At 39.5% G+C, this 70352-nt stretch overlaps 5 protein-coding genes across 8 annotated transcripts; 2 read left to right on the top strand and 3 right to left on the bottom strand.

The window, feature by feature from the left end:
* Window positions 1–28588: 28588 nt before the first annotated feature.
* Window positions 28589–31271, bottom strand: LOC103355219 (O-acetyl-ADP-ribose deacetylase 1). Its single transcript, XM_008278923.1, has 5 exons — window positions 30982–31271; window positions 30658–30856; window positions 29587–29645; window positions 29348–29460; window positions 28589–29219 (listed from the first exon to the last, which is right to left on the bottom strand). Exons 1-5 carry the CDS (start codon window positions 31081–31083, stop codon window positions 29072–29074), a joined length of 621 nt encoding a protein of 206 aa, XP_008277145.1. The 5' UTR covers window positions 31084–31271; the 3' UTR covers window positions 28589–29071.
* A 1664-nt stretch (window positions 31272–32935) lies between these two features.
* On the bottom strand, window positions 32936–34641 carry guca1b (guanylate cyclase activator 1B). Its single transcript, XM_008278912.1, has 4 exons — window positions 34434–34641; window positions 33905–34054; window positions 33641–33755; window positions 32936–33387 (listed from the first exon to the last, which is right to left on the bottom strand). Exons 1-4 carry the CDS (start codon window positions 34635–34637, stop codon window positions 33263–33265), a joined length of 594 nt encoding a protein of 197 aa, XP_008277134.1. The 5' UTR covers window positions 34638–34641; the 3' UTR covers window positions 32936–33262.
* A 2081-nt stretch (window positions 34642–36722) lies between these two features.
* On the bottom strand, window positions 36723–43439 carry LOC103355191 (serine/threonine-protein phosphatase 4 regulatory subunit 2-A). Of its 2 annotated transcripts, XM_008278893.1 has the most exons (9): window positions 43361–43439; window positions 42499–42580; window positions 42068–42238; window positions 41237–41330; window positions 41044–41081; window positions 40784–40858; window positions 40432–40581; window positions 39217–39494; window positions 36723–37945 (listed from the first exon to the last, which is right to left on the bottom strand). In XM_008278893.1, the coding sequence occupies exons 1-9, from the start codon at window positions 43392–43394 to the stop codon at window positions 37635–37637; spliced, it is 1233 nt and encodes a 410-aa protein (XP_008277115.1). In that variant the 5' UTR covers window positions 43395–43439; the 3' UTR covers window positions 36723–37634. The 2 variants fall into 2 exon arrangements, with proteins under 2 accessions (XP_008277115.1, XP_008277122.1); XM_008278900.1 differs by lacking the exon at window positions 40784–40858.
* Window positions 43440–43789: 350 nt separating this feature from the next.
* Window positions 43790–48269, top strand: LOC103355175 (eukaryotic translation initiation factor 4E type 3). 2 transcript variants are annotated; one of them, XM_008278874.1, is made up of 7 exons: window positions 43790–44052; window positions 44945–45017; window positions 45547–45641; window positions 45731–45791; window positions 45877–45943; window positions 46027–46182; window positions 46294–48269. In XM_008278874.1, the coding sequence occupies exons 1-7, from the start codon at window positions 43892–43894 to the stop codon at window positions 46338–46340; spliced, it is 660 nt and encodes a 219-aa protein (XP_008277096.1). In that variant the 5' UTR covers window positions 43790–43891; the 3' UTR covers window positions 46341–48269. The 2 variants fall into 2 exon arrangements, with proteins under 2 accessions (XP_008277096.1, XP_008277104.1); XM_008278882.1 differs by lacking the exon at window positions 43790–44052 and having other exon boundaries at window positions 44952–45017; window positions 45544–45641.
* Window positions 48270–50870: 2601 nt separating this feature from the next.
* Window positions 50871–66350, top strand: LOC103355160 (forkhead box protein P1-B). 2 transcript variants are annotated; one of them, XM_008278854.1, is made up of 17 exons: window positions 50871–50957; window positions 53234–53374; window positions 54699–54731; window positions 59606–59743; window positions 59838–59927; window positions 61323–61443; window positions 61663–61768; window positions 61875–61982; window positions 62347–62434; window positions 62790–62867; window positions 62982–63177; window positions 63431–63507; window positions 63669–63770; window positions 63911–64038; window positions 64973–65027; window positions 65215–65378; window positions 65483–66350. In XM_008278854.1, exons 2-17 carry the CDS (start codon window positions 53249–53251, stop codon window positions 65643–65645), a joined length of 1773 nt encoding a protein of 590 aa, XP_008277076.1. In that variant the 5' UTR covers window positions 50871–50957; window positions 53234–53248; the 3' UTR covers window positions 65646–66350. The 2 variants fall into 2 exon arrangements, with proteins under 2 accessions (XP_008277076.1, XP_008277084.1); XM_008278862.1 differs by lacking the exon at window positions 54699–54731.
* Window positions 66351–70352: the final 4002 nt, after the last annotated feature.

Genomic DNA, 70352 nt, shown 5'->3' with positions numbered 1-70352 from the left:
TTGTAGCTTAATCATGAACAATGAGAACTATGCGAGTTTTGTATGCACTTTCTGTGATGTGATTATTGCACATGTACGCATTGCAATGTCTATCTATCTATCTATCTATCTATCTATCTATCTATCTATCTATCTATCTATCTATCTATCTATCTATCTATCTATCTATCTATCTTGTTTTCTATGCCTTGCACTTCTGACCTTTAAATGGTAACAAACCCTACTCCAGGTGTTTGTCGACAAGATGGCTGATGAAAAATATTGGCACTACACTAAAGAATAACTTTGTGGTACGTGAAGGAATGTAGACTAGGGCCTCTTTTATGTTCCTGCACTGTGAAATACCAGCACTCCTCATAGAACCACTGTGAAACTGTCAAAGTGAGCTGTTTGCAGCAAGCTGAGGGGCAGCAGTGACAGGGAAGAGAAAAGCAGTGCTTCAACGCTGCTTCACACTGCGGCACTCCAAGAGTAAGTGACATTTTCGTGGTTTTAAATAGAAAGGTCAGATGACAGAGCTGAATTCAAAATCATAAAAACAGAAAACAAAGACGTTCGCTATAACCACATCCGAATCTCAAAGCTTAACATAAACGTATTTTCCTTGTATGTGTTTATATAACACTGTACTTTCACAGCAGAAATGCTGCGAGGACAAATATAAGGTCAAGTCTCACTCAAAAAAAAAGGAAAATAATCTCGAAAGATCATAAATTAGCAAGCTGACAGGGGCGACAGGCTCTGATGTGCAGATTCTCAGATACAATCACGTTAAAGGGAATTGCCTCTTGGTGAACATAATTGGATCCTTCCCCACCTATTTATGTCCCCAAGGGAGCAAACCGTGCAGAGGAAAAACGAAACAGAATTTAATGATGACTCTGTTCTTTGGTTTCCATAAAGGCCCATGTGAGGGAAACATACTGGCAGAGGAGTCATATCAAAATGAACATTGACAAGCCAAATCACTGAAGGTCAGCTTTGGGCTTGTAGGCCTAAGTAAGAACAATTTGTTTATCACAGTACAACACGCCTGAAAACACTACATTAGTTTACTGATAGGCCTGGGAGATACACTGAACAAGGTCGTGTTGTGATATGAAACTGGCAAACTAACAGATAAATCATTTTGACTCTTAACTTGCTGTAATATTGTGGAATATGCTAGCTCACATATTGTCTTTACTTGTTCTTTCAAGGCTTCTCAAGCAGCTTTGACTATATGCAATGGAATCCCACATAAAATCACTATTTTCTTGAGAATTTAAGAGGAGAGATTTCTAACTTTCTCTTGCACTTCTCAGTCATCAGTCATCGTCTCTATCATTTATCTGGTCACTTTCAATCCCTGTTGTGAACTGTTATGACGCTTACTAACTGATATCTAAAAGTGAATTTTTCACAACGATTGCTGGTTATTTATCAGAAAATACAGCACTATGCAGAAGCCAAGTTTTCAGGGGCTTTGAGGCCACATCATAATTTATTTACACAATCTGCTGATCTGACGGGCCATGACATTCACACTGACAATGATTGATGCCTGAAATTTAGTTGTGAGTTAATGTCTTATGAAACCATCTCAAAAATAACACTGGTATCAAATATTCTGCCACAAATTCCTTTTAAAATCTTTTTTCATTTTGTCAACACTGCCAGGTTCATGCTGTTGATACTTTTTTCAGCATTTTTGCTGACAAATGACACCTAAAGCACTTCTTCAGCTGCCTGTGCCGGCTGGTGTTTCTGTTAACTCTGTCCTTGACTGACAGTGTGTCTCAAAAATGAAGTCCAAAGAAAGAGATTTGAAATTTAGCTTTTGTCTAATGCTCCAAACTGATGAAATCACGCTGTTTTCCAACACAAAGAATGCTCTGATTATTCTTATTCCCCAACTGATCTCTGTTTGATGAAGAGCACCATGTAGTCCAAACAACTGGAAAAGTCACATAGTGCCAAACTACAGAGCCTTTCTATTCTTTAACAAGATTACTGTGCAGCTTCGCAGACAGCCCTTGAATTGCTGAGCCCCCGAGGATCCCGTGTTTTCGTTTTCTCTCTCAGTCTTTGGTTCTCTCTGTCTGTGTCTGTCTCCAAGACACGTGGCTCTCCATGACTGTTGCTACCGGAGACTTTTGGGGGCTCTCAGCTGCCCTGGGTCTCTGGAGCGTAACATATGAACACTGGAAGATGTGCATGTGTGCGCGAGGAGCTTTCCACGCAGGAGGGATCTGGCCCAAATTTAATCTCTCTATTGTGAGGATGGAGGGTTAGAGAAAAAAAAAAAAAAAAAAAAAGGGCCGTGCCTGCTGAAATCCCACTGGCAGTGCTGCAATGCAGGGGTTTAACACAGAGCCAGAAGGCAGACAAACACATTAAAGAACTGGCCTTTGGATAACACACAATACGCACATTCTCACACAAACACGAGTGCACACAGATGGGCGAAGGCCTGTAAGCACGCCCACAAAAGTCCATTTGATGGAAGGTGGCTGCATAAACAGTGTTTGACAGGCAGGAAAAAGTGATTTTCATATCAGGAAATACTGTGACGGGGTTTTATAAAGCTGCTATTCCTTAAGCTAAGTCACGTGCAATGTCTTGGTTCTCAGGTAAGCTTTTGTAGCAATGCAAAGAACAGTCAGGAAAGTACAAATGCAAATGACAGCCCACATGAAAAAGTAAGCATTAAATTTAGAACCTCAGGAAAAATTCTTAAACCATGAAGATCATTAATGGAAGGAGAATTAGGCAATATGCATATTTTTAAAGTATTTTCTCATTCAATAACATAATTCAAAGATTTAACTATGAAAAAATTAAAAGGACACAAAATTGACAGAAAGTTTGATAGAATTTTTTTGAATTTGGATGATATTTTAATGAGGAGTATCAGAAGATATTAATACAAGAAAGTTTTAGGCAACAGTCACTACAGGCATGTTAGCGATGGCTAGTCAGATTATAACATTGCGTATCTTAAAGGCTCCTCTCAAGCATTTCTTTATAATATTACATTTTATGATTAAATAAGTGGCAATAAAATGACACAAATATCATTAGCTACTATTTTTCTAAGAGACTCATTTTTTAAATTTTTTTTTTAATGTTAATGTGCCTAATCAGGGGGTGTGCTCTGGCCAGATTTGAAACAAATGTTGCTAAATCCTGATTGGTGCACAAAAGTATGTGACATCACCTTTTTTAAAATTAAGCCCCGCCCACTTCAAGGCAGCAAGGTAAAGCGAAATAAGTTTGGTAGCAAATATCGTGCTCATGTACAATCCAAACCGTCATGATAAGAAGGAAGATTATAAAGAATATATGCGTTTAGAGCATCTTGATTGTACATATAATTACTATTTTGAAAGTTTTCATCAGTGAGAATATAAATAAAGGGTGGGAGGCTGCCATGGCTTCATTCTTAGCCCAGTGAGAGTGTGAGAGGTGGAGAGCGTGATGGGTGGTTGCTTACATGACAGATTGCTGACTGTGGGAGTCTTTTACAGTCAGCAGAAACAAGCAATTGATGACACTTTGGCTTCTTCACGCTCTGATACAGCCGGTACAGAGACAAGGCAGAGAAACAGTGTTGTCCATCAAACATTGTCTATCTTAAAGAATGCAATTTGAAGTTAAATCAGAGTGACAGCTATTATTAGAGCTCACAAGGTGGTGTATGTCAAATAATATTCTGTGAATCCTAAAGAAGCTTCGCTTAATGTACAGGATTTGTGAGTTTATCCTACCTGATTCGTATTCATGACGATTCTTAAAAAATGTCTCTCTTGCCTTGGGCTAAGCCTCTGCTCTCCCCTGCCCTGACATGCTGTGCCCTCTGCAGGGTTATCTGTAGCCCACCAACATCTTCCTGTCATTATGTTGCCCCTTCAAGAATTGTATTTAAAATGGCTCCCACAGTTCTTCTGCCACTGGCAGTTGGTTGAACATATTGTTGCTTGTAGCAGCTCCTGGTGGCACAGTTTTGTAGCAGTTTAGCTGACATTGCTTACTGCGGAGCTAATGCTTACGCAGTATTTAAAGGCCCTCTTTGGTCATTTGTTAAACACCTAAAATCTCAGGTCTTTGTATCAAAGTTTCATATTTAGATGTGTTTGACACGCAGATTGATATAAGTATAAGTATAAGTATTCTGAATGTATTTTGAATCTGTATTTCTCCACCGAACCTATGATCCTGTTTTTTCTACTGAGCACAATGGATGTCCTTGAAGATGAACTGGTTGACATACTAGGAGACACACGCTGTACCAATAACATCCACACATGTTGCTTACCACATTTCGAGAACGTGGACAGAGCGTGAATGAAGTATGCTTGTCCACGTCATTGGTAACTGGCCAATTATACTCGGTTGCGTACGAGTCCAACCTCTGAACAGGGCAGGCTCAGCCCAAGAAGATAAATGTGAATCATTTCCAGATATCGAGGCTCTTCTGGTAGAGATCTCGCGAGAGCTCTGTCACTCCGAGCCTAGCGCTGCCTCACTTTACCTGTGACCTAAATAAAGTCTAAATCTGTGAACTGATGATTTCTCCGGTTTGTTTTTCGTCTTCCAACTAAAGAATCGGGCTAACAAGATCTATGAGGTCCCAACCTCTCTCCATGTACCCTCACCCCAATCACTGCAGCTCGAACACACCAGCTCACCTACGACTCCATTCAAACACTGTAAAACTACTCTACACTACACAACGGCAAGCTGTGATACTACAGTAATTCACTCATACAAATTAGAACCTGAAACCAGTTCTGAAGAACATTAATGCTACCAAAAGCCCGAACCTGCAAGTACACAGAATTTATTCCTTAGTGTAATTATGTATGAACCCCTAGATCTGTGTTTTAGAGGCTGTCATTGGTACACCGCAGCTACAAGATGGAAATACTCAGCCTTGGCATTGACTGCTTATTTTACTTATGATGCGTCAAAACAAAACACTTGAGTTTCACCAAATGTGTTTTACTAAGTAGAATGGTGAATCACTATTTGGATAACTGTTGCATCATTTACACTTTAATTATTGGATTGTTCATTCCATGGCTGCTGTCAGCAATTTGGTTCAACCATGGGCCATCTCTTTCTGGCATGGGTCAACATGATTTCTAAAACATTTTGGTTTTGGACTGAATTTATATTGCAGTCCTAAATTATATTCATTAGTAAATGGCGGCTACAGACGCTTATTTTGATACTCATTTGGCAAAAAAGTCTTCATATAGTAGCAGATTAATTTGATATTCACAATATGCCAGATGCAGGTAAATAAGCTAAGCCGCTCAATTTTGTTTAATTAAGATGAGCTGGATAATATAATGTATTTATAGTTATTTGTCCTGCAGGTTTATGAGTCTTCACTCCAGTACCAGGAATTGTTGTAACAGCTCAAAGCAAAAGAAAGCATCATGATGTTTGGAACTTCCACATTTTCTGATGTGGAATCACTTACGCTGTATTTGCCTCTGATGCTGTTTTCACAGTTCTCAGTTCTCACAATCAAAAGCCTCAAATCTCTTGTCTTCAATCTTTATTAAAGTGTAATTAGCTCTCTGCATAGCTGTAGCACCTTCACACATATGAGGATAGAAATGTAGGGTATTTCCACCATAAAGCAAATTATTGCATTAATTAAAATGATCAAAACCAACCTTTGAATTATTCATCCAGCGAATATAATCTCAGAGTCAGCACAATAATTCTAATAAATTGTTTACTCTTGGTGATCAGTCAAGAGTGTTTTATTAGGGAATTAACTTTGAGCTTTGGTAACGATAAGGATCGGATACGTAAAGTGACTGAAAGTAAGCTATAGAAAACACAGGAAACAACTGTATACACACATTTATTACAAACTAAAACAAACAAATAACAACAAAAACAAACATAAACTATAAAATACAAACAATGATGAAAATGCTGAATGAGAATATGAGAGTGAAAAACTGAATGTGGAGCAGAATTGTGGCTTGGAGACTTAAAAGTCTCTGTACTTTTAACCCGAAGCAGCAGATTAAACTGGTAAATTTGGGAATATTTGTTTGAAGGCCAGTTGTAATTATGAAACACCCGTTTAGAGATAGAAGCTTGATACTTGCAGTTTCCTTGGCAGGTGCAACAACGTCTGGTGTTGGGGAGACACCTTCACCTTTAGAGAGTGAGATCAGGGTGTGGCTGTTGAAGTTGGTAATAAAAACAGACCAAAGTGGGAGATTCTGTGGCTGTTAGAAAATCCCCAGTAGAAAATCAATGGTCTTTTGGGTGAAATGCCTTTTAATAGTAAAACTACTGACCAGTCACAAAGAGCTCCCCTACCAGAGGGGCTGTTAGATACGACACCCCTGTATCACAGGGGGGTCATGAGGTGGTCATGAGTTCTGTTCTGAAAGTAACAATACTACTTTAAAACTATATGTACCTGTAATTATACAAAGTTAAGCTTGTTGGAAATGAATATGTCACATTTAGTGCATCACGAGGAGTCTAAACATGAGATCACAGCTACAGAAATAATATAATGCTTAGGATATGGTTATATAAGAAGCTGATAAATGAAAGAAGGGCTTATCCAACTGTAATTAAACTTTGGGGTATTTATCAGAATATGATATACTTTAACATTTAACAACACTTAAACCAACATATGACATTATTAAAGCACATTTAAGGTCCTCTGGTGCCTTCTTCCCATTGTTGATCGCATTTCTTTAAGTCCAGAGCAGAGAGAGGATGGTTGCATCCCACAGAAAGGAGGAGTGCACAATAACATTCAGCCAGACACCTGTCTTCCATGCCACCAATTGGGTTAGCTAAGCGAGGTCAGGACCTTTGTGGATGGATGTCTTCCTTAGTTTCCAAAGGTTTCTTTGTATTATGATGCTTTGAAGCTCTGGTGGTGTGATCCATTGATTTACAACTTCCTAGGCTCTGCAACAAAGTTGTCAGACCCTGGCTCCAGCCAAGTCTGCAAAGCTGATCTACACACACCTATGACCTGCAGTAAGGTCCTGTGTCCCACAGCATGTAAATGTGAGCTGGAAAGTCCTTCTTTTCTCTGGCATCTGTGTCTGTTCATATCCTACAGAAACAAGAAAGGATCTGTGATCTCACAGCCTTTAGCAGAGATGTAGCTCTGATGATTTGGGACTATCCTGTAATAATCTTAGCAAAGATTAGAAGCCCAAGCTAAAAACAACTGTGTTGAGCTACAGATCCATCTCAGTTAAATGTAAAATGGCTGCATCAAATCAATTTCAATGTCCTGCCTGACAGCAGTTTAAAAAGTAATTGCTCCATCAGCTACATGACACAGCATAAAGACCAACAAGAAAGATATGGGTTTTGCACCATTTTTTTCTTTAGTCATCAGTGGTTTTAGGAAAACAATGATCCTACTTCACCTATTTGAGGCAAGTGCTATTTTTCACTAACCTACTGTCCATAAATCCTGGTGGAGAGTGTCTACTTTCCTCCGGCTACCTGCTTCACTGGGAGACAAGACCTGTGTTTATGTGCAGAAATAAGGCAATTCATCATCCAGTTCCAGAGAAATGGTCAACAGCAGGGATGAAACGGCACACAATTCCAGATTAATTGCTTCCCTCCTCGCCTGCCCAGCGTAAGAAACAAACACTTTAAACCACATCAGACAGAAAGAGAGATTAAATATTAAGAAAATTATTAAATGTATCAATTTACTTTCTGCTTTTAAGCATTAACGTGGCATTATTCTACAAGATATATCTGACTGTACAAAGGTCTGAGTTTATTATCCTAATGGAAGTAATTGGTTGACCGTTATTGAAGAGGACAATCTGTGCAATGACAAATGGGAAAAAAAAAAAAAGAAGAAGGGAGAACCACTCAAAAGCCTCCAGACCTCAGTGTCTCTGAATTACATGCTTCCTGAGAGCAGTGTGGTGCTAGAAAACAACAAACTCCCCAGGGTACCGACAAACTCTTATAAATGTCAAATAGGCTTTAGTAATGTGCTTTGCACACAGCTATTTCTTTTGGACAGGGCCTTTCAACATAACAAACCACATTACCTACCAAGGCCTATCTATAACTGGACGAACAATCTATCCCTACTGTTCAGCGAGCGCCACATTTCTGCTGAAAGCCAACACAACACTTCCTCTTTATCTCATACATTCTTTATGTTATGATTGTATTTTATGATTTGGAAGCCTAAAATAGCTGAGAATGAATAGTTGCATCTTGTTATGAAATTACAGAAAATAGAGATAAACTTGTCAGAGTAGGCTGGGTGGCCTTTTTTTTTTTTGCTCCTTGTAATGCGGTCAAAGGTATTGTAGGACAAACGATAGACAAGCCGCAAATGGCAAACGGAGTGGCTGCTCATGGGGATCATTCACCTTCACACCGCCAGTGAGCTCCATTATAAGTCAGGCCCAAATCTTGGAAACCGCTGCGCCATTAGTCAAACACAGATTGAGTGTGACAGCTAACTTCTCATGATGATCTCTTTGCACCACAGAAACACCAGCTTTTGTCGCTGCATAATCGTGTTGCTGCACTGAGTCTCGCTGCACTGTTGTAACCCACAGCACGAAGCAGAGTTGTTTTTTTGTAACAATAATATATTCATGCGGTAGCGAGAGACAGACAGAACACTTGAACAATCTAATAAGCTGAATAAACTATAAAAATCTTAAATAATAAATAATCATCTCTGTCTCAAACAATACAGTCGGAAAGGAACTCTTCTCTATTAAATTGTGCTTGAGCAACAACACGCTGAATTCAATCACAAACACCCAGGCTTTAGTAGGCTTACTGCCAAGTTGTTGCTTCCCACCCTGGTGATCTCTCATTTAAAGTCTTTAATGTACATGTCTTCAATTTACAGCTCCTTCGTGGGTGAGAAATTGCTGCAGTTTTAATGGTTCAATACAGTCTTGCCCTCGTCTGACAATTTCTCCATTTGTGAAGAGGGTAGCCTTACTTACTTTAAAAAAAAAAAAAACAGTGGCATTACCTTGCCTCACATTTCTCATGTACTCAAAAACTCGCTGTCTCCAGCTGAGTGATAGAAAGATTTGACCTAAGAACATTGCAATATTTAACTGAGATCATCTGTAAAGTAGACGGAGAGTCTTTTACAATTAAGTGCTCATTAAAAACTAAATTAGGCAGTGACCTTTGAAACACAGTTGCACAGGGAAGAGGAGAGAAAGGTAGACATGTGCTTTTAAAACATCCATCTCTAATTAGAATGAGCACACTCGATGCTTCGTTTCAAGGGTCTCTTGTATTTCATTCTGTCAAGAAATTCCCTCTAAACAACCAGCGAGTCCTAATTACATCCCAATGTTCATGCCATTAGCATCAGTGCTTTATTGGATTACGTTTCTATTGTCAGCAACTGTGTACTGCAAAATATCTATACAGTGTTTACCCTTTAAATGCTACATGTGTTGAGTGTTTAATAATCAAATCAAAAGTAAGCAACGGTTCTCAGGTGGTAGATGTGCCTCATTTTAATTTTTCACAAGTCATCAGCTGCACAGTAGCTTTGTGAACTATTCATACTTGAATTAATACATTCGTATTTCTGCACAAGTGCATTACAAGAACTTCAATGGAATTTTTGACCCACAGGAACATGGACACAGTGAAAAATAAGAGGACGCACATTACAGTTGCTCCCGCAGCCAGACAGTAGTGTATTATCACCTGACCTCACATAGCCTTGTAATCTGAGAGCGGCATCAACAATCAATGAAAGGAGGGAAAGAGAAGACAAGAGCAATCGATGCCTGTTAGAAACACTGCGATAATTGTGCACTTATCAATTTGAAGCAGTTAACCGCTATGAGGGAGCCTGAACTGGATGGTGAACAGATAAAACTTTAGGTGAATTTCAATGAAAAGTAAGAAATTAGACAATTAAATGGTCGTTATTGCAAAGGTCAAATGGATCCAACACAAATCTATGCTCGGACGGTTGACTTCTTGACACCTACATATGCGCCTGCTGAGGCAAAGTTTCATAGAAGCAGGTCAAGAAAACAATATAATAATATGCAAGACTGAAACTGCCACTACTGGAAAAAGCACATTTTTTCCCATTGCAACAAGACTAACTAACATGCTAATTATCTTAATTTAGCATTAGAGCATGCGAACATTGGCTAATTAAAGACAAAGTAATATTGAGGCAGGAGGGAATGTCATTAGATTTGTGGCTCTTTGCTCATAAAACTAACATATTGGGCCAATTAAAATTCTGACGTTATCATGGCACCAAACATTCAGGGACCACTGAAAGTTACTACAATTCATTCGCAAATTTCCATCCCATTGCCAAGACATTTCACAAAAAAAGCCTAAAATGTCAACCTGCTGGTGGCTCTAGAGTAAAGGTCAGGGGATTACCAAAGTCATTGGCCTCATTCTGTTCAAAATTCTGTACAGAAATCTCACAGCAATCCATCCAATAGCTGTTCAGATATTTATGAACCAGACTGACAGACAAATCGACTGACAGACCGCAGGAACATTGCCCTCCACAAAGTCACACTGCTGGTATAGCAACAACAAAAAAAAAAATGCAATCTGTTGTGGTATTCTTTTTTAACAACGACAAAAAAGGAACCTAAACAGATTAACTTGTTTGTTTCAGACACTGTGCTGCAGTGGAACCACCACAGTCTGTGTCCGCTGGCAAGCAAGCGCTAACAGTTTCCGGTCTTGGCAGGTAAATGTTACCACAACTTGCTTCACTTTTTTTAGCCAAAATGCTTCCTGAACTCTCCAAAAGGGCCACACTCCCTAACATGGGTCTGTTTTATGAGCCCATCAAATTATCTCAGCAGGATGTTGCACTGCTAACAAGGGAAGCAAAACAGTTTGGAAAGGAGGGTTATTAAATGTCACTTCTGGAACTGCAAACAACAACTGCAGCACCAAGTGACGCAGTTATTCCAAGTGGGGAAGCTTTGGGGACTAAAAAAAAACAAAAAAAACAATCCTAGTGACATTAAGAAACTAAGTGACCAAGTTAATGATTATGTGATGCAACAAAATACATCAGATCCACTTATGCTGCCCAGTTCCCCTTAAGACAAGATAAATCTCGTCGTTGTCCAGCCTTTTTATTATTGCTAAACAATGACATTTACAGGTAGTGCTGGAATGAAATAAAATTCATTCAGATTTCACTATAAAAGTAACCATCATTTCTATCTTTTGCTGCATCCCAACAGATGCAAGTTAATGCCCTAACAATTAAAAACCAGAAAGCCTTGAAGAAACCCATAACACACACCAAATCTTTCCACTCAATTGGCAATATGTGAAATTCTACACAGCCAACTGACAGTGTGCTATCAATTATTCAGGAGCAGAAAGGCTCACAAAAAAGTACTGCACCCCCGGCTATGCAGCAGTAAATCACTGTATAGCACACCATCTGCTGCTTGTCAAAGACAACGGTTGCCGTGTGCACAGGAGTGTAGTACAACATTGATCCTTAAGTCCAGGTTGATTTCCACTGTCAATGATAGATTACAAAGTGCATGTAAAATAATGTGTGAAGATAGATTGCTTCATCATACCCATGTTCCATTTTTTGAGGTCATAAGTAAAAAGAGTCATTTCACAACAATGTGAGCAGCTTCACCTGGGCTACTGTGTAGGAGGCAACATTTCTTTGGATGTTACAGTAAAAGAAGTGTTAAAAAAAATAAAAAATGCTCATTAAATATTGAGCATCCACATGATGGAACGCAAGGATGAGTCTCCCTCTCGTCTTTGGGTCCTTCACCCTCACTGGTGTTTCGTCGCTTAACCTCCTCCAGAGACAAAATGTCCCGTATTCATACTTCAATAATGCAACGCCTTCCTTCTTAGGGCTAAGAGCTGGCTTGTCTGACATCTGACTAATCGCTGACAAAGCCATGGCTTCAGTTTGCAGATTACTGTGTACTGACTGTTTCTGGGCAAATAAACAACAGAGTTCTTCATAATATTCTACCTATTTGTGATACACTAACATCAGCTAAAACATCTTTGAGCAACCGTTTTAAAATGTAAATATATCTCAGGGTTCAGATTAAGTACAAACCGAGCCTTTCCAAATGAACTTGGTCTCTCTGGGTTCCTCTTTTTGTGACAGTTTTGATTAAGTGACTGTCTTCATGTAGTAAAAATAGCATCAGTTCCATTTGCTATCTGTCAAAGGGCAATGACTTGGTCCCATAGTAGCTCAGCCTTTCTAAGAACTCACTGATGTAAGGCATGTGCTGGAAAATATTGAACACTCACAACAGGATTCAGCAAAATGTCCCAAACTGAAACGAACAAAGACCAAGTCACTCATTACGTTGTTGATTACCAGCCATTCTGCATGTCAAACTCAATATTGTGTTTTGTCATTCACCCGGTCATGGAATGACCAATCTAATTATTTTCTGTGTTTACATTTCCTGGAGTCTCTGTGGGAGACATTTCTACTGCATTTCCCTCCATTCCTTTTCTACAGTCTCCCTGCTTTGAAATGTTACCTTAAAGATCCCCTACAGCCATTTTTATCTATAATAATACACTGCTTTTGTTAGAACCAAAAGATTCAATTACCTGGTTAAAATTCTTGAAAATGGCATCTATGATAAGAATCCACAATGTATAAATAACAGGACATGCTTCACTAGACAGGTATTTGCCTTAAATTCTCCACTTTGAGCAGGGGAATCGTGAAGGTCATCCAAGTTCAGTAAAATCAAATATAAGATTTTTTTGAGCAGAGGGTCCCCGCAAGCAAGAATGTCCTCATATGAACTTCCACGCAATTAAGTTTCAAAGGTTTGAGAGGTGTCGCAACGTTCCATTTTTCAACTTTTATATCCCGATTCAGCTACATTGCTCCTCTTTAGTCAAATTAACAAACAATACTTTACTCTTCACTTGCTGAAACCATAAGAAGAATTTGTCTCATTCGATAACGGCACTTTAATAATCAAGGGCCCTCAAAACAGCACCAGTCAATTATTAGCTCCACCACATTTAACACATTGCATCATCACAAAAACAGCGCCGCTGGCAGGGTTTAATGTCATCCAATATCGTCATTAAATACTGATATCTGTGAATGATTTTGGCTCCGAAGTTGGAGAAGAAATACTTCCAGCCAGTAAAACCCATCGTCTTTTATGCCTGTTTAATCTGCGGGTGCTAATGCCTGCGTCTAAAAGTAACAGCTATCATTTTTTAAAAGCTCAGCCAAGAGTAATTTCTGCTTCTTGGAGGAGCAAAACCCACAAACAAAAGAAGAAGAAAAACGACTAAAAACAAAACAACAAGAACCCAACCATCTCCCTCCAGAAGTATGTTCCAGTACAACTTAACTGTATTCTCTATTAAGTTTTGAGGGAAACGTATTTTCTGCCAGTTTGTTTGTGACGTATCCTAAATGCGTGTCAAATCAGCATATCGTTGCTTCTATTCAACCAACCTATCACATGCTAGATCAGGAAGGACCCGTCACCCTGGTAACCCAGAAAATGGAGAAACCTAAGATGTTGTGAAAGTGCCATGTTTTAACCTAAACTACAATGCTTAAGCCTAACTGAAGAGGGATTGAAAACCAAGCAAAAACAAAGTTTAAGTCTAAGAATAACATTCCCACACACTAGGCAAACCCTGATCTGTGTCTGACTGTTCTGAATTAAAATTAGTGATATCAACCGCCTCGCTTTGATTGGTTGTAATTACACTGTAACTAGTTGGAATATTTATTCAAGACGTCTATAACATCTTTCTGACTGGTCAAAACATCAACTAGCGATATCTACAATTCACTGTTGACTTGTCAAAATAATACTCACAGATATCTCAACGTTACTGCGACTAATCCGCACTATTGTGCCCTAATGTAAACATCCCATTGCATATTGGTCCAGCAAAGCATTTGAACAGCGCGAGCAGAAGTAATGGCGGCTACCGTGGTGAATAAGATCATTATAAAATGCCACGAGGTGGGAAAAGCTCATCAGCAAGGGGTTTGTTGGGAACGCTTTGTTCGTTAGACATTTGTGGCTGAAATTTAAGAGAACTTTGGCCTTGGGCTGCTCTGACACGGCGGTAAAACGGCTTGTCGTATGCAGTTACAGTTGCAGTGCCACAGTGTGTTTGAATGGCAATCTCACTGTAGCTTCAGATGTAACCACAGATATCTGCAGCACCGTTTTTCCCGTATTTCAGGATATTAGAAATTACATTTTGGCTGGTCAGAATTACAGCTTGAGAAATCCACAAATCTACAAGGGTAATTATAGATGACTTGAACCAATAGTTCGACTAGTCAGAATAAAAATATCTGAAACTGGCATTATAACTAGTCATAAATCAGTTTCAGGTATCTGCAATGGCAATGTGGATTTCTGTAACTGAAATGTGGATATATCGAGAAACCCAGTACACTTGGATGGTAAAAATGACGTCAATTGTTCTGAGAAGAATGCCATCGCAGATATCTAAAACGTTCTTTCTGACAATTGGATAAATGATATCTGCCATACATAGCCAGTCTAGCTGTCAAATGTTAGAAGGGCTTGCCATGCATCCTACCTTCTTATATAGACCTTTTATTTCAAAGTGAAAGCCTTGTTTACTACATCACAAGTAAGAAAATATGTTTGTTTGGAAGCAAAATAAGCTTCTTTCAAAACGAGAATGCAATTCAGTTGTGTAGGAATGTAGTTTTTTTGGAGACAGTGATGCACAAACATATGTTACACTGAACTGCATCCTGAAATCATCACTGTGTAGAAAGTCTGAAAAAGCTACACACTGCAAATGCTTCATAAATCAGGGGCTCAGTTTTGCATCCACTAAATGCTCCAACATTATGTCTTAAAAATCCCACAAGGACTGGCAGCTTAGCTGGGAGCACAAGCTGTTTAAAATGTGCACCAAGACACAATGCACAGTTTAACTTCTATTGCAGCTTAACTTTCCAATTTGGATTCATTTCTTCATTTTGTAATATGAAAATGGTGAGGCTGCAAAAATGAAAAAAGCGTTTGTAAAGAGATTCTTACACTTTTCAGCCGCGTGCCGGGAACTAGATAAGGAGAAAATGTCAATTTCAATGTATGTATGAATTACTCCATAATTCACAGTTTGACTGTGCTTTTAGACTGAAAGCGGCCCAATCAGCTCGTCACCAGAAGTTCATTCATTTCTCATAGAGCCAAGGCTTCGGGGAAACCCAGCCAACATGGGGTCAGACAACGGGCTCGCCAGCTGAGATGGAGCCAAGCTGAGGAGTCGTCCACTTTTTGCTAACAACAAACAGATTTCTAGAGTTTCCCAAGCTATTTGATTTCATTTTATAAATTATAGAATCTGGAAAGACTCTCATCGTACAACTTTGATGTGCAAGACTTCAGTAAATGATGCAGTTACATCTATTGTGGGAGTCCATGGTATGCTTCCATTTTTTACTATAATTGATTCAAGCTAATTAGCGCTTGCCAGTAGAAATGTTGGTGTTGCCTGTCATAACGATCATGACAGCAAACACCAAAGCAGCAGAAATATTTAATTTGCCCGTTCAAAGCTCTGAACGTACAGAGATAAATTGAGAGCCTTGTGCAGTGCTGACTAAAACGAAACTCACACTGATGAAATACTGATGATGCCAAACAGCGTGCTAGAATTTCAACTTTAATTCTGAATCATTCTCGCTCATTTATCAGACGATTGTGTTGGTATGTTATTGTAGGAAACTCTTGTACATGAAGAACTAGTTATTAAAACAAAGTAAATTAACTACCAGTGTTCACATTTCTGACAAAATGAGAAAAAACAACCCACATGCTGTTCTTCAAATCCAAAAAACAATGCCGAGCGATAAGAGCTCTCTGTTGCATCACAAACTCATCTCAAGGGCAAGAACTAATTCATCTTAATGCCCAGACAGTGATCAAAGGGCATGACAAATCAACGGAGAAAATGGAGCCGGGTCTAAGAAGGATGTCAATAAGAAGTGGGGATGTTTTTGTGCAGAACTTTTCAAGAAGCCTTTAAGTATGATAAATGTGATGAGTGTCAGAAGGTAAGCGGTCACAGACTAAAGCCCCACCAGGCAACCGAGGGGGGGGAAACATAGAAGAAGACTGTGAAGAAAAGATCTGCGTTTGATTCTTTAGGATGATACGGATCCATTAAATTGAGGCCTGAAACGGTCGTGATACTGATCTCCAGGATCCACTCAGGACACGTCTAATCTGAATTCTTCTTACACCGCTGATAACGGCTATCAATAAGCATTGTCAACAAGAGCATGATCACTTCTTTTTCTATGTAACAGCAGATTAAATAAAACATGTATTTCATACAGTATTCCACCTCTCTCTCCCTATGCACACAACCCCGACTAACCACAAACATGTCGGAGCACGTGTCCAAGGCTGTACCTGCACCTGAGGGTTTTGACCACCTGTGTGTTCCTTAAGGCAGAACAGCTAACTAAATAATCACCCACTGTGTCAAGGGCATTTTCATGAGAAAATCTGAGAGAGGGGAAAAAAAATAAAAAACCCGAAAATATCAGGCTTGCTTTCACAGTCCCTTAGACACATTCCGATGAGGGGGCGCAAACCAGCCATGTCCTAGATAAACAGTACCCTGCACTGCATTGAAAGACTCACGATGGCAGTCAGGTTTACATAACGGCAGACAATACACGGGGATGCACATCACTTCCAGAGCTCCATATGAAACAATACAGGCTAAAAAGGCTCCCTGGCTGTCATTTTAAAATATATAGTATTTTACTCTACAAAAAAAAAAGGGGGGGGAGGGGGATTTTAAGATGACTCACACTGACACATTAGCAGTCATTTTGTTGAACAGTCTGGTGGAATTTACTTCAGTTGTCTGGTGTGGGGTCTGCAAGCTGGCTTGGTGCTAGCTCGCAGCTGGAAGATTCCCAGTTCACGTCCCAGTGAGGACGGTGTATGATAATGGTTAGATTACGTGGTATTACGTGGTAGTTATTATCCGGATTGCACTGCTTTTCAGCTTCTTTTTTTCCGAAAAAGGATAAGGTGAGATATAGACAGCAACCTAAATAGGAAACGAAAAAAAAAAAAAGGTTGTTTTTGTGAAGTAAACAGATCAGGGGTTCCCTCGTCATGAATAATGCGATGTTGAGACCGTTGGCAAGAGCTGTTCAGTCATGTGTTTGTGTCCACAGCGTTGGCCGGCCAAAGAGTCAAGTATGACAGTCCACTGCTTGTAACTGACAGACACAAAAGCAGAATCTGAGAGAGGGACAGGCCTCAAATGAGAAAAATGACAGCAGAGAATAAAGGTGAACTCTTCGTTGGCCTCTGAGAGAAGAAGATGGATAAAGGGTTCTTGAGTGACACCGGACGTTTGTTTCCCGTTTGGCAGGTTGCTGGCTGAACGGCATCAATTATTACGACAGGAAAGTGCACGAAAATGTAAATCGCTCTGTTGTTGACTCATTAAAACAAAGTGCAGAGAAAAAAAATTAGGCACTGCAGCAGGCGTGATTCACCGATGCTAGCACATGGTACCCTCCAGCATACAGCAGGATACAAGGCCACTACGGATGCATCTTGATATTTCCCCTCCTTTTGTTTCCACTTTTTTTCTCATGAGCTGTCAGATATTATAAAACCACACTCATGCAAGCTCTTGGCCATTAACACAGCTACAATTCACTGAAACATTTTTATTCAGCAAAAAAATAAAAAATAAAAAAAGGTACACAGTTGGTAAGATGGTGTGCAATGTGGATCTCTGTATATGCAGATGAGAATGACGACAGCAAAAAAAAAAATGTATTCACAAAAAGCTCTCCAGATAACAATGCTGTGAGAGGGTTTATAGAGCTGCACAAAAGGATGAGAGCAATTATTTTGATCAATACAGTACAATGAATGTCCATCTTGCAAGGCCTAACTATTACCAGCCTTATCAAGGGAGGAAATAGATTTTGCAACCCGCCATCATGCTCTTGGAGATACCAACCAATTTGCAATAAAGTCAATAATCTCTTTGGGAGTGATCGAGTCTGCAAGATTTCCTCAACTTGGTTGAAACACAGAGCCAGACTTTATACTTCAGTCTTTTTTTAAAAACCATCCAGAAGTTAGATTAGTAGACAAGTGTTTCTGTTTGTTTTTGACACCTCTCTGAAACGTGGTCTGGCTCAAAACGCGTTTGCGGAATACAAATGAACACCAATCGTCTTTTATTCTGGGAATGGCAGCAGCACAATGACCTGAGTAGTGAATGAGTGAAGAGGATGGCTCAACACTCAGTGGAGCACCAACAGCTTCACAAAGCACCATAAGTGACCTGCCACTCACACTACTTGAGGTGTTCATTTAAGTCGCACACACAAAAAAAAAACACCCTAAAAAAACTGGTGGTGCCACACTGGAGGGCGAACCTTTATAAAGAATCTAATCCAGCAGATGTGATTTGTTAGAGCTGGTTTAGGCAGGATTTTTTTGGGCCTCACTGGGCAAAAATTCCTCACTAACCTTTCAGCATATTGTAATTCAAGTTGCCTTAGAGAAAACTAGACTTCTGCACCTCCTCCTTGTTTTCAGGCTTTACAAAATCCATCCCATGACAGGAGATTGTAGCCAATCACAGAGCTTTTCAGCCATCACGTGAGACGATATAAATCGCAACAGTCCACAGTGAGTGTAGGTTTTACAAACGGTTAAATGAAGGACTTTGACTTAAGACAGTTGAATCCTGGTCGAAGATCCAAATGAATGTCTTTAAACTTGACTAGCATTGCATGTTTGAAGTGCATGCTCATCTGGTGGGCGGGGCTTAGTGAAGAAAGTGGAAAGGAAAGAGCTGCAGGAGGAGGAGGGCTGCATATTTTGTTTGTTTTGGGTTTTTTCTTTCTGCCTTTGCTAATGTTTTCCATACATAATTTAAAATCCCCCTTCAGTTATTGATTACACCCCTAAAAACTAATCTCTATGTACTAAAATGATTACATATTCGGAAGCTTTTTCAATGAAAATAATCCCTTTATGCCTTAATGTATAGCATGTATAGCTTCCTCGTAGATCTAAGAATATACGATCTTTCTCCACCCACCCCTCTACTGCATGCTGCAGCTTGAGCACATCAGCTCGGTGTGATTGGTTCCTGTTAAGTATGAAATCCTGTCTGAATCTGTGCTTTAGAGACTACCATCAGTACGCTATAGGCTCAAGGGGAAAATGCTCAGTCATGTCAGTCACTGCTGATTTTGCTCAAGAAGTGTCTTCCAGCATATAAAAAAACACCAAGTTGACATGTTACCAAGGTAAAAAAAAATAAAAAAATCACCAGAGGGGGTTATTAAAACTAAATGAACTGAATTCTTGACTCAATGCTATATTTCATTTCTTTTGATGTAAAGAGATCATCCTTTATATCATATGCCAAAGCTACAAAACTAAAGTCGGCACTACAAAAAGGAAAATATTACGTGTATCCGTGCCTCTCAGCACAATGTACTTCCTAATTTGATGAGTAAAACATGCTCTTCCTTTTACTTTGATTATAATATTCTTTGTTATCTCTCAGTCCTACCACAGGGAATGTGGGAGCACTCGTGTTAGAACTCGCAGGGATTTTTGATTCTGTATGCTATGTCCTTCGCCTGCACACTGGCCTCAGAAACCTCAAAGAGAAAAGAAGCAGCCTTCATACTGAGCACCTAGTCACACAGCTAAAGTATTCTCCTTCCTGCCCTCCCTCCCTTCTCCGTATTCCTCTCTCCAACTGATTACATTGCACGGTGTTCCTCTAATGAAAACCATAAATATACCTGATTTGTAAACACACACAAAAAAACGTCACAGATCACAGAAGCTCTCAGGTTACAGGAACAACTAAATTGTAAAACAACCAGCAGCAGGCTGCAGTTTAGACTAATTTCAAGACATTTCACAGTACAACACAATCAAATCAAATTCAAAGCTTGGGTTTGTTTTAAAAAAGCAATAATATATATATATATTGAAGGTTTTCTGTTGATGTTTGCACCGCTCTAGGCATTCTGCATGTCAGATGGGCAGATTCTCACTTGGCAGCACTGAGAAATGGCAACTCAGCTCTCCCACTGCAGAACCCCATGGGAATGGAGAGAGAAAGAAAACAGAAAATGTCTCTTCATTTCTAAGATTTCAGAGGCCAGAAAAAAATATATTTAATGAGGCTTTGTGTTGTTTTTCTGAGCAGTAAAAACTTCAGATGGTGCTGCCAGAAACCTTTTGGAGTAGACCATGAAGAAAAATAAAACCTTTAAACTGAAACCTTTAAACACACAAAGACCCTGAAGGTATGTTTCTAAAGGCAACTGTTGGAAGGCTAGCATAAAGCAAATGATCACTATTTAGATGGATGAAATCCTTGTTTGATATTGCAGCTCTATGAATTCTTTTCTATCTTTTCGGGGCTCCTACCATCAAAGCTCTATTGCATATTGCACCTGATAATGTTGAGGTTGTAATTTTTGTTTAATTTGTGCTTCTGTTGAGACTGGAATGAAACTGCCTTGGAGGCAGTATAGCAATAGGGTGCATTTCAAATGTCTCTGTGCAATCCCTCAACCCTCTTTGCAGGAGCAGATCTCCACATTAGCTTTGGCAGACACATCTCAAAATAGAATGGGGCTGTTTTAGGTTTAAAAAAATTACAAATAAAAATTACAATCAAAGAAAAAATACAAAATACAACATATGGGGAGCACTGGGAACACTTCACAAGCCTGCACAGACTTAGTGTTAAGCAGCGAGGACACGAAAGCTGGGGATGCTGCAGCAGAATAGTTGCAGCAGAAAAGCTACATTGATGATGAGGTTTGGTGACAGGGGTGCAAGCAGAGCAGTGTGATATAGATGTGGTCAGAGACCAGGCAATATCACCCTGGAGACAGAGAAGCTAAACAGGTTCCTGAGCTCTGACAGCACCGAAGACTAAAATGACGAAAATGTATGTCATACATACAAACGCCTGAATGCATTCAGTGCATGCCTCCATAAGCATTCACATCCAAGAGAGATCAGGACACCCCCTGACTGCATCTTTGTCAAACACAAGCGTGTGCATGTGCATAAATGTAAATGCAGAGTGCTTGTGTGTTTGAACTGAATAAATGGCTGGGCAGGGAGATGTCTCTAAAGCAGGGAAACTGTGGTTAAAAATAAAACCGAGGAGAGTATAATAGAGAGTGTGTCAGAATACAAAGAGCCTAAAACTTACAGATTTCCTGTAAGAACGGACGTCTTTTTTTATAAACAGTCAGCACGATCTCACCATGTAAAAAAAAACAACAGCCTAGACCCTGTAAAGAAGATGACTAAATATAACTCCATCCTGCAGATTAAAGCAACTCCTCCTCCTTCCTCATGGTCCAATTCAGACAGACCAGATGAGAGCTATACCAGATGTGTCATATAGGAAGGTGTTTTGCTACAAATTGGATGATTAACAGAGCAGTGCAGCCAGCATTGAGACATTTGGCTGCGATACGCAGCTCAGTGCAGAATGATTGGCTTTGAGGGCCGAGGGAGCAGATGGGACGGGGACACAGAGCTGGACCGGACAACTGAGTGTGCCTCCTTGGTTTTGCATCAGAATATCACTTCCACGCTGGTCTGTGTCTGCCTCCTGAAGACTGATTCCACATTTGCAAAAAGAGCTATCTCTGTTCTAGCAGCGTTGCAGCAGCTGGTCCTTCATAGCAAGTTATCTCCGCCTTTAGCTCCACCCTCTTAACATTAATTATGCAGCTCAATGCAGCACTCCGAATCCCTACTGCAGCTCACCCACACTACAATACTCCACCGCTTTCTCCAGCTCTCTCTGTCTCTGTCACTCACACAAACCACAGACAAGTGTTTCTCTCTTTTTTCCCTTCATGACTACATCCTCAACTATCCATAGTCAAGGACAACGTTTTATTTCAGGCATTACCTTGTGAATAGGCTGCTGCTGCAAGGACTAAAGACATGAATGTGGCAGTTCTTTCCTCCATGTTTTTCCAGATTCTGCAAGGTTAAATGTTCACATGCTTATTTAGTCAAAGCAACACCTATAAAACGCAGGTTGATGAAATAGTAAATCAATTTCTAAGCCACTGTTTTCAATGTCACACACCCAGGAACACATAAAAATGCAACAATCCAGCAATATAGTAAACACAATGCTCAGATATATTTGATGTGAATGAATGCATTTGCAATGACTTTGAGCTGTATTACTATCTTTAGTTGCAGTGTGACTCACAAGCAGCAAATATTTTTTCATCGCTGTATCATTTCCAAAAGCCTGGTTCTGATTTCAGTGCAAATCAGAAGCAAAACCCGGGCTGATGTGCGGCGGCAAACACACTTAACACCTCAAACACCTGTCTGCCAACGTGTAATTGACTCAACTACTCCTGAGCACAGCGAGAGACACAATCAGACCATGTCACAGGAAGCGGAGAGAGTCCACAATCTGAATCAGCCACATCAGCAAAGAAAAGAGGGAAACCAGAGAACATACAACGGAGGGTTAGGGAGGGGGGAAGCTCTCACGCTTCAGCCAACTACCCCCCAGGCAGGCAGTGGGATGGAAACATAGCAACTGTTTATGGAAGCAGAAGCAAGCTTCTCCTTCATTTCCTGAAGCTTCTCACATGATTAAGATTCATTTCACATCTGCAATGCATGTGTTTATATGCTTGTGTGTGACATAGACAGAGAGTATTACTTGCGTGGCCAAAAGCTGTTTAATTAATCCAACAGAACTTAAGTGTGAGGCTACACAGGGTGAGTCATTCATGCATCCTGTACGCTGCCCGATTCTAAACTGAAGAAAGAGTGCTTTTATTTTTTTTTTCCCTTTCATATCAGCAGCTTTTCGGGGGATCGTTATTTCTTAGCTGCCACACAGGGCTTCATCAACAAAATGTCAAACCACAGGCATACAAACAGCAGATATTTAAAGGCACATGCTGTTTGCCTTCCCATTGTTACCATTTCAATAAGTTCAATAAAGTGTCCGTCTGTGTTTGCAAAGATGCTACCTCTGGAACAAAAGCAAACAGCGAGGCAGATGTTCCTAATGAGGAAAACGTGGCCAGGGAAGGTGGGATCATTTAAGCTGGTATCCGGCAAAGTGAATGTGTTGTACGCTTACATAATCCAGGGGGAGCGTGAATTGACTACTCCCTCTCTGTACGTGACAATGCGCTGGCAAGGAAGCAGGTCGGCTGTTTTGTCACGTTCACAGCGTTTCCATCACTCCTTCGAAAAAAAAAAAATATATCTGATGCATCAGACGTCCAGGATGCACAATGGAGGGTCAGGAGCTCTTTGTGAGGTTTGCTGTTCGTCAGCAGGCAGCCCTCTGTGCTGTGCTGCTCTGCTGCTGCAGGGGTCTTTTCAGTGCATGGAACCGGATGGTGAGCAGAGAACACAGCGGGGGCTGGGCACTGCAATGTACTGCAGTGCTCGTAGCTCTGCTATGCACACCCACTCTCTTCCATTCTTGCTCTGCCTCTGACAATCTCTCAATCTCTCACCCTATCGCTCTTCCCCACTCCGGCCGATGCTTATATCATTTGTCTTGCCTCCTCTCTTCACTTTCCTCTCATTGCTTTTGTCCTCTTTGTGCCTTTATTTTTTTTTCTCCCCACACTCTAAAGGCTGCCATGTGTCCCACGTTGTCTTCTCCACATTTAAACGACCGTGCTCTCTGCCACACTTAAAAACACATTTACACAGACACACGCATGAATACATCCTGTAACCTTTAGCTGGAGACTCCCCTCATCCTATTTATGGGAAAGATAAACACAAACACACATACACAGTCGTGCTTGTATCACCAAGGACATTAACACTGATTTACATTTGTTTCCTTGACACTTAGCAAAACCAAAATCACTACTTGTCCCATCCTAACCTTACACCTCCTCACCCTAAAATTTAATGATTTACATTCTTGCTTTTTGTCTCCTGTATACAAGAAATCATGCCCCAACATTATGAAAAACACAAGTACACACATACTGTCCTTCTGGCCGCTCACTGTATTTATCAAGGTGTCATTCCAGCACCCCCAAGAGAGTCTGCTCACCTTAAATATCTGCAGTGCCCTCTATTTTCACCAGAACTATCTAAATAGCATAGTTTGGCAAGTTTTTACAGCCTCTCTTCTCAACCTGACATGGAGAGTCTTGGGATTGTTGCTAACTGTAGTATGTCACAGTGACAGCCGTTGCTGCTCCGCTATGTTGCCTTACACCATCATTTACAGGAGCACACTAAACGCCCATGCCACACAGCCTGGGACAGAGGGTGTTATGCTCGGAGGATGAGCAATGAGAGGCCCAGCAGCTGCTCCCTTCCTCTAAAAACTCCAAAAAAGAGTTACAGAACCTAACTTCCTGCAACTTTCTAATGCCACAAAAACACTCTTGTTCCAGTATTTACCAAAGTCAATACTGACCAGATGATGCTTATAAAGCCTGATTCAACTGGCTGCGAAAACACTGAATCATTACGTTTTGGTGAATCACAGTAGAAAAGGTCTGTCCATTGAAACCAGCCCCTCTATCTAACGCGAACATGTCAAATCTCCTCCATTTCTCACACCGTGTGTTTATCTTAAAGAAGGATACTGGCTAATTCTTGGAACAGTGAGGGGGCTCATTTCCGCTTCTCGTTAATGAGCTGATGTTTCTGATCATCTCTATCTGAATGAGTTTCTCAGTGTGCCGGCAGCATCCTGCAGAGACACTTTCCTGGTCGCTCTCAACCATGACATGAAACAAAGCTTTGTGTCACAGCAGGTGTCGGAGCAGTATGAGATAGAGTCATTACATGTTTTACATGTTCTTTTCATGAATGTAACACGGCGCTGGTGTCTTTTAGCACCTCCTGAATGGTTTCTGTAACTGATTTGTGGGAAACATAATTAATTACTTGCCACTATTGGCTGACAAATTGTAACAATACTTTAAGACAATATATATTCTCCTTTTGATTTTGTTTTTTCACTCGAATAGATCCATGCGATAACCAGATGTCAAAACTGAATGATCTTGCTGCTGCAGTCAGTTTTATTCCTCAGTTTGATGTGTCATTCTGGGCTTTGCAGTGAAAAGGAAGGCAGAACAAAACCACAGTTGCTGGCACTCCCACCTGGAGCATACAGTGATTATACAGGCGGACAAGGACAGTACGAAGGTGCTCAAAAGGAAACACTGAGGAGCTGAGTTTTCAGTGTCTCTGCAAAAATGTAGCTCTGTAAAGATGAATTTGTTCCAGAAAACGAGAGGTGCATGAATAATGAAAAGTGTTTTCCTCGTGTCTGAAACAGGAAAAGAAAAGGAAAGGGTGTGGACGAGCAATGGCAACATCAAATAAAAATGTGCACGTTTATGATATCAGGCAGGTTAATGACATCAACCGACAAGACGTCATTGGAACTGTCCTCTAACTCTACTTACTAATTTGCTTTAAATAATAGGAGAGAAGCACTTAGAAACAGTAGCTCTGTCCATGGTGCTGAAACGGACCAGATCTCCATCTCTGTATCTCCACATGGAAGTAAGTCTGGAATAAATGACACTTACTTTGAAACCTGGTTCAGTTTACGTAAGTCTTGTGCTTAAATCTACCATCACAAGTTGAAAGGTATCTGCCTTACTTCTAACCAACATGAAAACACCAGCACATACTGCTCTCATCATCCCGCCTAACATTGCTTTTCAGCGTGCCCACACAAGACACACTAAGTCCCTCCATTATTTCCTCCCATTCTGCAGCAGGCCACTGTTCAACAGACATTTTCTACAGAGAAAACACACAGTGCCCACTGCTGGACACCATCAAATCTTCATTCACAAATGATGAAGGTCAGACTTGGAAAATAAAGACAGAGGGATGTAACAAATAAACAGTGAAAAGAAAGCTGATAAGGAATTTATTATTTTAAAAATGAAAAAATACATTAGTGTGTTCCCTGTTTCCCTGTATGTCAAGTTTCACTTTTCTTTGTTTTAGCTGATTTTACAATTGTGACAAACCATATCTTCTATGTTTAAATTCTAAAGTTAGGGCACATATGTAAGATAATAGTGTTTTTATGATTTCTTAGGTACACTTTAGCCAGTAAGCCTAGTTTAACTAATCAGAAAGCCTACTTTTGCTTCAGGGTTAGACTGTACGAAGTCCCAGAACACCAAATAAACGAAACAAAAACTAATCATCACTATCAGTGCAAATTCAATCTGTTATCTAAGTGACTGCACTTATATCCAGAATACATGATGAGGGAGTGCAAAACTAACTGCAGTTGTCTCTTTACCACATCGAGCTTTTCAGATTTCACTAATTTTACAATAAAATGACAAAACTTCACTTATCCCAAGCAGGGACGGAGGAGATGAAAACAAAAAAAAAACAAAGCAAACCAGGGACAGTTCTGTAAGGCAGCTGGTAGCTGCTTTGGTTTGCTCAGCCTGGCACTGGCTGGATGCTGAGGCAGCTCCGCACAGGGATGTAATGGGATACTGCAGCACTAGAGAACCGTGTGCACAGAAACTTGCCTAGGAGCATCAGGGAGTCCCGCACTAACCTTCCCCCCTCCCTCCCTCTCTTCCTCTGCCTCTCCCTCGGCTTTTTATCGAGTCTTTATGATCCAAAAAGATCCAAAAAAAAGTAAAAATCTGTGCATGACTTTAAACGTTATTACATATGAGCAGCTAAAAGAGGGCAAATAGCCAGAATATTCACTCAGAAAGAACGCAAATACAACTTCAGGTGGGGAAAAACAACCCCAGCATGCCTGTAGTAGGAGGAGAATGCAGCTGCTTACCTTTTTTTTGCAGGTTTCTCTCTCCTGGACACCGAGCTGTTCCTTTTCTCTACAGGCTCCGACACACTTTGAGATAGAGAGAAAAATAATCAATGTCCTCTTACTTATTTCCAGTTTCAGAATGAACAAGTCAGGAGTCTAGAACAGCCTTGTAGACACACCTTTACTCTGTCCTGTGTAAACTCTGCCACATATACACACACAGACACCCATTCAAATGCACCCCAAGACTGGAGTACCCAAATTGATAAGGATCTGCTCAGGGGAGGGATAAAAACTACACACACTCACACGCTGCAGTTTTTTTTTTTTTTTTCCTTTCCCTTGCCCACTCGCTCTGCTGCTTTTTTTCCCCTGCTGTCTTTGCCTGCACTGCTTCCTGATTGGCTCGGCTGCTCTTCAATAACATAAGCTCTCTTCTTTAATTGGAAGGGGGCCAGTTATGTGGTGCACCAGAAACCCTCCCGCCTAGCTCATCTCTATTTTTTTTTTCTCTCTCTTTTTCTCTCTAAGTGCCTGTGGAGAATAATGCTGAGCTCTGCAATTTCATACGCATCGAGTAAAGAAAAAAGGGAATGGAGGACAGGAGGAGGGGGAGGATGGAGGAGATGGGAGGGGAGGGGATGAGAGAGAAAGGGAGTGAGAGTGGGAATGTTGGGGAGAGAGGGGGGAGGGAGGTGGGAGCAATCGGAAGCGAATCAGTGGAGTCCTCTGCAGTGGGACAAGCAGAGGCTGCACGGGAACAAAGGGAGGAGAGAGGGGCTGTCAGGTGGGATGAGAACAGATTTGGATGCACCGGCCGCAGCATGTCGATGGCCAGTCAGACTGAAGGGAGATTTCCCTTTCGCTGCAGCGTGGCTAGGTGGCTCTGCTGCAGTGTGGAGTCTAATTGCCAGGCAAGAGGGGGGATGGGAAGGGAGGAGGTGAGGGGGGGAGGAAGGAGGAAGGAGGAGGAGGAGAGCGGGGGTTGGTTGCAGTGACGCCGAAGTACAGTCTTCCAGCCAGCCTGCATATATGAGGGGGGAAATGGGCAGCCAGCCGCAGTGTACACAGCGGTTAATGCCTTTTCCTCATGAATTATTTAATGTGCCCCACAGGAGAATTGGAGGGTCGCAGGCGGCAAACTACTGAGCAGCCTCACCGCTACTGAGGTTTATGATAATTACCAACACCTGAAGTGCATGTTGTCAGATTGTTTAATGGAGCCCCTTTAGTTAGATTATTTAATCCTCCTAATTTATTTAAATGCCTTGAATGGATTTTTTTTTTTTTTTTGTGGTATTATCTCATCTTTCCACTTTGGCTTCATGATGTGTTAAAAGGTTTTGCCATGCCGGAGAAAATGGATGTGCGGGATTGACTTTGCGGTGTCAGATTGCCCGCTCCTCTTTCTTTCACTCACATCTGATCCATTGTGTACCAGCTGCATTAAAGCACAATACCCGGCGTAGATCAATAACGGATCATACAGTAGCCCGGCCATCTGCGGAGGCTACAAAGAGCACTCTAGAAGTTGTACGATGACCTCAGAGAAATGCAAATACATCATTTGTTAAGTCAACAGCGTAAATGCCTGGTCGATGGATGGACAAATAAAAAGATACCCAATACATGAGGCTCAATGCCCCGGCGTAAGATAGCATATGTAATGTTAAAGCAAAAAGGAGGAGGCTAACAAATCTTTTTTGTGTCTTTGTTTAGTGTTTAATCCAGATTAACGTGTTGGAAGCAGCCACCATCTTGTCAAATAGTTGAAAAGCGGTGATTTTACACATGTACTGCAGCCATGAACTTACTGAGACATTATCTGCACAAACTTTGTGCAAGAACACAAATGTCCAAATCAGATAGCTTGAATACAACCCATGTTTCAAGAAAGCAGGTCACTGTAAGAACAGATGGCATTAGCATCACCTGACTGACAAGAAACCAGAAGAATACACAGGCAAAGAAGTGTTATTTACAAAAAGCTGGCAACAAATGGACAGCAGAATGGCGTTCGATGTGGATCTACAGAACCTACAGAAGGTCACGTGGGTAGAGTTGATGTTAAAAAAGTTTCATTTATTCTAAATCATAGAATTAAAAAAGTCTCATAGTGTGGGAATATAATCCACAAAAAGTGCATAAAGTAAACATTACAACAAACAAACGTTTCCATTCATCATCTGCGCATGTTGTCCTTCATCACTGTGGTTTCTTCTCTCTGAGGAAGGCTGTAGACCGTGATGGAGATATCTGTGTGTTTGAAGACGCTTTCCAGTATCACCGACACTTTTGCCCACTCCAGTCGATCCAGGCCACAGCCAATACTGTCAGAGAGGGAGACAAAACAGAAAATAAAGCAAATATGAAACTTTATGAATTTCAAAATAAATTATTTGCGCAAAGAAATATTTCTTGATAAAAGTACAACGAAATGACCAGAAATTCTACAAACCGAGGCACTGATATTCTTGTTACTCCATTCTCTACACAGTGTGACTTCATGTCCATCAGGCTCTCTTTCAGGCTGTGATAGGTGGGTTTTTGGCTGGCCCTTTTCTTTGTGATCTGGAATAAAATAATAGGAAAAGAAACACTTATAATATTAACTACAATGACTTTAGAAAAAATAATTTTAACTTTGTCTAGAGGTGTAGATTCTCAAATAATCTTAAACAAATGGTACATCTTTACCAGATAGTAGATGAAACGTCCTTCTCTCTGGAGTACAGCACACTGTCCTGTAACCTTTTCTGTTGGGACATTAAAAACAAAAACAAACAAAAACAAAAGATAACTGCATTAAAACAAGAAAACCATCAAACATGATGTCTCACTGCTGAACAACTCATTATAAATTCATGCTGTGCAACTAAAAAAAATGGTTGTTTAAAGTACTGTGTAGATCCTAAAGTTTCCACAAGATCTAATGTATATCGGGCGATATTTGGGATGAATCATTGATTTTCATACCGACTCATTCTGATGTGACACTGGAACAATTTACCCCAAAGGACATTTTCAACTGTAAAGCCACACTGAGAGAAAAGCGAGACAGTACTTACAGTTGTCCTCAAATGTATTCATACCCCCCCATTAAAGAAGGAAAAAAAAAACAGCTGTCACTGAAATAAGTTGAAATTGACAAAAGTAACAATAAATAAAAATGTAATTAAAATCATGACATTGCTTTTGAATTGTGGTTGAACAGAAATATTTAAAAAAGAAAAGAAATAAAAAATAAAAAATAAAATAAAACAAGCATTATGGGACCCTTAAACTAATATTTTGTTCAACAACCCTTTGAGCCAATCACTGCAACCAAGTGTTTTCTGTAACTCAACCAGACTTCTGCACCTGGTGACAGGTATTTTAATTTCGGCCAACTGCTCATCAGCAAAGTGCTCTAATTTGTCCGGGACAGTTTTGTTTTTTTAAATTATTCTTTTCAACCACAATTCAAAAGCAATGTCTTATTTCACTAAATTATAATTTTGCAAATTTTTCTCTATTATTTTTTTCAGTTTCTAGTTATTTGATCGACTATATGACTGTAGTGACTATATGACTGTAGTGACTATATGAATTTTTGCCTTTTCTTTAATGGAAGGGTATGGATAAATTTGAGGAAGACTAAGTGGTTGACTGTCAGTTTTTCTTTTTTTTGTTCCTCTGTGCTGAATAAAAAACGACCACATGAGGTTCATAGCCTCAAAACGAGACATGTTCAGACCTGATGAATTTTTAATAAAAGGGCTGACTCACTCTGCTCCTGTAACTCCGGCACCCCTTTGAACTTCTTCCTGAACATCACTGCTATGCCTGCCCCCATGCGGCAGTCTTCACTGATGCAGTGGGCCAAAGCTTCGCCTTTGGGGCACGAGAACAGGTCTCCGGTGACATAATTCAGTCTCGAGTGGTACTTTACCGGCTGGCCAGGAGGGGGCAGCATTACACTGGGTGGCTGAAGCACAAAGGGCAAAGCAGGAAATAAACATCGACGTGTCATCTGGCAAGGGGAACTAACCACACGAATTCACCCTTTAAAAGTAGAATAATAATATCTTTCTCAGCAAATTTAAGCTTTACCGTCATTTTCCCAGTGCTGGCTGGTCCCTGAAGTTTACACGACATTGAAAATATCCAGTGGAACACTTGAGGGTGACGGGGGTTCGGTGTTAAGCGTCGCATACACACATTAAAAAAAGGCGTGACTATCGGAGTTCAGTCCCTGCAGGTAGATTTGTTTAATACTTTACCGTGCGACAACAAAGCAGCTCGTATAACTTACAAATAGCAGACTCCAGGTATCCGTTTCAATGCCCAAAACAAAGCTCAGGCTTGAGAGTATGCGGAAGTGACTATTTAAACAGTTTAACCTCTCGCGAGAAAAAGCGAGACTTTATAAAGACGCGACACATCTTGTCAACCACTGAAGACTGATCCTTTGAATGATTTTTTAAGTCAACGATTTGACACGAATACGGTCGTCCTCGAGTTTATTCATACCCCCTATTAAAGAAGAGGAAAAAACAGCTGCATTGCCTTTGAATTGTGGTTCAACAGAAACATTTTAGATTATTAACTATTGTAGATTTTCTTTTGTTTTTTTTAACTATTCTTTTCAACCACAATTCAAGAACAATGTCTTCTGTTACTAAATTATAATTTAGCACTTTTTTATTATGACTTTTTTTCAGTTTCTAGTAATTTGAGTAGTTATTGTGAATTTTGCCTTTTCTTTAATGGAAGGGTATGTTAAATTTGAGGACAACTGTAAGTGTGCATTTTGTGGGGGTATGGAAACTACAGATCATCTATTCTTTCAATGCATTTTCACAGAAGCACTGTGGGCTGATATATATGACTGGCTTTACACCGATTTTCTATTTGAACTGTTTCTTCTAAAAGATATTATTTCTGGTTTTGTGTCAGAAGACAAAGATTATGATTTCTTGATTAACAATATCCTCATCTTCAGAAAAATGTACATACACAAATGCAAATACATGATGTGAATCCTCGGTTTTATGTGTTTCATAAGGAGTTTCTCTCCTTCACTAAAGCCCTAAAAATGAAGAGTAAACATGCAATGAAACTGGTCAATTTGATTGAGAATTACGATCTGCATAGAAAGCCCGAGCTTTATGTTTTGTTCTATTTCTTTCTTTCTTTCTTTCTTTCTTTCTTTCTTTCTTTCTTTCTTTCTTTCTTTCTTTTCCTTTCTGTTTGGATTGTGTTTCATTTCCAATTGCATTACATCTAATTTTCAAGAATTGCATTTTCTAACAGATATATATTTTGTTTTACTGCACTGTAAGCACTTGTTCGTTACAAAAACAAAAAAGCCTTTTGTGAAGATTGTATTCCGCAATGCTTTGTTAAATGAATTAGTTAATAAACCATTAAATAAGAAACACTGAAGATTTATGTGAAATATTCTGTAAACAGCAAATAATAACACCGAAATCCAAAATTGTACAAAAAAAACAGTTAGACCTACCATCCAACTATTTTTCAACTGAAAAGCAAGATTAGGTTTAGCTAAGTTCCCAAATTATTAGTAAGTCAATGGAATACCTAAAAATGTTGCCTTTTTGCACACATTTTGAAAATAGTGCTATTTATTGCTTACTCCTATTTTTTATTGTTCTTTACTCTTCTTTTACTTGGTTTATTTCTTTTACTTCTTATGCAGAGAGCTAAGATTCACCTGAGTCAAATTCCTTGTTTGCTTGTACAAACTTGGGCAATAAAGTTGATTGTGATTCTAAATCTGATTGTGGGTACAGACCCTGTATACTGTCACATGTGTTTTTATTTATTCTGGTTTATAAGATCTTTAGTCAAGTCAGGCTGTTCGTTACTGCAGATCCATCCAAACTAAAACAGGAGTTAAGAAAATGTAATTAAACCTCTGTTTCTACATGCCCACAAGTCCATAGAAGGTCTAATCATCCCAAATCAGCAAAAACACCTCTATCGGGAATGTTTAAGTTTGTTTATTAAATAACTTTTATGCTTATTTTATGATGTATTTTCACAAAACCCATAAAGAAAAGACAGGAAGTGCATTACGACTGCAGCATCTATAAAATACAGATAAACAAACCTTCATCATCAGCAATAAATAATAAAATACTGTTACCTATTTGCTCCATAGCTTGACTACATGCAGCCCTTTTGAATGCAAAATATACATCTGTGGACATGCATCTAAAGTTTGTACAGCATCCCACAGTACAAAGCCAGAATGACTGTAGGGTTGTTTTCTTTCATTGACATATAAATTGTAATAGATGCAAAATCACAACATCAATGGTCACACTTGAGAAGTGCAAGTTTCAGATTGACAGTCCATGGTCCAGCTTTAGAAGTCAGCACTACGTCTTCGCTCATTAATCCAGTCCCCTGGGTTTACGTCCATCTGCAGCATCTTCATCACCCACTTGTCCCTCCGTGCTCCATCGATGAACTCATCCAGCGAGAGCTCCCCTAAGTGACAAGAGACAGTCATTCTCTTTTATTTTATTGTATGTTTCTCCTTCATAAGCCTGATAAGGAGGCTGCCAATGTACAGCTGCCTCCCGCCTCCCCCGTCAAGTTACACAAACAGCAATGACTGCACGTACATTTCTACATTAGCACTTCTCAAGGGCATTATAGCATCTTGACACAGGTCTTTTTTCTTCATCCAGGAAACATTTCAAGCTCTCAGAAAGAAAAAAAAAATGTCACAAACACTCACCATCTCCATTTTCATCAACCAGCTCAAATATCCGGTCAACCACTTGGTCTGGGGTCAGCAGATTACATTCCTCGTCCAGCTCTCCGTGGCAGGCTTTCTTCAGTCGATAAATAGACTGAGAGTGACAGGAGAGGATGTTACAATGACTCCTGCACAATTCATTACAACCCACTGATTTATTCTGAAATAGTCTATAAAATGGTTAGAAGGCTTTACAAATCAACCGTGAGGTTCACATGGTTGCCGTAAAATAGTAAATATTACCTCCACAATTTCAAGAAGCTCTGTTTTATCGATGCATCCGCTTCCATCTTTATCATACATTTTGAATGTCCATTTAAGTTTGTGCTCCAGTTTTCCCCTGAGGACTAAGTTCAAAGCTGCCACATACTCCAGAAAATCAATGGTGTTGTCCTGTGTGCATGAAGAGAAAGAGTTCAAATGGCATGAAGGCCTGCTTTGATGTCATTTAGAGGCTGAGTGTTTCTCTACTTTGAAAGGCAAAATTTCTGTTCTGTGCAGAATAGTCTAGAGACAACAGTCAAAAATCTGTGTCACTGCAGCTAATTATTTTTATATTTATTTCATCAGACAATTATTGCAAGAAAAAAATACCAAAAATTAAAATTGCATCTGCTGATAAAGTACTAATATATGAATTCATTAATGGGGCTTTATTGTCAAAAAGTGCTTCCAATCAACAAATATTCACGAAAACTGGGGCAAGCACAGCCAGGAGATAGATGACTATAGACAAGGTTTATGCTTGCACGCAACAGAAGTTTGTACTTACGCCGTTCTTGTCAAAGGCGCGAAACATGTTTTCAATGTAATCTGCAGCCTCCTTGTTATCCGTAACACCGAAAAAACTCTTGAACTCGTGCATGAACAGAGTCCCACTTGGGCATTCCACAACAAACTTTTTGTACCATTCCTGCAGCTCTGCCACATCGATTTCCTTGTCCGGATCACATTCCTCACTCAGGCGCTGACCCATTTTGGAAATATGTTTTGTATTTTTCTATAAACGCAAAATTAGTTTCTTACATAACATGAACCTGTTTGACCTGATTAACTATTTAAAAAGAAAAAAAAAACACACCCTCTATATTACAAAATCCATTAAAAGTTAATGTTCAGTTGCAGAGTGCTATCTTTCTGCAAATCAGTAAAAAACTAAATGATCGCTGTGGCATCAAAGTCCATACAAGCTTAACTGCTATTTGGCTCCCTATTGTGGCAAATCCTTTCTGAAAGTGAGGATGAGACACAGGCTGCTATGGATCACATGATAAGGGATTAGAAATGAACACTTGTCAAAATCACTTAGTTCACAGACAGCTCATGAGAGGATTTCCTTGTGCTGCTGCTCGTACCTAGAAATGGAAAAGCACATGTATGTTAGATACCCTAAAATAGGTTTGGTGGGCCTCTGTTTTAGTTGGCATTTATTGATAATGTAAATCAGTTCCTTGTGTATGTTAAACTAAAATAAACTAAGGATTTAGGCCTGTGGGCCAAACGATAAAGTCAAATTATGTAATTACAAAGCAGAAAAAGAACTTGAATAAGTGAAATTTCTAAAGTGAAAATGACTGGAGTTGATCGTCAGAGGTCATGCACGTTATCGTCAAGCTTTCTGATCTAAGTTTGAACACAATAAAGGCTATCACACAATTAACCAGTTACCTGATAAGATTAAATATGGCTTTGATAATGTCTGTCTCAAGCACATGTATTTGCAAAGGAGGAATTTTCACCAAGTTTCCAGTCACAGAGGTTCACGGTCAGACAAATATATGCTTTCAGTTGCATTATGGGAAATGTAGGATGCAGCGCTTTGTGTTTGTTGGGTGTAACCCACGCTTGGTCCGATCAGAACTTCATTGAAAACAAAATCACTGCTGTACCCCTTTATGTGACGGTTCCAAGAACAGGACGTTTCTGACCAGATTCACCAGGTCAAGTGTTCAGTTATTCCTAAAAGACCTGACCTTCAAGTGCCAAGTTATTCACTGCTACCCTGATTACTGTTTACATGCCCTCTGCAGTCTCACTCAAGTCTATAATAAATCGCCACTAATGATGGGCATTGAAATACACCTCCTGTCTCAAAACGGCAATTATTTTTGGAAAAATGGGTGGCAACATCGGGTAAGACATTGGCTTTTTTCTTGAGTATCGGGCAGTCCATAGGAATTAGGAAATAACTACATGTTTTCAACATTGCTATTAGTGGTAGCTCCGCCATTGTTTACAGGCAAGAGCTTGGTCTGCCCCAGTACCTCCCTGGCCCATGATATGTGCTGACAATAGGTACAGCGATAATCTTAGCTTAGAGGTCTCAAGGCCACCGAGGAGTCACTGGATGTTATCCTCTCATGATTAAAATGATTCACCTTCTTACACAACAGGTATTTTAACCCTTACCTATATTTAGCTTCTTCCATTCACTGTATGGCCTGTACTCATCAACCTTGTTTGTTTTTTTTTTTTGTTTTTTTTTAGATGTGGCTAGTAGCTTTCACTCCTTTGTCATTTAGATGTCACTGTAACTTGCCCTCATGTTTTGGGTCAGTAAAATCAATAATTTTCTAAGATTTTCAACAGCATGCCAGCACATACAGTAGATTGTAGTGAAGGGGAAGGGTCAGTACTTTAAAACACTAAATGTTTAAGCATGTTGACATGAAGATTATTCCACTACTAATGTTTCGATATCGTCTCACAATGCTGATGTACAACTCAAGGTAGAAATCTTACCAGTGGGAATAGAGATATAGAGATGTTGACATGTGGGTTGGGAGTCACCCACATAGCCACAAGCCACAACCATCACCCATCAACAACAATTTGGTACGGACTGCAAATTTCTCAGATTTCAAAGACATTTTTCTCTGAACTACAGCTCTGGGCCAAAAGACCAACCAGACGATGTTGCTATTTATAGACTCACACATCAAGCAAGACTTAAAGGTCATTCCTACGATTCACTGGCGGGAACTGCTAATCGGGTAAGAAACAGAACTGGATTTGCAACTCAAGTGAACAGCTTCCTTAATATTAACTGAGTGCAATACACTTCAAATTTTAGCATTTATTGCTTTCCATGAGTACTATGGTACAAGCTGAAGCCTTCAATTTCCAGCGATTATCAGTTTTACGAAGGCAGTGGACATGTATTACAAGTCTACAAAAACTGATTTACAGATATGTACTGTAAAAACCCTAATTATCAAAAGTGACAGCTGCACAACTAAGGTATGACATACAGAAAGTGTAAAAGTACCTTGTGTTTTGTTTACAGAGTGTGATGCAGAAATGGCTGCCCTTAAGTCAAACCAATATTCTATCTAACCAAACTGGCAATATTGTGTTTTAGTGGCTTCATACAGTGACAAAGCAAAACTATGACATTTTCCACATCCTTCAAGGGGTCAGTGTTAACAAGTGCAAGATAATATTAATAAGAAATAGATTTCATGGGATGTGCTTCATAGAAAAAGCAGACATTTGTGAAGCGTTGCTTCACGTTCTCAATGGCAGGTGTCCTCATTCACCTGGAGAGAGACACATTCATCAAAAAGATCTTCAAAACAACTGTGCTTAGGCAAAAACACAACTCTGTCAAATGTATCTGTTTGGAAATACATGCCAAATGAGTAATGAAATTACTGAATACATCAGTTATCAAGGTTAAATTATAATGTTCCAATATAAAAATCAAGATAAAAAGATTAGAAAAACGTCTAGTCAACAGTGTAAAAGGCAGTCTCCATAATCATTTTTAAATCATCTCTTTCCAGTTGAAAGACCAGGTGGCGTGTGGCCTTGAGAAGTTGAAACGGAAGAGGACAAAAAGATCCTTGTGAGGAATCTCGAGGTCCACATCACTCCTGGTCCTGAAGCCTAAAGGTCCACAGTGCTACAGATATACCCTTGGTGCGGTATCATACAGTGTAAAAAAAAGTCAGTTGGCAATCTGGCCTTCAAGTTAGTCATGTTCCTCAGGCTCTATTGCAGTCTCTGCGCCTTTTGAAATGTCAGCACCACCCTCTGTTGACAAGTCAGGTGAACTACTGGAAGAGGGGACCTGCTTGTCACTGGTTAAGCCCTCTCCATCACTACTGCTGCTGCTGCTGCTGCTGCTGCTGTTCTCCCCACTGTCCTGCTCAAAGCTCGTACTCTGCTCTGATGAAGCTGGCTGCTCAGCTTGGTCCACAGTGCTGTCATCCTTTGGACTGTGGACGGACTCAGATGAATTTCCTTCCTCTTCAGAAGGTTCAGTCTGTGTGCTGCTGAGGTCTAAAGAGCAAAGTAGAAAGTGTTTAACTTTTACCTTCTAAATAACAGATTGTGTACAAAATCAATTCTAGGCTTTTTTTTTTTTTTTTGAGCATTTGAAGATGCACACACAACATAAATCTGTAAAGTTGATAACAGTCTATATCAATTCTTAAATACATTAATCATCTGGGTGTCAACTGGTAGAAAGCAGGATGTATTTCAGCTGTGTTACACAGATACTTTAAAAAGTTGTTAGCCTCACTCGGAAATGAAAGGGCATAAGTATATACTGTTAGGTCTTACATCACTGTCCACAAAAACTCAAATGTTTAAAGCATAAAAAAAACAAAAAGGAGAGGAAAGCTTCGAGCGGGCTGCTGTTGTTCCACACAGCACAGGTGGCAAAAGCAGCCAAATGTGGCTCTGCACTGTTGCCCCGTGAACCTTGCTCACCCGACCTGCACCGTCTGACTTCTATCCGTTTCCCAAACTGAAATCCCACTTGTGTGGTCGCCATTTTCAGAGTAATGATGAAGTCATCCATGCTGTTGAAAAGTGTCTGGACGCTCAAGATGTGACCTTCCTCCACAATGGTAACATTTGTGAACAAGTGTATTGAAGTTAAAGGAGACTGTATTGTAAAATATTGCAAGAGCAATCTTTTTCCTGTGACGTTTTTTCGGTGAGGCCGAGAACTTTTTGAAGTGCCCTCTTACACTTTTAACCATACAGCTGCTTGGGAGAGACAAACGACTAAAAAGTGCCTCATATTGCTGTATAACAAGTGAAAAAAAGGAGAGCTAGAGAAAGAGAATTACAGCTCCTGGCTCCTGTCCTGCCTCTGCGCAGCTGGACAATCATGGTGTGAAATGGTTGTGAATGAATGTTGGATCATTGGTTTTGGAAAGCAACAGAAAACATTGGACATAGACTCTCCAGAGCAGATGTTGGAGAAATGTCAGGGGAGGAGTTTTCCAAAACCATCCAACCATCTGACCAACAGTTTGGAAGGTATGCAAACTCTGCTTTAAACCCCAGTTCAACTAGCTTTTCTTCACAGTTCTCATTCATTTTGTAATTCAGAAGAAACAACAACAGGCACCAGATTTGCACTAGATATATGTGTGTTCTCTCTTTTCATGTCCGTACAACTACTTCTGTTTTTACTGTAATATTTTGAAAGGGTGGACCTGAACTACAAAGCTGTTGTTTGTCTATGCAGTAACCACATGATCTCACAGTGTCTGTTAAGGCTATGTCAGCTGAAGTAAGGACGAATTCACACTTACCATCGTCATCTGAAATACTAGGTGCGTCACAAGAAGTTTCACTTTTGTACTCTTCCTCACAAGAGTCTTTTGAAGACTCTGGTGTCTCTGACAAGCTCTCCGGCCCTTTATGACAAGATGACTCCTGTTCTTCGCTTGCTGTTTCATCCTCCTCTTTTTCTTCAAACTTCAGCCTCTTGACCTCCTGCTTGTCAGCGTCAGAATCCTCCTCTTCCTCCGGGTGTTTGTTTTTTATCCCACTGCTTGGCGTCGTTGCACCTTCTGAGACTGAGGATTCACTAACACAAACACACAAAATCAATTAATCAGATTATATACTTGAGTCTGAGCTCATGTGTTGTTATTATTGGAAAGGTGGGGTCTTGACAAGATCTGAAAACAGAGAGCAGGTCTGACATTAATAGCTATTAATCCTTAGAGGTCTGCCGTCATGCTATAATTATATGACATATTCGAGACGTTACGACCGCTAGCGCACATTCGGGGATGCTGTCAACTTCCCTCGAAAGTGCAGACTTTAAACTCTCTCCCAGTTTTTGTTTCATGTCGACAGACCACATAAAACTGGAGATATGATGGTATGAACGTGAATGAAAAAAAATGTGTGTAAAATATAAGCATATGAAATACACGCTGCAGGCGTCGTACTTCTTCCTATCTGTCATTTTTGGCCGTTTTAAAAAGCGAAAGAAAGTCCCTGGAAGTGCCGGTCTTGTAATGTGGCTGTCTGCCTCATTCTGGACAGAAACTATTTTCAGGAGTGGCACGGATAAAAACAGAAAGAAAGCCACACCTGCTTTGTATATAGTTGCAAATATTTGGATTTAGTTTGATTTTATATCAAATTTACCTTGTCATGTTCATATCTGCAACCTATGGTTACATTTTCAACTTTCTAAATGCTTCATTAAGCATGTTTGTGGTTTTTATTGTAATAAATAATAGATTTTTTTCAAATTAGATTTTATATTTTCTGTGTGTTTTTGAGCCCAAAATGTTAATATAGTAGGTTAAAGTAAAAAAAAAAAATGTTAGTCAGATCATATAAGTGATGGGCTGAAAAAAAGACAACAAACATGGGCATGGTAAACATGTTTCTATGTAGTATATAAAGACAAAACTAAAAGCATGCAAAAACGGCCAAAACAGGCCAAGAACTCAATAAGTTACTACACACTCACACTGATGCACACATGTACCAAACCTAATTATTACCTGACACAGTGCTCATCCACCTCCTCTTTGGTTGGCTCTGGCTCCCTGTTGACCGGACAGTCAGGGAGCCCATTGGTGGAAAGCGAAGTCGACAATGACAGCTTTGGTCTTGTGAGTGGTTTCGGTGTTCCCGGTCCATTCACATTTCGACTGCAAAAAAAAGAAAATGACATTTCCAACACAAGCCATGTAACAAATCGAATCACAAGTCATACCAGCTAAATGACTTAGATCCAAACTGACAGGCCAGAGAGATCTGTCCTCACTAAACCCTGGGCTGTCTTTTGGTTATATATGAAGCAATTTCTGATTTTGTGGAAGTCAGTTACTTTATAAAGTATGTTGCTCCCACCTGTCTGAATATAGAGAAGAGTTACCAGGAAACATCACTCCATTCATTCTGTTTACACTGGATGCCCCATTTTTCCTTCGAAAGAAGTAGAAAGGCACATAAATGGCTGGCTGTTATATGTACTGTTAACTTGTATGGATGAATAATGATTAAGAAAAAATTCAAGGGAGCTGTGAATGTGCATCAGAAGCAGCTTAACAGAAACACTGCTACCAGAATATCAAGGGTAAAACTCAAAACTTAGCAGCTGATATACTTACTCCGATGTAGGGTACACACAGCTGACCACCATTACATTCTGAAATGCAGAAACATTCATATAAATATTTTTAATTATTTTAAGGCCATAGAATTTACATTCACAACAGCATACATTATTGTCTATCATGGGTGAAAAGAAGTAAAATTAAGTTTATAGATATTTAAAACAAAGCAGTACAGTGCAGTGCTCACCTTCTCCAAACCCCTGAGAAACTTGTCTGTTCCTGTATAGTTTCTTTTGGGGTCTGTAAGGAGTTCACACAGGCGCTGAATAGTGAACGGGATTCTGGAAGAGTTATCAGACATACATTCAGGATTAGAAACACATAGCTGTCTCACAGCCAGCATCGGCACTGTCTTTGAAAACTTGTAAAAGCAGGCAAGCGTGGACTGGAGATCAATAAGGGGGAAAAAAAGGAACAATTTGGACTGTTATATACTGCCATAGTCACAGCTGACCACATGCTCAGACACAATTAATTTATTATGACTTTTTATTAACATAATTCTTCATCTCTTCTGAGGGAAAGGTTTCCACAGTATTATATTTCAATTTTTTTCCAATATTCATCTAAAAAACTGCAGCTGTTGCCTGTTTTTTTTTTTTTTTGTTGTTGCTTCCAGCTGTTTAAACTAACGTGTGATTGACTTAATAAAAAAAAGAAGAAGCAAATTTCCGATTTCAAAATATCACAATAAGGAGACAGCTGACATAGAAGCTCTGTTTTGAATGATTTCACAAACACTTTTGCAATCAATGAGAAAAAAATAGCAATCCTGTCAGACAGACATGAGCACGAAACAGGTTCGATTAAACTTCAAGTGATTTGATTTTAATAGCTTTTGTTTTTCTATATTTTCATTTCAAATGCACCTCTGAATATCTATCGTTCTCTACGCTTATATTGGTGAGTCAACAGATAATATGCGAGAACACTAACAAGAATAACTTACGTGTTCCTTGTATATGGAGAAGTGACTATGGGTTTGTTTGCTAATCTGTGCATTTTGTGCTTCACTCACCCATTGTAACCATCCACTATTTTTAAGATCCTCTTCTTCATTTCTTCAAAGGTAACATACTCGACATTGGGATTGTGCAGTCCTCTCTGTTCCGGTGTTGAAGCGTGGAAATCATCCATGACTTTTTCCAACTTAAACATAAAGTATGTTTTGAACTGTGACCACGGGATCCTGAAAGATATTGGAAATGCAAGCCTTTTAAAATGCACAACAGCACTGAGAAAATGATTGCGTAATGTTATTTACCAGTGGTATCAAGAACAAAAATATACTCGATGAAGAGGACAAGTCAAATTTTCATATACATACAAAATAATGAAAAATCTTGGAACAAATTTGAATCTGTTGGCAGGAATAATTTCTGTGTTGTAGAACTTGTAGTTTTAATATTTAAGGCTATGTGTGTGACCTCCTTGCAAATGACTACTCACAATGGTTGGCCCGTCTTGGCAACATGACATAAGAATTGCTCTAGTACAGGACAGGTCTCTCTCTTCCCTTTCTTCTCATAATCTGTAAATGAAAAACAGAAAGTTAGTTTATTGTTAACAACATTAATCCAGCTCACACACAAGTCTGTGCCCAGCCTCTGTGCCTGCATTACACTACATCTAAGGGAGAAAGTTTTCAGAATAACCTTTGGTTTCTGTAAATCACATGTCGTTTCTTTTATTTTGTTTATTGTTATACTTTATTCCTTAAATGCTATCTTTGCTGCTGTAACACTGCAAATTCCCCCACTGTGGGATTAATAAAGGATTATCTTGTTTTAGTTCAAGGCTACTTTTGGCGCATAAAATGTACGGTTGCATCAATTCAACGATTGTACAGTGTTATTTATCATCTGCGTCAGGAGCAAACATACTTAATACGGAAGACATCAAGTCAAATGTCATATCTAAACATCGCCAAACTACATGGTTAGCTGCATGGAAAGTTCATTGAAGTTAGTAAGTTAGCATTTAATTGTTAGCAGTATGTTGTGACGTTCCGAGCTAGCTCTTTACATAACCGCTAAGTGTAAGAAAGGAAATAAATGGGTCAAAAGCGTGGAATAAGACGAGCTCCTTTCTTGCAGAAAACAATATTAAACCAGCTAGGCCAAGCAGAGGCAGAGATCAGAGTCCCTAGGTGCCTCTTCTAAACGCTAGTTGCTGTTTGTAAGCTAAGTTACGGTAACGTACGTAACGTAGTTAGCAAACATTAGAGATTTAGCTGAGGGCATAGAATCACATGTAAAATTATCTAAAAATCTAATAATGAATCGCTCGTTTGAATAACTGTAAACATTGCCTTGAAACGCTTCCAATAACGCGTCGATGTCCATTGCTGTGTCCAGTCACAGGCAGGAAATACTTGCTAGTTAGCAATGCGTTAGCAGGTAGCAACTCAACAAAGCTGGTGGCAGCGGCGACTGCGCATGTCTGCTATTACGTATGCACATTTGCGGAAGATGAGAAGATCAACAAAACAGTGGTGCGGCGTTCTCGCAGCACCAGAATAAGTAGCCAGAATCAAAATATTGTTTGTTGTCGAAGCGTTGCTATTTTTAATTTTTACCTAAGGCATGTGTAGGCTTCCTTGACAGTGACTTCTCGACCGCTCCGGTTCCCTGTAGATGCCGCAGGGCAGTCAGCGGGCGTCTACGTTTTTCTGTTGTGACGGCGCAAACCGGCGAAGCGACCAATGAGTCAGCAGCTGATCGGGGTTAATTTTACCTAACGAACCTATATATATGTAACGATAACAGCCGAGGTAGACACGTCTGCGCAACACATCTGCTAGTTTTTTAAACGGAAGTTTTTTGGCCTTTCAGAAGTAACAATGGCAGTTCCCGTAGCTGCGTTACAACTGAGCTCATCGTCCAGCCCGGGTCTGCTGGAGCACAATATTCATCTGAGCGACAGAGATCTGGGAAGGATTTCAAATGATAATGATAATGACACTCTGCCTTTACATTCTCCGTGGACTTTCTGGCTCGACAGGTAGGAAACTGTTCATTTTCCCCTCCGCTGTTGTGTTAGTAGCCAGTGGTAAGTAGGTGAACTCTGTGACTGACCTGTTAGGAGAACAAAGAGGGGGGATGACGAATTTACCTATAAGTCAGTTATTGCAATACAGATGGCATTATGAGTGTGTCTGTCGGCGTCTGTCTGCTTTAATAAATGACAAAAAAATACTATTACAACTGAAACTACATTTTAACGGTGTAGATGCAGCTTATCTGTCGGTTTGTTTCCTCTGTGACCTACATAAGCCTCCACTTGGAAGGATCTTAAAATAAGCAAATGTGCGTGATTCTGACTAACTGGCTAAACATAATAACTGAGCTGGATGTGTGACAAGGTCAGTGTGAGTTTGTATAATCACAGGTGTTATTGTTCCAAACTTGTTGACTGACTGCTAATATGTCTGTGGCCATTGTTGAATCACGTGTTTGTTTTTTTTAAACTTATGTAGGTCAAACTTTTATTAAACACAAAGTTCCAAATTTAACACCCAAACATTTTTTTTTGTTTGATTAATGTTAAGTCATCATAGCAGAAGTCAAGCAACACCGAGTTGCACAAGCGTCACCATGCACGGTTTGTGCAAATCACAGGGTGCTGTGTTCAAATGGGGTCAGTGTTGTTTACTGTTTACTGGGTTATTTGTCATTTGACACTCTTCCCCCCTCTCTCTCTCTCTCTCCAACCCCAACCTGTCTGCTCAAAGGGCAGCTCTCTGAAACATGTCTGATTAATGGAGCCAAGAAAACAAATATTTAGAACATGTCAAGTTAAAGGACCTGAGATATTTGCAGGTGTACTTTTTTCTTTTTTTTTTAATAAAGCAAATACAGTAGATCCAATTTTTTTATTTATTTATTTTTGTCAGATCTTTACCTGGAACAACAGCAGCTGAATGTGAGTCAAACCTGAAGAAAATCTACACCGTTGAGACCGTCCAGGTAAGATGCTTTTACAGTCTTGACAAAAGAACAAAGCTCCAGCAGGTGCAGTGAGCTTCGTGGCTTTGTATTTGAAAGTAATTTGCTCTAAGTAGCATCATCCATACATCCTGTGTCTACAGGTTAAACTGCATTTTACAGTTTCATCAGCCTAAAGTTCAGTAGCAGTGCACATAGTATTGTGACTCTGTGTAATAACCAATAGACCAAAATAGTTCAGTGAGCTCCTGACAAGGTCTTAAATTACGTATTGATACACAAACGCCTACAAATCAAAATGTTAATCTGCGTAATTGCTAATTAGCAGAGCAAATTATTTCCAATATGTCATTAGTTTGATTCGTGCACCCGTGTGTGTGTGTGTGCGTGGTGTTTGTAATTGTGTGTAATGCGGAAAAGACCTTTGGCTGCGATTGTGTCCACTGTAGCAAATGTAAAAATCAACAAGGTCATCTGTCTGTACTTTATGTGCTAGTAAATGGTTCAATAAAATACTCTGTTTCCTCTGTTCACCTTGGCACTGGAGTAGAACTTCTGGAGAGTTTACAACAACATACCCAGTGTCTCTAGTTTGCCACTAAGATGTAGCTATCACCTGATGAGAGGAGAAAGAAAACCACTTTGGTGAGTTGAACCTGGGAAAAAAAGTGTACTTTTTTATACAATTTATGTGTATTTATAGCGTGTAATGCATCCTGCTGGTTTGCATACAGGGAAGAAGAAAGCAATGCTAAAGGTGGTGTTTGGAAAATGAAAGTACCCAAGGAGTGCACTGTAAGTGATACATCATATTTAAGTATCTTTTTATGTAAATGTACTACTTTGTGACTGTTTCACAAATTTATCTTCATATTTACAGTCTGCCGTGTGGAAGGAGTTGCTGTTGGCTACCATTGGAGAACAGTTCAGTGACTATTGTGCCTCAGGTACGTTTTCTTGGTTGTGAAAATACCATTGGTTAAACTCAAGGAAATGAATTCTGAAACGCTTCACTCTGATGTTCTTACAGAGGACGAAGTAGTCGGGGTCAGCGTCAGTGTAAGAGACAGAGAAGATGTTGTTCAGGTCTGGAATGGAAATGCTTCTTGTGCTACCGAGTCCAACGTCTTAGGAAAGATCTATGAGCTCCTTCCTCAAATACCTTTTAAAGCAGTGTTTTATAAACGTGAGTATTTTCTTCCATCCATTGACAGTGTTATGTAATCATGTAATATGTAATAATCAGCAGTAACAACAGACAATGAGAATACTTACGTCCTGTTTGCTTCTATTTCAGCGCATGAGGAGCATCATGCTTTTGAAGGAGGTCGATCAAGACATTAGCACGTTTTGCACATCAGAAGCCTTGAGATTTTATTTTTTTTTAATTATTCTGTTGAACAAGATTTGGCCTGTAATACTGGGTCAAATTTTTAAGCAGTTTAGTTGCTTAATGTACCATCTTAATTACCTCAATGTAGCCCAAGTATTACGACTCTGATTCAGTGAAATTTCACATCTTCTGAGAGCTACTGTCATTCATAACAAAATACTTTTATTTTAATGGAAAGCAAAAACTATTTTAGTTTCATTTTAACTATGGAAGTGTTTGTATGTTTTTATACTGCAAAGTTTTACAAACAGTAACCAAAACAGCAGATCATTTACTTTTTATTTTTTGATGTATTATAGCATACTCTGAGCAGTTTACTGAGCACAAACAAAGCTAGGTCTTTGAAATAAATCTCACTTTTGGATTTAAGAGGAGGCCAAGTTCTACAAAGCAAACCTTTATCCTAACAATACATTACAAGGCTTTTCTAGTCAGCATGTTTATCTTTTTTGTAATTACAGCCAAAATACTATTGCCTATGCTGGACAACGTAAATATTTAGTATGCTGTATGGCTAGTATTTGAGCATAAAATTGCACAGTCTTTTTTTTAAATTTTATTTTCTTGTGTAGGATAGGAGTGAAAGTAATATGTTCATGTTACAATAAAATGACCTCAGTGCACAAATCACCTTGAGTAGATACTGAGATATATATGCAATCATTTGTATTCTGTAGAATTTGTGGCAAATTTGCTGTGTTGTGGTTGTCATTTTGTTTCAGCCTCTGCCCTAAATCAAGCACTTTGTTTCTTACTGTGTTTATGTGACATCTGATAGTTCCTCCAGGGTTGTGTGGAGTTGTGATACGAGAGACCAAATGCACTTTGGTTTTCTGTCACGTTTTCTAATGAAGTGTAAAGCTAATTTTCTTGTTCATTTTGTTATGGTTCTGTTTTTTTTCTTTTTTCGGCTTTTGATATTAACTGAAATGTGTCGACGACTTCATGTGTTCATCTGACCTGCGTTCAAATGAAATTTTTACAACCAACCATTTGTAAAGTAGATAAAACTGGCCACAGGTAAAAAATTAACAATCAACACATGACACGCAGAAATCTGTCGCGAGGCCACAGAAAGGAAAGATGTTGCTGTTTTGAGCCTGTTGTAATATATTTGTACAAATCACAGGTGTTTGAGGTGACGCCTTCACTGCTGCAAGGCTTAAACTGTATAAAACTGGTGACGGCTTATTACTGCTACACCTAAAACTTTCATTTTCTCTCAAATCCATAGCTTTAAAGTGTTTCCCTCTGTGGTTTTATATGTAATAGGCTGTATTTGTGTTGTTGAAAATCATAATAATGATAGGAAAGTGTTGAAACTCATGTAATTTACATCTCACCAAAGGCCTTTTTTTGTGTGTGTTTCTGTACGAGTGGCTGCATAGAGCAGAACAGGATCATTCTGAGGACTAGTACTGTAACGCTAAGACATTTGAGGTTATTTCTATGGAACTATGGAGTGTGCATTGGAACCCATAGAAAGACTGCTGCTGTGGTTTATCAATTAAATCAAATGTTGAAGTGTTTGTAATGCTGATGGCTCAGCTGGGATTATCTGCTAAAATCAACAACATTGACAGGAACGGTTAGTTTTACAGACTTTGCCAAATGTGTTTAGTTGTTCATGTAATAATGTTTGAAGCACATACTGTAGGATAAGAGAATTACAATACTTTCCTTGCACATAAACCGCTGACCGCTCTCTTCAGATCTCAGACTTTGTAACTGATTGTTGATCTTGGATGGTGCCTTGTGCTTTTCAGCGGTTTACAATGTTAAAGTCCTCGGTGTTCAGCATGTTGAAATTGTACCTAGTCATGTTTCTCTATTAGTTTTACACGTGTTGAGAATGAAAAATAAAGACACCAAAACTCCTGCCTTTTTGTTGTTTGTTGTTTACCTACAGCAGCGTAGTAAATAAATCAGCACTATACTGAATGAAAAACAGCACGTTGGACGTTTAGAGGCTGTTTTTCTAGAAAAGATGGTTGGGTCATTATCAAGGTGTTCATTTCCAAGACTGAACTTTGCTCATTACTTAGGTTAATTTTCACTTAAAGTAGATTTTTGCTGTAAATCAATCAGTAGTCATTTAATAATAAAGGTAAGAGCATCCAACAGCATGGGGAAGAATAACAGTGGCTGTGGATTTAAATTGAAACCCTGAATGGCCTTAATTTCACACATGCACATCTTGTTTACGTTTTAACTCTTGCAAAAAACTTCTACCTGTGTCTTCAGTGTACAAATTAGAATTTAATATCCATGGACAAGCATATAACATTGGAATTGATTTCTTTTGGGATTAATAAAACACTTCATCTAGCTTCCATTTCACAACACCTAGAGAGAAAATGTCTCCCTCTTATGGTCACATAAAAGCAAAAGGAATAAAGATATTTTATAAGAAGGCTACTGGTCTCCTGGTCCGGTCTTTATATTGGCTATGATATTATATTGGCTGAAGATTGGTAGAGAGCATCATTAGACGCTCCATCTTTGTGGCATAGGCTGTGCAATCCTGTCAACCTTATTGCCACCACTGCTAACAGTATTGAGTGGGATCGGTCTATAGATCTACACTTAGATAGTAACAAATATTAAACGACTTTTATAGGGTGCTTGTGGTCAGCAATGCAGAAAAACCCACCTGTCTTTGTTCTGGACTGCATCCCTGTGTGCTACATAATGCAAGCCATTTTTTAAAATAACCCATTCACAAACAATATCACTTGTTCTGGAAAGATAATGCCCAAAACCACCGTTGATAAAAAAATGTCCTATTTTAGCTTTAAAATCATCAATCTCTCATGGGTGAGGTGATTTCTTCTTCAGAAATATTCCATATAATTGTATTTGGAGGATTTTCCAGGATGTACCTACCTCAAACTCCATTAAATTGTGACATGTGCAAACTTATATAAAATGAGGGAATCTAACAAGCACTTGTCAATGAAACATTCAACTATTGATTTCTAATGCTGTGATTATATTCCTTCAAGCATTTTGGCTTTTTTTTTTTTTTTTAGTGGCAAAGTAATATTCAACCTAGGAGCTTTGGTAAAAAGCAACTTGACTTTTTCAGTTCTTGAAGAAGTTTCACCTCTCAGCCAATCACCTTCAGTTCTAACTGACTGAGGGGGAGTCTAAGATGAGGCCTATATACTTACTCCCAGCTCACGTGACTTATGGCCTATTGGGGACCCAGGACTCAAATGCCCATATGGTGTGAAACCATCCTGTTTCCCACAAGCTACAGCAACACTGGTTGTGAAACTGCCAGCTTTCCCAACAACTTAAATGGCAGTGAAGCTGCCAGGTCAGGGGAAACTCAAGGTGTTAATGGAGATGAGAGATCTCAGCACTGCATTTTAGCTGTCGTAGATCCCCTTGCCAGCTACAATTCTACAATTCTACAATTTCGTTTTGCAGACACTTTTACCCAAAGCGACAGACATCTGAGAGCAAATACAACACAAGCAAGGATCTAGTCAGGAGAAAACAATCTGGATAAGTGCCATAGAACAAGTTCAAGTGTGATAGGGCGTTCATGCCAATAGCAGGCTGTGTGGGAGGTAATAGGAATTTTTTTTGTTTGTTTTCAGTCTGTCAAGTGCAAGGTGTTCAGTGAAGAGTTGGGTCTTTTGTCTCTTCTTAAAGACTGAGAGGGAATCAGCAGATTGAACAGAGTTTGGTAACTCGTATCACCATTGGGGAACCACAGAGGAGAAGAGTCTAGCTATCGATCTCAGGCCCTGTCGTGGTGGTTGTATCAGGCGCCTTTTGTTGGTCGAGCGTAGTGAGCAGGAGGAAGTGTAGACCTGAATGAGAGAGTTCAGGTTGGAGGGAGCTGTTCTTAGAGATGGCTGTTCCTGTTTGGCTACCTCCACTCTTCATGTCTCTCAAACCATCTAGAATGTGGACATTGCTGTCCCCAAAAGAGTGTCCCTCATCCTTCAGATGCTGGTGGGCTGCTGAGTTATGTCCTGATGAGCTGGTTGCCCTGTGTTGTGTTAAAAAGAGAAGTCCAATAGCTTGCTACTGAAGCGTCTAGGATGACTACACCCTGCATAACTAGGAATCTGCTCAGACAAAGTAACGCTTTATAACTCTAGCTATATGTGCTTTAATATAGGACCCTGCGAAGAGGCATTTTTTTGGAGGTCATTCAATTGTATAGATTTTCTGTAAATACTGTTGGTTCCCTGATAGATGGTTGGTTTTTATCTGATGATCAGATTGTTGTCCTTTCCTCGCTTCTTTAAACTGCTACTTCCCTTTCTCGAAAAATTTAAATGTTCACATTTTGCACTCAGCTCTTAGACCTGAGTGTCAGTTCAACAAAAAAGGAGACTCACTTCTTTTTTTCGGGGGTTATGCGTCAAAATTCAAGCCGATCCGAAACAGTCCGCGTGTGGACATGACGTCACCATTGTTTACTTTTACTTAAGCCACGCCCTCTGTTAGCAACTTGTGGCTAGCTCGCTACTGAGGCAGACACAGCACCGAGGGATCCTCCACAGACACCACCCTGACTCAAACACTGTCCTAGCGTACACAATTCTGTGAGTACACGTTAATTCCACGGGTCGTTGACGCCCACTGGGGGGATATTTCATTTAATGTCAGATTTGTGGCGATATTACCGGTCGGCGAAACGAACACGAGAAAGAGGAATGTTTCTTGCAAGCTAGCGTCAGGATTGATGCTAGCTTTTGTTGTAGCTACCGTTAACGCTACCCGCAAGGTTGGTCAAAAACTGTTTTCGTGTCTAAGTAGCTTAGGTCATTAAATACCACGAATAGACTCGGCTTAGTTTATCTGCGGAGTTAATATATCAGACTTTGAAACCTTCTATTTTCTCTGGTTATGTGGCTTATTCAAAGCTAAAGGACCTCAACGGGAAGCTTAGACTGCAATGGTTGCTGTTAACGGATATCGATTCCTTTCACATCGCGTTCAGGCAACTTCATCACGTCGCCGCAATTAACAAAATTAAGGTTACATCGGTTATTGTTTCATTCACAAATGAAAGTGTTGGATGTTGGTCGCAGATTGTACAGATGCGGATGTGTGCTGCGTGGTGATGGCACATTATGAACCCAGTTTCCTCAACGTGGCCCTGAAGCCGAGCATAACAGATTATAACTTTCTACATTATTAAATCTGACTTCCGGCGATCAGCTGGTCGACCCATTGCTTTTGAGTGATTGCACGTAAGATGACAGCAAGGCAGACTGGTTTAGTTAGTGTGTGACTTACTAAATTATTAACTAGCTCAGGCAAGTTGTAATAATAAGTAGCACTAAATAATTTCTTGAAAATTTAGGTAACTGTAAGCAATTTATTGCTGTTGATCTAACTCAGTAAAACTTAATAACTTCACTGGTATCCCTCCTTGTAGTCCAATTGATTTAAAGAGTTTTTTGTGTGTGTGTGTGCTGTAATCAAGGATTTTATGATTCAAACTTCATCGATAACTATTTTAATGATTCCAAATAAAAGCTTGTGTGAAACCAGTGGTCAAAAATATATTCATGGGTGTAGTTTGCTCCTTCTTTAGGAAAGTCCCTGTTGCAGTGTTTCCTTTACATTTTCTTACAGTGGTGGTGCCCATTACTGGAAAGCTGCCCCTGTGGCAAGAACAGTAAAAAATTCATTATGTAGTTATTACTCAGCTCATCCTCAAAAAATGATTGTGCTGCAGCAACACAGCGTGATAAAATCTGTTTTGTTGTATGAATAATGAAATTGATAAGATATTGACACAGTATTCAGCCTGCATTTTTCCAACTAAAGTCACCCCCAACCTTCTAAAAATGTCAACAGGAAAACTGCCCTTTGTCTTCAGAACTAATCCTGATCCTGAAAGCAAAAGTAAACAGCAGAGACTTTAAGCACAGCTGCCTGTTTTTCTCAGACATGTTTTTAGGGTTACATGGCAGGAATTACCTAATTTTTAACCACCAACTTGTCTAAGAATGACACACCACTTGAGCTAGACATAACTTACCATTAGTCCATTCGTCATTTTCCCGTTTTCGTCTGATTTAGTTGGTTTTCGGTGAACTGTTGCTCATCTTTTGTTCATGACTTTATGAGTGTATGTTGTGTAATCAAATCATCTGTCAGACGTTGCCTAAATGTTGACATTGACTCTCAGCTGGGCTTAACTGATTGGTTTGATTAACAGACTAATTTCAATATGGGATTTTGTGTAATGCTGAAAATAATGACATTCTCCTTGAGGCTATGTGGTCTGTTTCATTTCAGGCTTTCTGTGTAGCTTTGCATCTGCTTATATTATTTGTTTGCCTACTTTCTTTACCTTTGTTTATGCTGCTTAGCTTTTGACTCAAACACTCCCAAGCTGTATACATAAAAGCCTACTTGTGCATTGTACTACCTGCCACAGCGGTTTATCGCACCACCTGGTTAATGGTAAATTGTTCCAGAAGGAAGATATGTTTGCACATAAACACAGACCCAGGGCCCCTGTGTTTACAGTAGTCATGGCAGCACTCGGTTATTCAACAAATAGACCTAACATCTTCCTCCCTCACTTGTGGAAGAGCATGTTTGTATTGGTGGGTAGGGCTGTAACACTGTAGTTCTTAACTGTTAGTGCTGTAGCTTTACACGCGACACAAGTTGAGTTTCCTTAACGTGGTGATTTTAGAGGCTATTGAACACTGTTAAGTAAGTCTAAAAAAAACTTATGACCTAGTGATGTAATAGTCTTGTCAAAAGCATTTATTGTTCTGCTTGTCTGCTTCCTAAATTTAGTCATTTTGTATTGACTTATCAAGCTGTTTTCTTTTACGTTCATGTCCTGTTTCAGGTTAGTGAAGTCCAGATGCATGAGTCTCGGTCAGAACCAACAAGCCACACCATTCAAGCCAGTCAGACAGAGAACGGGAATCACACTGAGAATGAGAGTCGACTGAGGAGTAGCCAGACTCCTCCTCCAGAGGCACCCAGGGTCAGTCATTCTCAGCTGTATCTGTTCACGCACATCACAATTCTATTTTAAAAGCACATTAATATGTATGCTAACATAATACTATATGTGTAACCGTGTCTGTCTTCCTATAATTCCAAATAATACAACATAATTACGAAGCTGTACACATGCAGGATAGAAATAATATTTTTTTTGTGTCTTATATGATTGTAAATGCAGTATTTATGCATTTTAGACTGTTTGTCCTTGCAGTTTTGGAAATTGTAATCCGCATTCTTTTTTGTTGTTTGGCATTTTAGAGACAACATTGCCAATTTGTTGCTTGTGAAAATAACCTGTTCAACCTTTTTTTTAAGTTTAGGTTATTTAACTGTACTAGGGGTTAATTGTATTTTCATATTGCATATGCTGATGTTATCATTAGAAGAATGTGCTCAAAACAGATTATAGCAAATAAGCAGTGAAGCTGAAAGCAAAGAAAGAAATCTAGGACAGCACAGTCTTCAATCCAGTTCATATAATTTTTAATTTCCGAAATTCCTCTCAAGACTGTCAGACTCACAATCGCAAAGATCTGTTATTATTCTTTGTTATATATAGTAAATGTAAATCTTTGCGTTGTGGTTTGTTGGCTGGCTTAAGTATGCCATCTGAAGATGACCATTTTGGCATGAGAAAACCGTGATGATAAAAAAATAAGCGGCAGATGATGAGATAATGAAATATTAGTTGAAGCCCTGAAGTGAGAGTTGCTGTGTGCTGGTACGCTTTCATTTGTATTTTTTTTCTGCTGAGTTTAGTTACTCTGTTGCAACACCGTTCAGCCGTATGGAGGCATGTGTGAATGTTTGTCCTCAATGCCACAAATATGTGTTGCAACTGATGCATATGCCCTTTTTTTTCTTTTTTTTTAACTGAAGTGTGAATAGTAATTCTGCAGCTGAATTTTGAATACAGCTTGCATCCAAACACCACACATTCTCATGTCGAGCACTTAACAGATATGTGCCGATATGGGACGTGGTGCACACAGCTAACATGAGAATGTGAGGTGCTTTACTGTTTTGTCTTTAACATTTACAAGTATCCCCGAACCTCTCACTTTGCTTGCCTCAGTTCTTTCAAACTGAACTGTTTTATATTTTTTTGCTGAAGGGGAAGCACAGAGATGGGGGGGAGGTGGTGCTGAGGTTTAGAAGGGGAGGGAGAGCTCAACTCCTGCTGGGCGGAGGGATCAGTGTTGTGTTGTTGGTGTTGTTTATGCTCGCATCATGTAGGTTAGCGAGGCTGTGCAAGATTGTCAGGCAGAACGATTTTGCTGAGAAGTGTTTGTCTTTTCCAGTGCCCAGCCAGACTTGTCAATGGAGACTATCAGGTTTGTCCTACTTATTCTCTATTTGTTCTGTGATGTTATAGTAGGAGGCTATTTTTAAATATTTTGCTTGGTGAAATGTTGTGTGCATGAAAGTGATGTCACATGTTTGTGGTGGTGTAATTTAATGTTTTTTAGGTTTCATGTCGTTAAACCCGACTTCATTTGGGTTTCTTGCTAAGTGCATGTGTTTTTCCAAATGTCACTCTTTGTTCCGCCACACCCATCGGAGCGTATTAGTAAGAATCAAATCTCATAAGGGGAGGCATATTGTGTTTGTTTTTCTGCAAGTTTTCAACATTTCTATTTGCTGTCAGTCATCTCAGAGTTCACAAGACCAGTCTTGCGGGAACAGATCTGTGTTTACACTCAGTTGCTCACTGGTATGACTTTCAACAATAACAACAACAGAAGATGTTTGGACTTGCTGGCTGCCATAGCAACAGGGATTAGGCAAAGGCTGTTGTTGTGTTGATGGTGTCCACAGAAAAATAGAGGGGCCAACTGGCTCTGTCTGTGGGATAGACCTGTTTTCATTGCTTTGGTGGCCACCTCTGCAGCATTGAATTTCATAAGAAAGGACAAACTAGGAGGCAGTCATCTGTTATTGTTAGCCCAAAGCCTGTGTGAAATTCACTGTCAGTTTGTTTACCCGATTCAAAACAGACTCTGCCTTGGAGAGAAATGTTTGTTTGTGGTTCAGACCTTAATTAAAATACGAATCTCAAGTTCTGTTTTCGTAAACAGGCTCTGTATGCTTTTTTATTCATTATTTATATCTCTGTGCAATTTTGATTACTCTGTTTATGTTTACTGTAAACATCCCTTGAGCTGCGAGGCTTGACAGTGAGGGGGAGGGTGTGGTAATTTGCTGCATGCCTAGCAGAGGATGTTGTTGTTTTTGTGGGACTGGTTGTTGTTGTTTTGATGGAGTTCTAATTCCCCTAAGCCATCCAGTGTTGTTGTTGTTGTTGTTGTTGTTTGGTTCATTTTTAGCTGAAATAGCAGTTGAGGCAGCTCAGCTTGCAAGACTGACCAGCCAAGTGGGAATAGGAAATAATGAGTGCTGTAAGTAATTGTAAGTTATTTTCAGAATTTGAGCAAGAGGCTCAGGAGCTACTAGGATTAGTCAATGAACTGATTAGTTGGTTGATAGAAAATGAATTAAATGCATTTATTTGATTGTCAATTAATCATTTCAATCATTTTAAACCGACAATGCTGGTTATTTGCTGGTTTCTGCTTCTCAACTGTGACTATTTGATGCTTTTCTTTATCAAAGATTATAGCAAACCGAACATCTTTTCCCTTTGGAGTGTTGCACATGGGAGGCATGTTAAAATGTCTACTTGAGCTGTAGGGGACTAACAACCTTTCTCAGTATTTTCTTACATTTTTAGACAAAACACTAAGTCGTTCATAGAGAACATACTGGAGAATAATGGCTAGTGTAAACAGTTCTTAGTTGCAGCTCTACGCAGGAGTAGGTTTGACAGTTTGACATCACATGTGTGTGCATTGCACTCCATACTCAGTTATTGATTATATGCTGGTGTCTACAGTACACTCAGTACTTTTTTATGAAGTGGGTTACAGAGAAGAATAAAAGAAAATCTGATAATATCTTGACATACACAGCTATAACCTTATTACAGCAAATATTCCACACAGCAAATACATTAATGATCGACCGTAATGTTTTTTTCTGTTTTTTCTGGGCCAGTACCAGTTAAGTAAAGTTAAACACAAAACACTGCTGAAACACTTTTATTTTTTTATACTTTACATATTAAAAGGGGACTTTTCAACATTAAGCTCTAAATTGTAAAGTTAAATTCATTCAGTTTATTATGATTCATTTATTTTATTTATTTTTTTAGTACCGAAAATCCCCTTCCAGGCCAATAAACAGTCAATCCCTAAGATATATGGCTGCTTTCATTCAATTATTATTTAAAATATGTATTCCTTCTGTAATCTACCTTCTCCTCTACTAACTACAACATTGTTCAAACAAAGCTGGCAACTATTTAGTTTATATATTAAGCTTGTCAGTAAAACGTAGGACATTGTGCTTTGAAAAGCTTTATGTTGCCTCACATCAGAGCACTTTCACTGGCGGTGCACTTCACAGAGGGAACAGACTCTGCAGTCAGAGTGCACACAAGTTCTTCTGTGTGTGTGCACGTGTGTTTAAATTACACAAATAACCTACTCTTCAGCTGTGAAAACCCCTCTGGACTTGTTTATTTCAATGTCAGTTTTGGTCGAACTTCACTTAACTATATTGGATCCAAGGATGCACCACTACTAGCAACTACCAAATCACAACTTGTGTCATCTCAGGGTGCTGAATGTAGTAAGGTCAGGAACATACAATGTTAGAGAAAAATCTGACAGTTTCCCATTGAGCAAGCGCTTGGCTGACAGTGAGGAGGAAGAAACCACAGATACAACCAGAATCAGAAAAAAATGGCCATCTGCCTCGACCGTTTGGGGTGAGAGGAGAGCGGTGAGAGAAAAGATGAGAGAAACAATAAACAATATAACAGTAATAACACTGGGCAGGTTGGTGAGGCCAGTAACCGCAAGTAATATCTGCTGTGCTTCTGTCAGTAAAAAAAAAAAAAAAAAAATCCTGTATAAAGCTTTTCTCTTGCTCCTGTGATGTTGTTAAAATCCTCAGTACAAGCGTATACATACAGAATAGGACCAAGAAAGGCAGATACTCAAACAGAAATGTAGTTGTTTCTTGTAATCCCCGAGTAGAGACACCTTTTCTTTAGTTTGCATTGTAAGCTAGAACTGCATCGTTTCAGCATCAACATCACAATGTGCATGTGTAGAATAGTCCCATTGTAGGAAGCGTGATGTAATGTGAGGCAAATTAATTCAAGCACATCATGCTATAACTTTTTTTATTGCCTGCCTGATGCAAAAAAAACAAATGGATGCAGTTCTCATTTTCCATGATTAATCCAGTCAAATTATCAGAAATAGCAATCAGATAGAACATGTTTTTTATTAACTTTATTGGGAGACATGGAGTTTGTTGACATACAGGCTTCACATGTGCACACCAGAATAAGAAAGAAACAGGAGAAGCAAGATTTGGTTTGCCACAATTGATGGGTGCGATGGTCAACTGTGATATCGATTCAAATGTGTGCTTTGCTCATAGAGAACCAGGTACAGTTTTAATTTCTCGTGTAGGAGCTATTTTAAATCTGAAGAATTATATTTCAAGTGTTATTTTAGTCCTAGGGCTGCAAGGTGGCTCGGTGGTTAGCACCTTTGCCTCACAACAAGAAGGTCGCCAGTTCACGTCCCAGTAAAGACACCGGGATCTTTCTGTGTGGAGTTTGCATGTTCTCCCCGTGCAGTGTGGGTTCTCTCCAGGTTCTCCGGCTTCCTCCCACACAGTCCAAAAACATGCTGAGGTTAATTGGTGATTCTAAATTGTCCGTAGGTGTGAATGTGAGTGTGCTTGGTTGTCTGTCTCTGAGTGTAGCCCTGTGATGGACTGGTGACCTGTCCAGGGTGTCCCCTGCCTTCACCCTAAGTCAGCTGGGATAGGGTCCAGCCCGCTGTGACCCTAGTGAGGATTAAGCGGTGTATAGATAATGGATGGATGGATTTTAGTCCTACGATTTGTGCATTAGCAAGAATGTAGCACAGCTGTACACTGTTTATATAAGTTTTTAAAAAGTGACGTAAAAATATTTTGTCCCTAAAATAAATAAATAATTTTGATAAACAGGCTATTCTGTATTCTATTTTCGCAGAAGCATTCTGGATGTTGTTCCTTCCTATTTGTCTTGTCTTTTAAAAAGAAAACATAGAAGTCACAATCTACAATCTATGGATACTCTGCAATTTGTTGTTCCCAAAGTATGATCTGAGCAGGGCAAGAAAGCATTTAGGTTTTCTGTACCTAATGCTTGGAATAAATTGCAATCTCAAAATCAACTTCAAGCTGTTGTTACACTGAATGAGTTTAAAGTTCGGGTGAAATCCTTACAGTCTACCTTATCTGTGTGCAAGTGTTGTATGAGAGCAAGTTTTAATGTTGTTACATTTTATCTGCTGTTTATTGTTTTTAATGTGACTATGCTGCGGCCCTCTTGGCCAGATCTCCCTTGTGAAGGAGATCTCTGGTCTCAGGCTGACTAACCTTTTAAAATAAATGCTAAATAAATAAATAAATATTCCTGATATTAGTATTGGTCAGAATAGTCATGATGAGAATCTTAGCCATGATTGTGCAGCCCTGTGGAAATAAGAAGCAACAAGACAAATTTGTTTGACCATTTAAATCAGCACCACAAAGCTCTGTAAGTGAAATGCAAAGCCAAATCTTAAAGCCAACCAAACCAAATAACTGTTTTGGTTCCCTTTGCCAGTGTTGCACTACATCAGAAAGGTTCACACTAAAAAAAATAAAATTGCATGCTATTGTTTAAAATGATTGATGTTCTGTTTCTATTTTCTGCATCACACTGCACAATCAACCCAATCATTCTAGATGATTCTTTCACAAATTCTGCTTCTTGCTTTCATATCTTAACATACATTGTGGAAACAAACAAACATCATAATGCCATTTTTTTCAGTATCATACAACACTAACATAGGTGCACTGATGGTCTGCACCAGGAAACAATACAGATAGATGTGATGAAAGTTGCATGTATTTACAACCCAAACAGCCCATTTACTGTCTGTTATGTATTTGTTGTTTGCCACTGCAGCGTTTAAGCCCATTAAGTTTTCTCTTTGGTGAGTCTTGTCACGGACTTGACTTCAAGAGTGTTTTGTTGTAGAGATTTTCCACTCACTCTTTTTTTGTTGTTGTTGTTGTTTTTCATGTAATAAAGATTCCAGTGTCATTGTCGATGATGACCCCACCAGCAGAGGCTCCTCAGCAGCTGCAGCAGACACCACAGCAGCAGATCCTCAGCCCTCAGCAGCTCCAAGCCCTTCTCCAGCAGCAGAAAGCACTCATGTTACACCAGGTAATTCATTTTTAGTGTTGTTTTGTTCTTCTTGTTCCACATTAGTCACAACCTGTTTATTTGCTTCACTCTAATTATATCAACTCATCTGCAGCAACAAATTCAAGAGGTCTTCAAGAATCAGCAAGAGCAGCTAAATATGCAGCTGCTGCACCAGAAGAACGCTGGGATTGTTAGTCAAGAGGTATGCTTTTTTCATTAAGACTTCTTTTTATGAGCTCATGAATATTTGATCACTGTAGAAATATTTAGAATTCAACAAAGACATCCATCCATCCATTTTAAGACAATCAATACTAATTTCAAGTGTTTGCTCTTTGGAGTGTGGGAATAATGCAGTAAATGACACAAGTGTGAGCAACAGATGGGGATTATATTGATGGTGTTTAATAATAGGGGCTTTAGGAAAAAGCAGCTGGACTTCTCTTTTAGGTTCTTGAAGACATTTCATCTGTCATTCAGGCTTTCTCAGTTGGGAGTTTCAGGTGTGTAGAGACACCCCCGGCTCAAGAGGCTAATGGCCCATTAACAACCCAAGACTCTTGTGGTTCGCGGTTAGGAATGGTTGGGAAGCTGCCAAGTCAGGGGCGGCTCCAGATGTTAATGGTCGTGAAACTTTCTGGGGAGAGATCTCAGCACTCCATTATAATCACTTGATAATTGGTATCATAGACCCCCTACTCTGATTCTAGATCTCTGTTTCAGTTTAAAATAGATGGCTTCCTTCACCCAGATGATTAGATGTCACCTCACTTTTCACATGTGTACCTACATGGAGGCAGTCGACACTGTCAGAAAAAGACTGCTGCAAGACAGCTCTTTAAACAACAAAATCAGCTTCACTCCCAGCCAGACATGTGCCCTGCTGGACCTCTGCCGGACTCCCACATATTTCAAATATAATAAGGATTGCTACAGACAAAAGCTCGGCTGCGCCATGGGCTCTGCAGTGTCACCCTTTGTACCCAATCTCTCCATGGACGAGGCAGAAAGCAGAGCACTGGGTTCTTTCAAGGGAACAGCTCCCCGCCACTAGTTTGGATATGTGGACGACACCTGGGTCAGAATCAAAGTTCAAGAAGTAAAGGCCTTCATGGAACAAGTTGGTGAACAGCAACATCAATTTTACATGGGAGCATGTCAGGGAAAACAAACAGGCTTTTTTGGACTGTGTCAAGCCCCTTGAGGAGGATGGAAGCTTCGGTGCTGTATATGTAATCCAATGCAGCGAGGAGTGCACAAACTGGAATATAGGGGAGACGAAACCACATCTCCACAAACACCCGGCTTAACACAGGAGAGACTGCACAGTTCACCTGCAGAAATACAAAAAGACGAGAAGTCCAGTTGCTTTTTTTTTTTTTTACTGCACCTGCTTGAATCACCATGTCTTGTATGACTGAGAATCTACACAGACCAGAAATTTATCACAATTTCCACATAGTTTAAAAGTGTGCTGTACATAGTTTTGCCCATTAAAATACAAACTGTAGGTAGTATATGAATGAAGAACATTGTAATAACAGGATGGCTAAGAATTTAACTGATGACTGATGTTCTGTCATTCCGTCTGTCACAGCTGACAGCCCAGCAGATTGCCATCCAGCAGCAGCTCCTTCAGGTGCAACAGCAGCATCTCCTAAACCTGCAGAGACAAGGCCTGCTGTCTGTCCTCCCCACCAGCCCCACTGCAGCCCCAGGTATGTGTCATTACAGTCCTTACTAGGTGTTGTTGTGTTTATGTATACACTGGAAAGTTTCCAATACTGAACCTTGTATGTGTTTAATTAAATTGTGTCCTAAAAAGGAGATTTTGAATCGATGATCTTCAGCTAATTTGGTTGACAAACTGCACAAATGTAATAACAGCCGGCTATATTACATAGCAGTTTATCTATTATGTATATGTGCTATTTTAGGCTGTGATAATGGTAGCATCCTGTCTGCTGCTGGAGAATCCAGAGAGTCTTCCAGTCAACAATCTACCACCAATGGCCACCAAACTCTTCTCAAGAGGAAAGAAAGGTGCGTTCCACTGTCTTGTTCAAACCGTTGTGTAGTTTTGTTTATATCAAGCTTTTATGTTGCTTAATCTGATACTCGCATGTTGACATTTGTGTTTTTTTTGCAGTGGATCACTGGATGAAAACACACAGAATAGCCATCCTCTATATGGGAATGGTATGTGTAAATGGCCTGGCTGTGAGACTGTCTTTGGAGACTTTCAGGCATTTCTCAAGTGAGTGGTGAAACCTCGCATACCTCTAAAGCTGGAATGATGCCTATTCACATCTATCAGCATGTGCACTCGCACAGATATAACAAACTTAAAGGAAACACCCTTGCATGTATTTTCTGATTTGGTCAGGAGTTATAAATGTCAAATTTAATTGGAGCTTCAAATTGTTATTAAAATAATGACTTAAAATGTTATTTGCCCTTAGCTATTGGGTATTTACTATTTCTTTCGTTGTGAACTTAGTTTTTTAAGTAGTAAAAGTACATAATGACTCTGGAAGCATTTGAGCATTTTTTGTACTTCTGTTTGTGCAACACATGGTTTCCTCAAAGCATGCCCTGATTCTAAATGTATTTGTTGGCAGACATTTAAACAGTGAACATACACTGGATGACAAGAGCACAGCACAGTGTCGTGTGCAGATGCAAGTGGTTCAGCAGCTGGAACTGCAGGTACACATCTGATTTATTTTCTTTTATCTGACCCTTTCATATCTATCTTACAACAATAAGGACAACTCATCTTTGATTTACAAACTGTTTATTTATTATAACTCCACCATTGCTTGGTAGAGTGATGTGTCTGGCCTTTTTTTTTTTTTAAACTAACTTGTGTGAATGCCTAAATATTGGCAATTGCGGTATGTTTTTACACCCGGACTAGAAGCAGAAGTCATGTCTTAAGATAATTATAGACCTCAGGATGCCAGAAATGTAGTTCCCATACTGAATGTCGTTTGGTCATGTAACTCAAGCTGTGAATTCACCAACCCCCCCAACTTCTGTTTTGATCTTCCATCCAATGCAGCTGAAGAAGGACAAAGAGCGACTCCAAGCCATGATGGCTCATCTTAAGTCCTCTGAACCCAAACCTGCAGCACAGCCTGTAAGTACCTGCCACAGCTGCTTCCTTCAATTATAATAAGTATTGTTTTGCCTGTAGTTACACTGACATTTTGCTGACTTAATTGCTTTGTTTTGTTTTTGTTTTGTTTTTCAGGTGAATCTGGTATCTAATGTGTCTTTCTCCCAGGCAACATTACCCAAAGGCCTTCCTCCGATGAGCCTCTCTCAGAGCGCCACAGCACCGTCCACACCCTTGACGCCGCTCTCCGAATCCCCCTCGGTCCTCACTCCCAATAGCATGTTCACTGGAACCCCTGTGCGGAGGCGATATAGCCGCTCCGTGAGCCAAGGTAACCGCGAAAACATGAATTACAACTTCTAATAGAATTTTTTACAGCTGGTTTATCCTAAAACATGCCTCTGCTTAGATTCACATAACTCAAACCCCCACAGGGACACAGGGGAGGGGTTTCATTTTTGTTTATCATTATTTACATTTGATTATTTTTGTGTATTTGTTTTGTTTTTGAGAACGACATACATTTCTTCTTTGTTTCCTATTCATTGTGTGTTGATAAATATTGCTGGTTTGTCTTTCCGCAGATATAATTGATAATAAGGAGTTCTACTTGAGCACAGAAGTCAGACCCCCGTTTACATATGCCTCTCTCATCAGACAGGTAACGTGTACTCACTTGATACTTAAATTACACAGCTGCTGAAATATTAAAGTGCTGTTTAGGAATAATTTTGCACTTTTTCTTTCCATACCAACATGAAACAAATGTATATATTTGTTTTATATTGTTGCAGCATCTCTTACACACTTTGTCTCTTTCAGGCTATATTTGAATCACCTCGCAATCAGCTGACATTAAATGAAATCTACAACTGGTTCACAAGAAACTTTGCATATTTCAGGCGCAATGCAGCTACTTGGAAGGTACGAACACTATTATTTGATAAGGAAACAGGAAAACTATGGAAACGTGGTTGTAATTCAGTTGTCATATAACTGCATGAGTGCTGATTCAGTATTACAGATGTACAGGTGCTGATTTTTGCTTTGCTTAAATTTTCCAGAATGCAGTCAGACATAATCTCAGTCTCCATAAATGCTTTGTACGTTTGGAGAACGTGAAGGGAGCTGTGTGGACGGTAGATGAGATCGAGTTTCACAGAAGGCGGCCCCAGAAAACTGCTGGTAATGGGTATGTATACCTTGGCCGTGAAGCCAAAAGTCTGTGTGCTTTCAGATATTAGCAGAAGTTAGTTGCCTGACTTTGCCAAAGAACTTGACCTTGTGACTCCAGCTCAGAAGTACAAACAATGTTTACTGTAAACAGGTCTCAGAGTTTCAAAGGCTAGAAGTGTGGTATGATAATAATGAAAAATTGAGATGTTTGTACAAGGGAATTCATTCATTTAACCTTTATTTATACACAGTGGTCCAATTACAGGTATTCAAGCATTAAAGGTTAAAGGACAAACAAGGGCATCCAGACAGCTTTGAATACAATATCAGAGAAAGCACTACTTAGCATTTTACAGTCCATTTAACTGAGATGTAACCGGCGCAGCCACGTGAATAGTCACGGGTGAAAGCTGCACAGTACATCCTCAGATCCTACTTTGCAAATTCAGTGTTTTTGTGAAGCAGACGAAGTGCCACACCTGTTGTCGTTCACACAAGCCAAACTTGGGACTTTCACAACTTCTCTTGATAAACCACTATCAGCAATTCATCAAAACTGTCATGTGGTGCTTTTGTTCCTGATTTGTCATGTCGTACAGCGATATGACTCACACTCTTAGGTTGTGGAGATTTCATTAAACAAACAGACCTGGAATCCCAGTGTGTATTTTGGCAGAACTCACAGTTCCAGCGAATTGAAGGAAATGCTCATTAAGCATTGCCTCCCTCTGTTACTGTTGCTATGTCAGTCACAAAGAAAAATATTTACTAGGAGGCCTAAACCTGCGTGCTTGATTTGATGCTATCTTACTAGCTTCCCAGGAGTCGCTCAACTGTTAGCCAGACATGCTAAAATAGTTACTTAAACTTTAGCTTAGCTTAGCTTAGCTTAGGCTTTTCAAGTGTTGATAGTAAATAAAGCATAGCTTCTTGTATTTGTGTGCTTCCAGATCTCTGCTGAAGAACTCTCAGAACCGTCAAAGCTTCGCTGGGTCTGCTCTTCAGGTAAGTCTAACATTTCAAGATCCGTTTCTGCATATTATATCGCAAATAAAAAAGATGTGAAGTTGTGGGCAGACAAACCTGAAATGTAGCAACGTGTAACCCCAAGTGCAGTATTATAAAAAGGTTGCGTTTACATGTGTTAATAAAGTATTTTAAATGTAAAACATGAGACTATTACTTTTTCCAGAGCGGCGGTCTCGAAGGCAACTCTTTCTACAACCCAGCTTCTATGGGCAGCATCCCATTGCACTCCTTGCCTCATATTCTCCAGGAACAGATGAATGGAGCCCTTGCTAATGGATCTGGATACCAAAGTGACAGCAGTGCAACACAGTCCCCTCCGCAAGCTTTGTGAGTGTCCCCGTTTTCCCCCAGATAATGACGCAGCTGTTACTTAATCACTGAATCAAATTCTGATTACGCGTTGTTTTCTTTGTGTGTGTTTATCTAAAAAGCATTAAAGAAGAGCAGGAGGACGAGGAGATATGTGAAAACTATCCCTATGAATCTCCGGAGAGCACAGACGAGCACGGCCACAGCCCAGAGATGAACCAAGATGAAGACCACGGCAGCCCGGAGAGGCCCAACCTTCATCTTGATCGTGTGCCTTCTCTCTGACTATGAGGTCCAAGTTCTCTACTGCAAGGCCACCTCACTCACAGCCTGTGTGACTTTGTACTCCAAAAAAAAAAGAAAAAAAAAACAGCTTCATCTACGTAACCAAACACTCAATTCTTGGGATTTTTATTTTATTTTATTTTATTTTTTTGGTATTTATCAGCATTTCTTATTTGTTGTTTTCAATTTAGCTCTGAGTTCTTTTTGTACAGTTGAATGAAATCACAAAAAAAAAAATACATTTGTGAAGCTGTCAGTTTGTGATTTTTCTTATTTTATATATCTCTACACAAAGGACCATGATGAGCAGAGAAGCCAAAGGAAAGGGAACATTGATAGTTAGCACTTCGTAATGAACGTCTCCCCTCTTTGTAGCTGCTTTTTGCTGCGCTGGGGGCCACACTACCTGATTATTATTTTAGTAGTCATAATATATAAAGATTTGTAGAGAAAGGAAAAAACAAATGTTGCTTTAAAAATGAAAATGTTCACTGCCAACATGATCTGATATATTTGTATTTAAAGTATAATCAATTGATCAAAAGGATACGTAGCTTCTTTATAATTGTTGGTCTGTTTCACCCCTTTCATGAACATTGCTGAATTTTGCTCGAACTGAGCTTGTAAAAGTAGATACTATAGATTTACCATTATTGTAAACCAATACATCTCTACAAAGAATAAATTCCTCATGATATATGTGAATACTGTATGTGTCTTTAATTTTGTCTTGGTTGTCGTGTTGGTACGCATTTGTCATAGTTTCACATGATGAAATTACAGCCAGGTGCTGACTATTACCTGCTAACAGTTTTCTCATTCAACTTTTTAGTGTGAGGTAATGTGTGGCAAACTTCCTCCTTGTAATAATATACGTCTATTTTACAATCATAAACTGTCAGCAGGTGTCATTTACGAAACCAATCTAATGTGAGGAACAGTGTTTGAGGGAAGATAATGTTGCATAAAAGATCATCTTATTTTAGTCTTGTCTGTCATTATTTGTTAAACTGACGTGTTTGGAAAGCAGCTTGACTTTCCATCAGTATGAGCACTGGAACTGAATAGATCTTTTGTGCAATATGTCTTCGCAGATTTGTAGCCCGTGCTTCGTGATTGGCAGGTATTAATAGACGTGGAGTGCGCTCACGCTGTGGGGTGTGTGCAGGATGATATGATGTGCTGGAGCTCTAGCACAGAGGGGGATGCAGATACTACAGATTCACTGTCAGATTACAGACAGATAATTATTCAGCAGATTTCATTAAGAAGCACGCTGGGAGTGACTAAATGTTGTTGCGTTGTTATATAAAGTCTGCCAAGTAAACACTTTTCTATCAAACGCGGCATGTGAAGGGTAATCGGTAAGTGCCTGAAGCCTTTACACAAACAGTAAATGATCAGGACTGTGTGGAGTGAAAGAAACTTCATGAGTCTGATGGTAGGTTGTTTATGTTAAACAAAAATGCCACTCATCTGGTATCAGTTCAGACTTTCCCTTTTGTTACTGACACTCGTCCTCAAATGTATTCATACCCTTCCATTAAAGAAAGACAAAATTCACAATAGTCACTCAAATAACTAGAAACTGAAAAAAAATAATAAATAAAAAAATTCTAAATTAGAATTTAGTGAAATAAGACATTGCTTTGAATTGTGGTTGAAAAGAATAATTACAACAAAAAAATAAAAAACTCTCCCAGACAAATTAGAGCTCTGATGAGCAGTTGGCCAAAATCAAAATACCTGTCACCAGGTGCAGAAGTCTGATTGAGAGTTACAGAAAACACTTGATTGCAGTGATTGGCTCAAAGGGTTGTTCAATTAAATATTAGTTTATGGGTCCCATCAAGCTTGATTTTGTTTTTTTATTATTACTTTCTTTTAATATTTCTGTTGAACCACAATTCAAAAGCATTGTCAGGATTTCCGTGATTTTTTAAAATTTATTATTACTTTTGTCAATTTCAGCTTATATCAGTGACAGCTGTTTTTTTCCTTCTGTGATGGGAGGGTATGAATAAATTTGAGGATGACTGTAATTGTTAATCATCTTCTGCTATAGGAAGAAGTCAGAGCATGTAGTTTCCTGGACAGTGTTCACCTCCATCGTGCTCACCGAGCAAGCAAACAAGCTCATTTATATAAAACCTGATCATGCACAAAAGTAATTCAAAGTTCTTTACTTTTAAAACATGTAAAGATTAAATATAAAATACAGTAAAGTTAAGTGAAATATATATGAAAAAAAACCAAAAACAGTCCAGATGAATTAACTAAAGTAAATAAAAACTATATAGAATAATTAAAACAGGATAAAAACAATATATAAGAAAAAAAAAAACATATCAAAGATAAAGTCCAAAAGTGCAGAAAAGTTCAATAAAAGAATCGGCACTTGAGACCAATTTATAAAATAAAACTGATTATTTAAAATCAGTGGAGTAAACTGTCCAAAAAAGTCATTCACGGTGTAAAAACACTCTGGATCCCTGGAATAACACACCGCTCTGGGGTCATACAGGAGATGAAGAACTTAAAAGCACCTTAATTAACTCCAAACCACTGAAGCGTTTTGTTGTCATCGATAAAGCTGTCAGTCAGCCCTATGGTTCCCAGGTTACTCTGTACTTTGAAGTCGTTCATAGCCTTGGAGGTGGGGTTTGTCTGGATGTGGTGGGCCAGACATCGGCTGCTGTTCGTGCTTTGATAATAGAAAATGAACTGGCTGACACCAGAATGGTGCTGCTGTGGGTGGTAATTTTGTTGGTGCTCTTTGGTGTGAGATGTGCACAGAAGAAAACAACTTGTGAGAACAAGATCCTGTTTGCACACAAAACAATATTTATGTGTTATGTGCATTTGTGTGTATCTTCACTTGCACAAGACGTCAGCTCAGTGGCGTGGTGGTTAGAGCTGCCACCTCACAGCCAGAGAGCTCTGGGTTCAATCCAGGCTGGGGGCCTTTCTGCATGGATTTGCTCTGGATGTGTTCTGTAGTCTGCTGGCATGCATTGTAGCTAAATGGGTGGTTCTAAACTGGCTGTGAGCCTGCTGTTGTTACTTTGTGTTAGCACTGCGGTAGATTAGCAACCTGTCCAGGGTGCACTCCACCTCTCACCAGTGGGCTCCTGCCTCCTGCAATAAAGCAGGTCTAGCTAATGGATGGAAGATGTCGACTCCTTCAAAGCCTCCTGGGAAGAATCAGGACTGTATAGTACTTGAGAAACTAGGGGCTCAAGTGGTAGGTTGTTCACTTGGCTCCATGTCTGATTAGGCTGAATACTGCTTGGATTAAGATGTGCTTAGTCATAACTAGAACGGAGGGAATAAAGCACCAGTATTAAACTTGTGTAAGATACTGGAGCTGTAAATTATTAAAATAAATAAAAACTAGTGATGCACGATATTAAAATTTCTGGCCAATACCGATATCTGATATTAAGATTTCTGATATCGCCGATACCCGATATTACCGATGTCGATATTCAGCTTTTGTTCACATCAAAAAATGAGGACAAGTAAGCACTGTGAGAACATGAAAACTATTCATAAGAAGTCCATACCACATTAGACCACATAGTCTTCTTTATTACGTACCAAAAGTGAAACATATTTTAACATATTTAAGTCCAGGACCATTCAAGTAAAACCATCTGTGAAATAGCAGCAATATCAAATGTAGAGACGAAGGCGCTAATGTTAGACAATCATTGGTTTTTCATATCAGCTAAAGTTGTTCATCTGACCGATACCGATATATGGGAAAAAACATGAATATTGGCCGATACCGATGTGGTCGCCAATATATCATGCATCCCTAAAAAAAACAGTATCCACAAATGGAAATTCGAGCAAAAATCTTGTTATCCTAGTCAAAACAAGAACTGACACAGGATGACCTGAACCACCTCCTTGATATGCTGCATCAGGCCTAGTCGACTGGGAGACTTCCCATGATGCACTGAGCACCTCTCACTGATTCTTCTCTTTCTCTCTCTGTACAATTAAATGCCGCCATTGTATGTCACTTCGTGTCTTCTCTGTCATCTAGTTTGTGTTTTGTCCTCTCTGCAGAGATCTCTGGATGTGGAACTACACCTTTCTGATCTGCAGTTCCTGACCTCACCGACCTCCACAGTGTTCATGTCAAGTGCTCGCTTAAAGATAATTCAAAGGAAACTTTGGATTTGCTGGATGTCTCTGTTCACATTTTGCAAGGACCTCATCTTACTATGTGGAGTGCATTGAGATAACATATGTGGTTAGATGGCCCGAGGTAAGTGAAATAGAAAATTGAATTGAATAGAATAGAATAGAAGCAAAGAAGACAGATTTGTAAAGTGTTTCAATGATGCGTTACAAGCAGAATATTTGAGGAAGAGTATATTTTTACACAGATATATGAACCTATTCAACTCAGGAAACTAGATACAAGCCAACACTTGCAAATCAATAACCTCTCCTCGCTGAAGTGTTATCGAGGAAGCCTTCCCCATTATACACTTCATGTCTCACCTGCCTGACATGCTGAATGTTAATGGGGCTCCGTATAATTGAAACTGCCTCATAGAAAATTTGAGAGTCTAGCAGAGGCAGGACTGGGTGTTGAACCAGCGCTGAATAACAAACAGTGATGTTTGTGCTTTGAAAATCTTTTCTTCTTATTGCTGGTTATATCATTTTTTCAAAGGAAACATGATCCAG

This window comes from Stegastes partitus, unplaced genomic scaffold (genome assembly GCF_000690725.1).
Source record: "Stegastes partitus isolate 25-593 unplaced genomic scaffold, Stegastes_partitus-1.0.2 Scaffold4, whole genome shotgun sequence".
Taxonomy (NCBI): domain Eukaryota; kingdom Metazoa; phylum Chordata; class Actinopteri; family Pomacentridae; genus Stegastes; species Stegastes partitus.
This window is presented reverse-complemented; position numbering and strand designations above follow the sequence as displayed.

Excerpts from the sequence above, each read along its gene's own strand:
- LOC103355175 (XM_008278874.1), top strand. The coding sequence starts at position 43,892 with ATGGCAGTTCCCGTAGCTGCGTTACAACTGAGCTCATCGTCCAGCCCG. Across the intron at positions 45,944-46,026 it reads CAGTGACTATTGTGCCTCAG|AGGACGAAGTAGTCGGGGTC; the intron begins GTACGTTTTCTT and ends ATGTTCTTACAG. Across the intron at positions 46,183-46,293 it reads TAAAGCAGTGTTTTATAAAC|CGCATGAGGAGCATCATGCT; the intron begins GTGAGTATTTTC and ends CTTCTATTTCAG.
- LOC103355219 (XM_008278923.1), bottom strand. The coding sequence starts at position 31,083 with ATGCGACGCTTAACACCGAACCCCCGTCACCCTCAAGTGTTCCACTGG. Across the intron at positions 29,646-30,657 it reads GCCGGAGTTACAGGAGCAGA|AAAAGGTTACAGGACAGTGT; the intron begins GTGAGTCAGCCC and ends ATGTCCCAACAG. Across the intron at positions 29,220-29,347 it reads ACAAGAATATCAGTGCCTCG|TATTGGCTGTGGCCTGGATC; the intron begins GTTTGTAGAATT and ends CCTCTCTGACAG.
- LOC103355160 (XM_008278854.1), top strand. The coding sequence starts at position 53,249 with ATGCATGAGTCTCGGTCAGAACCAACAAGCCACACCATTCAAGCCAGT. Across the intron at positions 63,178-63,430 it reads TAGCCGCTCCGTGAGCCAAG|ATATAATTGATAATAAGGAG; the intron begins GTAACCGCGAAA and ends GTCTTTCCGCAG. Across the intron at positions 65,379-65,482 it reads CAGTCCCCTCCGCAAGCTTT|CATTAAAGAAGAGCAGGAGG; the intron begins GTGAGTGTCCCC and ends TTATCTAAAAAG.
- guca1b (XM_008278912.1), bottom strand. The coding sequence starts at position 34,637 with ATGGGTCAGCGCCTGAGTGAGGAATGTGATCCGGACAAGGAAATCGAT. Across the intron at positions 34,055-34,433 it reads GCGCCTTTGACAAGAACGGC|GACAACACCATTGATTTTCT; the intron begins GTAAGTACAAAC and ends TCATGCACACAG. Across the intron at positions 33,756-33,904 it reads AGCTTCTTGAAATTGTGGAG|TCTATTTATCGACTGAAGAA; the intron begins GTAATATTTACT and ends TGTCACTCTCAG.
- LOC103355191 (XM_008278893.1), bottom strand. The coding sequence starts at position 43,394 with ATGGACATCGACGCGTTATTGGAAGCGTTTCAAG. Across the intron at positions 39,495-40,431 it reads GTGGATGAGCACTGTGTCAG|TGAATCCTCAGTCTCAGAAG; the intron begins GTAATAATTAGG and ends TGTTTGTGTTAG. Across the intron at positions 37,946-39,216 it reads TAGTATTTCAGATGACGATG|ACCTCAGCAGCACACAGACT; the intron begins GTAAGTGTGAAT and ends TTTGCTCTTTAG.